This window comes from Vulpes vulpes, chromosome 13, assembly GCF_048418805.1.
Source record: "Vulpes vulpes isolate BD-2025 chromosome 13, VulVul3, whole genome shotgun sequence".
Lineage (NCBI taxonomy): Eukaryota > Metazoa > Chordata > Mammalia > Carnivora > Canidae > Vulpes > Vulpes vulpes.
In genome coordinates, this window is record NC_132792.1 from 65,066,083 (window position 1) to 65,138,171 (window position 72,089).

A 72,089-nucleotide genomic window follows, 5' to 3' on the forward strand; every position below is an offset into this window, starting at 1 on the left:
TTTTGTAGCTAACTAGATGCCTGAGTTCAAATCCCAGTTCCACCACTTACTAGAGATGTGACCTTGGACATAAATTAAGTATATTCTCTAAGTCTCGGTTTCCTAACTAACAAAATAGAAAAAAAAATTACTTGGGGTTGTTGTAAATATACTGTTGATATATGTAAAGTGCTGAAAGAATTCACTGGCATTCACATAGCACTTAATAAATATTTGTTGTTCTAGGGTTGCTCAATAATATTTTATGGAGGGATGTTCCCCTTCATCCCCAATGTGAGGACTTATCTCTATATTTCCTAATTTCATCTGAATAATCTGGAAACAAATATCACCTACAAAATCATAGATGCAGTCACTTTCAGACTCCATGGTTTTTGTACCTATTTAAGACTTTGACTTCCGCTGCATACTTGAATCAGATCTCAAGCCACATTAAACTTCTAATTTTGTTCCTTTTATAGGATGTCAGAACATTTGTCCACTGTGCATCATAGATGCTTTAATCTCTGCTCTACTTTCTGAGTCTTTTATATCTCACTCTGCCTCTGGGAATGGCATATTCTCTCTTTCTTTTACAATATCATTGTTGAAGCTTTGTGTCTAACTGTTCTAAAAACTTTATATCTTCACACTGGCTTCTTTGGTTTGAATGCCATGATTGGGAGGATGAAGGAGATAAATATAGAATCTCTATTTCCCTTTCATGTGGAAGTCTTGAGAGCCTCAACCTTATGGCAGTAGCCAGCAGTAGGCTTTTTGTAAAGCCTTCTCTGTGCTTTTATCAAACCCTGACCGTGCTGGCACGTGAGTTAAACAGCCACTGGCAGAGCTTCTGTGCAATCTTTCTGTAATCCTCCCTACTCTTTCCCCTTCTTAGGCATGCCATTACCCTATTTGCGTGGGCTCTTGGATAAGGGAAGACAGCACAAGAATAATCTAAACTGTGAAAAAGAAGGGAAAGGCTTAGAAAGAAGTGTGATGGAAAAGGAAGGACCGAGGGTAGAAAAAGACGTCAACATTTATTTAGGATTCATTGCATGCTAGGCATGACGATAAAGACTTCAGATGTGATGTCATTCATTCTATGTGGGTATGCATGTATACACGTGTTGGGGAAAAGCTCAGCTGCAGTATGAGGACTCTAGTGGGCTCTATCTGAAAAGTAAATAGATATTTTGGAGGTGGGAAAGATGTACTCGCAAATAGCTATTTTGTAATATTGTTTCCAGTGGATGGCAGGAACATTTAATGAAACTCTTGATCCCAAAATATTTGTTTTATAATAATAATAATAATAATAATAATAATAATAGATATTTGTTTTCACTACAGATTGAACTTTAAGTGAAAGAATGACTGAGAACTATCCATACCCATTAACTCAGTGTTGGTCTCTGAAAGAATTCAGCAAGTGCTACCACGTGTGAAGAAGGGTGCTAGGCACTGCTCTAGGTACACACAGTTATGATCTGCATAGTGCCAGAATCCATTTTACTAGTCCCACATTCTGTAGTTCTGAAAGTAAAGTTAACTACAGGGTGGAAAGTGCACCACTGAGGAAAGAAATTTGATCTAGGCATTGATTGTACAACACAGGAAGGCAGAAGGAGAGAAAAGAGACATTCCAGGTAGACAGAGAAAAAAATACTGAAGTTAAGTGGAGCATGCTTTGGAGAGGCTAGTTGGGAATCACTTGGGAAGGATGGCTCTGTATTATAACTTATCCTTAAATATATATCAAGTCTCACCAGAATTATCAAAAAGAATTAGAGAAAGGACCCAAATAGATAAAATCACAAATGAGAGAGAAGAAATAACTAACAATACAAAAATACAAACAATTATAAGAGACTATCATGAAAAAGTATATGCTGACAAATTAGACAACCTGGAAACAAATTCCTAGAAACACATAAACTACTAAAACCAAAACAGGAAGAAGTAGAAAATTTGAACAGACTAATAACTAAGAAAGAAATAGAATCAGTGGGATCCCTGGGTGGAGCAGCGGTTTAGCGCCTGCCTTTGGCCCAGGGCGCGATCCTGGAGACCCCGGATGGAATCCCACGTCGGGCTCCGGGTGCATGGAGCCTGCTTCTCCCTCTGCCTGTGTCTCTGCCTCTCTCTCCCTCTCTCTCTCTCTCTCTGACTATCATAAAAAAAAAAAAGAATCAGTAATCAAAAAACTCTCAAAAAGCCAAAGTCCAGGGCCAGATACCTTCACAAGCAAATTCTAACAAATTTTTAAGGAAGAGTTAATATGTATTCTTCTCAAACCAATAGAAAGGAAAGGAAAACTTCCAAATTCATTCTATGAAGCCAGCATTACCCTGATACCAAAACCTGATAAAGATTCCACTAAAGAAGAGAACTATAGACCAATATTCCTGATGAACATGGATGCAAAAGTTCTCAATAAAATACAAGCAAACTAAACGCAACAATACATTTTAAAAAATCATTCACCACAATCAAGTGGGATTTAATTCTGGTTTGCAAGGGTGGTTCAGTATTCACAAATGAATCATCATGATATACTTCATTAATAAAAGGAAGGATAAGAACCATCTGATCATTTCTATAGATGCAGAAAAAGCATTTGATAAGTATAACTTCCATTTATGCTTTAAGATAACCCTCAACAAAGTAGGTTTAGAAGGAACATAGCTTGCCATAATAAAGTCCACACATGAAAAACCCAAAGGTAACATCACCCTTAATGGGAGAAAAAACAGAGTTTTTCCTCTATGGTCAGGAAAAGATAGGGATGCCCACTGTCACCACTGTTATTTAACATAGTACTGGAAGTCCTAGTGACAGCAATCAGACAACAAAAAGAAATAAAATGCATCCAAATCAGCAAGGGAGAACCAAAACTTTCACTATTTGCAGGTGACATGATATTCTATACAGAAAACCCAAAAGACTCCACCAAAAAACCACTAGACTAGAACTGATAAATGGCATCAGTAAAGTCACAGGATACAAAACCAATGTACAGAAGTCTGTTGCATTTCTATACACCAATAATGTAGCAGTAGAAAGGGACATTAAGGAATCAATCCCCTTTTAAACTGCGCCAAAAAGAATAAGAAGATGTCTAGGAATAAATCTAACCAAAGAGGTGAAAGACCTGTACTCTGAAAAATATTAAACACTGATGACAGAAATTGAATTGACAAGGACACAATGAAATGGAAAGACATCCCATACTCATGGATCAGAAGAACAAATATTGTAAGAATGTCTATACTAAGGGAGCCTAGGTGACTCAGTCAGTTAAGCATCTGCCTTTGGCTCAGGTTATGATCTCTCATCCTGGGATGGAGCCCCCAGTCAAGATCCCTGGTCTATGGGGAGCCTGCTTCTCCCCACTCCTGCACCCATTCCCTTTGCTTGTGCTCTCTCTATATCTCATAAATGAATGAATGAATGAATGAATGAAATCTTAAAAAAATAAAATGTCTATACTACCCAAAGCAATCTACACATTTAATACAATCCCTATGATAATACCAACAGCATTCTTTCACAGAGCTAAAACAAGCAATCCTACAATTTGAAACTACAAAAGACTCTGAATAACCAAAGCAACCTTCCAAAAGCAAAGCTAGAAGCATCCCAATTCTGGACTTCAAGTTGTATTACAAAGCTGTGGTACTCAAAACTGTGGTAGTAACACAAAAATGGATGCATAGATCAATAGAACAAAATAGAAAAACCAGAAATGAACCCACACCTATATGGTCAAGTAATCTTGGACAAAGCAGGAAAGAATATACCATGGGAAAAAGATGGTCTCTTCAAAAATGGTGTTGAAGCTGGACAGCCACATGCAAAAGAAAGAAACTAGACAACTTTCTTATACCATACACAAAAACAAACTAAAAATGGATTAAAGACCTAAATGTGAGACCCGAAGCCATCAAAATTCTAGAGTTGAACATAGGCAGTGGTTACTGTCAAAGTGGTTACTTTGACATTTGGCAGTAGCAACTTCTTTCTAGATATGTCTCCTAAGACATGAGAAACAAAAGCAAAAGCATGGAGCCTGCTTTTGTATTGGGCTGTATTGTATTGGATGTATTGGGACATCATCAAAATAAAAGCTTCTTCACAGCAAAGGAAACAATCAACGAAACTAAAAGGCAACCTATGGAATGGGAGAAGACATTTGCAAATTGCATACCTGTTAAAGGGTTAGTATCCAAAATATATAAAGAACTTCTAAAACTCAGCACCCAAAAAATGAACAATCCAAATAAAAAAAAAAAGGCCGAAGCCATGAATAGACATTTTTCCAAAGAAGACATACATATGAAAAGATGCTCAACATCACTGATCACTAGGGAAATACAAATCAAAACTACAATGAAATATCACCTCACACCTGTCAGCATGCCTAAAATCAACAACACAAGAAATGGCAGGTGTTTGCAAGGATGTGGAGAAGGGGGAATCTTCTTGCTCTGTTGGTGGGAATGCAAACTAGTGCATCCACTGTGTAAAGCAGTATGGACCTTCCTTAAAAAAGTAAAAATTAGAACTACCCTATGATCTAGCAATCGCACTACCATTTACCCAAAGAGTACAAAAATACTAATTCAAAGGGGTAGTTCCCTTAGTTCATGGGGTGAACTCCCATGTTTGTAGCAGCATTATTTACAACTGCCAAAGTGTGGAAACAGCCCAAGTGTTCACCAACTGATGAATGGATAAAAAAGATGTAGGGATGCCTGGGTGGCTCAGCAGTTGAACGTCTGCCTTCAGCTCAAGGCATGATCCCGGGGCCTGGGATTGAGTCCCACACTGGGCTCCTTATGGGGAGCCTGCTTCTCTTTCTGCCTATGTCTCTGCCTCTCTCTGTGTCACTCATGAATAAATAAAATCTTTAAAAAAAGATGTAGTTTATATATGCACAATGGAATATTAGTAATAAAAAGAATGAAATCTCACCATTTCCAATGATGTGGATGGAGCTAGAGAGTATTATACTAAGTTAAGTAAGTCAGAGAAAGACAAATACCATGATTTAATTCATATATGGAATTTAAAAAACAAAAAAAAATGAGTAAAGGGGAAAAAAGGGAGAGGGAGGCAAAATAAGAAACAGACTCTTACTCTAGAGAACAAACTGATGGTTACCAGAGGGGAGGTGGGTGGAGGATGGGTTAAATAGATTAAGGATTAAGAAGGGTACTTGTGGTGAGCACCAGGTATTGTATGTAAGTGTTGAATCACTGTATTGTACACCTGAAACTGATATTGCACTGCATGTTAGCTAACTGAAACTTAAATAAAAAACTTAAAAAGTAGATCAAGTCTCAGACACAGCAACCCCCATTATTATTCTCTAAATGTGACCATATGATAGTGAATCCAGTATATGCAGTTTTTTTATTTACTGTTTATAGAAAAAAATATCATCCTGAACCAAAGGGTAGTAAGTCATGGGTCAAGCTGTTGAGCTTCCTATGAGTAAGACTGAGAATAACACCTTAATCCAGTAGAAACTAAAGAGCACAAGGGACACCTGGGTGGCTCTGTCAGTTAAGTATCCAATTCTTGGCTCAGGCCACAATCTCAGGGTCATGAGATTGAGCCCCGGGTCAGGCTCCAGGCTCAGTTGGGAATCTGCTTCAGATTATCTCTTTTCCCTCTCCCCTTGCACTCCCCACCATACTGTCTCTCAAAAAATAAAATAAAATAAAATGAATAAAAATTAAAGAGCATGACTATTGAAATACAGTGATTGGGTGTTTATTTGATTCTGACTTGAGGGGTGAGGGAGATGATCAAGAGATCATGAAGAGAAATCAAGCAGAGGGTCTAAATCTAAAAGGTAACATTTGGTAGAAGCCACTGCCCATAGTATGGAACTCCTCTCTGCCTACCTTCCCAAGAGAAGGTGAGGATAAGGAGGAGAAGAGTCTTGAGGGATGTGTAAGAAATGTCAGGGTCATAGAAGCAACAGCAGCAGCCACAGTGGGGCAAATCACTTAAGGGAACCTGGAGGCTGCTTTACTTTATTAGCACAAAGATTCTATGGCTTTTTATTGTTGGCTACAGTTCTTGGGCCTACTGTTTGATGCCTCTGCAATGAAGTTAAATGAGGAGTCCAAGTACTTTTACTGCCTGGATGTTTCTGAGTCCTTCTTTTGCTCCATCTCAATTTCCTATGGCCCAACACTGGTCCTTAAAAAAAAACAAAGGAAATCTATGGTCTGGTTGTAGGGCATTCTTATGCTACTCATCAATATTCCTTTGGGAGAAATATTGAGAGAAGTTTCTAAAGTGTAATTGTGCCCCAAGGGAACTCAATTATATTCTTGAGACGTTCTTATGAAGATTCGTTTCCATGTCAAACATACCATCCAGCACTTGATCAGAACTAAGGGTAATATCATACCTCACAAACACAAAAGCTGAGATGCAAGGATGGTAAAGAATATTGCTACTTGAGGTTCATATGCAGCCTGGACACCAGCCAAGTTGGTGTGGTTCCGGGAGAGGAAAGATCAGTGGGTTTTGCATCAGAAGACAATAAGCCCTTGTTCCAGCTCTGCCACTATCCTGTCCTTTGGCTTCTTGCCACTTCTCTAAGCCACAATTTCCTATTTTGCACAATGGGAGAATGGGAGAATGGGAGAATGGGAGAATGGTACTTTCCTCACAGCACAGTTGTGATGCTTACAAGTCACATGTGTGAAAATGCTGTGAAAACTATTAAGTGCTAGACAATTGAAGTTTAATGTCATTGTGATTAAAAGGGACTCAAGTGAACTGTACTCAAATTAGCACTTACAGCAATCCTGGCAACTATAAAATTTCTAGCATCTTTAGCCTCCATCTGATGGACAAACTGCTGAGGGCTGAGTATTGAAACAGCAGGGTTGAAAACTATTAATGGATTTTGCTACTTTGTAGAGTTTTAAAAATGACACTTGTTAGAGGATGCAGATTATCAATAACCACACCATATCATTATTAATTGCTTTGTGAAACATATAGTAGTTATTGGTATGAGTGATTTTCATTCTGAGAGATAATGTGCTCCTACCCACATTGCTTAGACCCTGGGACTACTCAGAGAGAATGTCTCACAAGCATATGTGAGTTGTCACCAGCTCTTTATGCTTTTGAGCATTGTGAAAAAGTGATGATTCCAAAAGGCAGAAACATGTACGAATATACAGTTATCAGTCACTTGGAAGCTGGTTTCCTAGTTGTTGAATTAATTACCATGTATCATTGAATTAAATATGTTAATGGATTTGGATCACATTCTCCCTTAGTAGTCTCATATCTTAGTAGAAGTAGGAAAATGAATAGCAGCAGAAAAGATTATTTTATAAGACAATAAAATATCATTGGACTATGGGTTTTTGTTGTTGTTGCTGTTGTGTGTGAGAGAATGAGGACAAACTCATGTACCACAGGGCTTGCACCGCCTTCTGAAGAATCCACAGCTTCATTAGCGTCCACAAACTGTCTGTTGGGTTAATTAATTCTGAGCAATTACTGAAAAATTTAAATAAAATACAGCTATTTCAATAAGGAATTATTGTGTACTAGCCCTTTATAACAAAGGCTAATAAAAGCTTTTCCTGAAACTTGAAGCCCATTGTGAGAGTTTGCTATATATAGACATTTTATTATGCATTAAATGATATAACATTTATACCATGCTTCATAATTAAATGTAAATCAAATGCTAAAGAAGGATATATACCATTCCAACAAGATCCAATTAATCTTAAATATGCTGATTATAGCCTCATTTATTAAGAACATATTCCCACTGCATTAAATAAATGCATTGTTAAAGAATGTCTCCCCAGATAGATCAAAAATCATTTATTAAGTTTCATGCACATCTATCTAAATGGAAGTTAATGCACTTGGAGTCAGTGTCAGATTTCCTCCCCTTTCTCAGCCCTTGGTGGCTGGTACGTCTCTTTGTGTGCCACCTGAATGGTTACAGTTTTTTTTCATAACTCAGTATAGCGTGGATACTCTCAGTGCAGCCCAGATACTCTCTCCTGAGCTATTGGTTCAGCAGCAGCTTGTGACCAGTTTTTGTATAAGGGTGACTGATCAGAGGGAGCAGGGAAAAAGAAGTCCACAAATTTTGTGTTTGACAGTACCCCTGCTTGCTCAGGAAGCACGATATAGTATATATATGCTATACTTTAGGACTATTAGTTATTTCCCTTTTTGCTACCATTGGAGTTTAGAGGTGCCTGTATTTCTTGGGGGGGGGTGTTATTCCCTTCTTCGCTGATGCACATTACCAGTTACCAAATTAATACATGAAAAGTGCAGAATTGCATTACAGAATTGCAGGAACCCAGATGGCTTTCAGTACTCCTTCTTCCCCCACTCTCCTCTAGCAACAGCCAAAGAGATGGAAAACTGGATCAGAACTTTGTAGTTTGTCAGACTACTTAATTGGAGACTTCTTGACTGTACTTAACTCTCCACATTCTAATGGAACTAGCTTCTTACTTCACCTATGCTGTAGCTGGAGAAAGTCCAGATATTCCTATGAAGAATTCTTTCTAATTTTCAAAAAGTAGAGAGACTGCCTCAACAGAGAAGTCACTGACTGGCTAAACTTGACCCTAAATGGATTTGAGTCCCTTGCTATCTTTGATCCCAAATGTATTTATCTGTTTGAGATTATTGTGCAGCTTTCGCCCAGGTTCTTCTCAGGAAGCCCTGAGGCAAGGGCTAAGGGATTTTGTGGGCAGTTAACTTATTTTGAGAGTAAAACCAGGATATAGAGTGGAAGCGGGAACAAAAAGGGAAGGAGAAAATATCCACCCCATAGTGTCTGTGAGTTGGTTATGCTGTAGGTTTGAATCCTGGTAGAACCCTGTGAAAAGGCTGTGCAGATGGTGGCTCAGACTATCCATAGGAAGCTGCAATGCAGGAATGGTGGGCATATTCCCCTAGGCAAACACAAAGAACTATCTTGAGAGAAACTGATGATCCTCAACAGTCAGTCTCCGAGCAATACTCCTGGTTTCCCATATTAAAGTAAAAATGAAGGATTTTCTCAGTAGTTTGTTACATATATTAGATTTTATCATATTCCTTTTGCTATTTGTGTTGCTGCTATCAGAACTAGTTAAATTCTGAAATACATCTTAGATAAATAATTCCATCCTTTCACTTTTTAAAAAGGTTTTATTTATTCATTTTGAGACAGGTGCGGGAGGGTCAGAGGCAGAAAGAGAGAGAAAATCTCAAGCAGACTCCCTGCTGAGCACAGAGCCCGACTCTAGGCTCTATCTCATGGTCCCGAGATCACGACCTGAGCTGAAAATCAAGAGTTGGACACTTAATCAACTCAGCTGCCCAGGTGCCCCCATCATTTCACTTTTTCAAATGAGAAAACAAGGAGCCAAAAAGGCAAGATGAATATTTAAAATTGCATAGCAATTCGGAGAAAGAGCCTATTTGTATGCCAAGAGTTTACTTGACCTCCCCTTTAAGCCTTGTTGACCACAACCCACTGCCTTTGAAAATGCAAGAAGCATATGGACACAGGTTCTATTTCAGCCACATTAGATTGCTGAATTCTAGGACCCTTAGAGATGAGGTAGTCACCCACTGTTTATGAGTGATAGTACTATTTGCAAGAAGTCTTTGTTTTGTTAAGCATTACTATTCACTAATAATCTGTTATGTTCAAATTCCAGGTATATGGAAGCCTTGAATTCTCTCCATGGCCCTACGGCCAGTTCTACCAATAAAATACGAATGGAAGTGAGATCTGTGATTTCTGCATCCAGGTGTTTGTCTGTACTTGAATTTCTAGCCTTCTCTGTCCTATTGTTGAGGAAGGTCATACTTTTGAAATGATGGCAACTTTAGATGGTGAAGCTTCCACTAGCTGAACTTCTTGGGACACCAATATGAGCAGAGTCCCCCTTCCAATCTATATGGACATATAGCAATATACCAACCTATACCCCCCCCAAAAAATATACCAACCTATGTTGTTTTAAACCAGTGAGATTTGGGGGTGTTCACTATAATAGCATAACCTAGCTCATTCTAAGGAATACATTTTGGAAACAAGGTAATTATTCTATAGTTCTTGAATTACCCTCATCTTTTATTGATTATTGATTCTGCTCATATCCCATCTGGGTTTTCTTTAATGTGATGGTAGAAAAATGTCAGTTAAATTTCCTAGCAATTGACTTTTTTTTTTTTTACTAACAATGATTTGCCTCTCTGTGACATCCACAAGAATATACCTTACAGATCTCCAACTACAGAGAATGGAATTAACAAAGAGCCCCAGACTCTGTGCTCTAAAATCTATCATTGTGTTATTCAGAGGCCATGTTTCCCATGGACTGCTCACTACCTCTTCCTATGGTAAGGATACTAGAGCGGCAGGTTCTTGAAAGACCTAGGATTCCTCTGAGATCCAACTTTGGCTCAAGTGCCTCCTGGTGACCCTGCCAAACCTTCCTTAGATTGCATGTTATTTTAAGACACTTGCATCCTACTTACTCTGCTTCTCTTATGAAGATCAGACCGGCACTGTAGTCTGAGAGGTCAGTTTACCTGCCCTCCTCCTATTTTCTCTCACACTGGCCTTTTTCCTAATAAAAACATTGCACATTCAATTCTGTCTTGGCATTTGCTTTTTAATGAGCCCAGACATGCATACTCTCCATTTTAAAACTAAGATTTCTTCAAAACACTGATTCTTTCTGGATCTGCTTATCAGATTCACTATCTTAGAATTATTAGTTTCTTTTAATTCATAGCCAGAAAGTTCAGAGCTAGAGAGACACTTGGAGAACGGATCTAGAGTTTCTCAAAATGTAGACCAATTGCATCACAACCAGCTGCAGTGTTTGTTTAAATGTGTCCAAGACCTGCTCAAACTGAATCTCTGAGGATGGGACCTAAAAACCTAAATTTATAGCAGCTCCCAAGGTAGTTCTTATTGCATATTATGGAGAATCACTGATCAAGTTCACATAAAATTGAGGTCCAGTGAAAAAAGAAAGAAAAAGAAAGAAAGAAAGAAAGAAAGAAAGAAAGAAAGAAAGGAAGGAAGAAATTAACTTGACTCAACCAATTAAAGTAAGAGTTCCATCTAAAATCTAGGTCTCCAGATTCCAATGTCAGCACATTAATTACTTACATGGTATACTCTGTTATACCAACTACGTTTTAATATATATTTTTTAAATTTTTATTTATTTATGATAGTCACACACACACAGAGAGAGAGAGAGAGGCAGAGACACAGGCAGAGGGAGAAGCAGGCTCCATGCACTGGGAGCCCGAGGTGGGATTCGATTCCAGGTCCCCAGGATCGCGCCCTGGGCCAAAGGCAGGCGCCAAACCACTGCGCCACCCAGGGATCCCCCCAACTACGTTTTAAAGCTGGAGAAGTCATACCCTTTTGATGAGTTCAGCAATCACAACTTACAGGAAAAAAATCTTTGACCCTTTGGTACACACGATACCTGTCATTGTAAAAAAAAAAAAAAAAAAAATCTGACAAACATTTGACATTTTCCAAGACTTAGACAAGGTGATCAGCCAACAGTTGTGAACAATAAAGTGAAGAGGGAATTATGACCTTTTTTTTTTGGAGCCATAAATCTAAAAACCTCATAGCTAATGACATGGATTAATGAAGAGTTTGAAAATTACATATGTGGGAATATTTTGAATGACCAGTTGAGTTGATGTTTATCTTAAACATTTGAAATAATGAGGTCATGAAAAAATTGGTCTGGTTATTATGACCAGTTTAATAACTAAATTAGATTTGGTATGCACTTTTAATCAATCCAATAAAACCAATCAACGATTTGGTTGATCTGAGCTTGTTACATTTACAAGCTCTATAGAAAAACAACATATAAATTGAAAAGAATCTTGATAATTAAAGAAATAACTAATCAAAATGAAAGAAAACAAACAGAAGGAAAAAATGAACAGGAACAGAGCTATAGCTTATCAGAAACATGTATAAATAAGGGATAATTACCAAAGCACAGAATTCAGATGAACATATATGGCAAAAAAAGTTACATGGGAAGTCAGAATCCATGACGAACTGGAAATAAATATTTTGAATAAACACAAAACTCAAATGTGGCTAGAAAAACCACAAGTAAAATAGAAATTTATAATTTATCATCAACATTGGGTCACTTATACTAATATTTTCTCAGTTTATCACCAAATTTGAGAGGGAATAGTAAACAACATTCATTGTTACCAATGCAGAGAGAAGCAGATCTACAGCAAAAATGTGCATGTATTGATTTCATTTATCCTAGAAAAGTCAAATACAAATCTGCTTTTATTATGAAGAATAATTATTGGAATAGAAGGGCTTAAAAGGATTTAAATTATAGAGAGTATGTTAGTTTGTGGGAGCATAAATTTTAACACTGGGCTAAGTTTCTGGATAAGACCATAAGCTCTGTCTGGGTAGATCATATTTGTTTCATTCACCATTGGATGGTCAACACATAGTGCAGGGCCTGGCACCTAGTAAGGATCCATTGATGAAATGAATGAAGACATTTGTTTTTATAGTTGGCAGATTGGGAGAGTTTAGGTGTTTACCATGGCAAGGAGAGGTTAAAGAAAAATCAGTTAATATCTTTATATATATATGATTCTTTGGTATAAATTTGGATTTTATGACTGATGGGTGTGTTCAATGTTATTAGTCTAAAAACTTACTTTACTGGGTTCCATTATTCAAGTTAGATAAGAGGAAGCAGAGAGAGGAGGGAAGATACTGTAGACAAATCTTATTCACTGAAAGGACATTATAGATTGAGAAAATGTTAATTACTGCAGCAAGTTATTACAATAACAACAGCAGGAGTATGGAGAATAGAAAGAACTGGCCAACTTTTTAATGTTTCTTTATTAATCATTGTCTGGTATCATGGGGTTTCACTGTGTTGATGAGCTGATAGTAAGAAGATACTACAGGAGAGATGTGTCCAGGCCATAGCTAAAATTGATTTTAGTTTTTTCACAACCATATTTTAAAATGTTAACTGTATTCTCCAATATAGCTTTTCTCTCTATACATATGTATGTATATACACACTCAGCCTAACCCTCCTTCTATAGTTCAACTGACACAACTACCTGAACCTTGCTGGGCATTTGTAAATATTCATGTTTTCTGAATTAAAAGAAATAAATAGAAATAATCCTTTGATGGAATCAGAATCTCTTTCTTTTCAATATGTCCAGGTTGTAAGAATCATTTATTGAAGAATGTATTCACAGAGTGCTTACAGCCAGTCTCTATTTGATTATCTGATATTGTCAGGACAAATAAAATGGACAACCACTGTAGCCTAGTTCTGGGAACTGAGAGAGTAAAGTCAGGTCAAGACATCCAGAGAAGAGAGAAGTCCTTCTGACCTAGAAAATTGACACTGTACAGCTCTGGGCAAGACAACACCTCTTTCCACTTAATGTTTTCATAGCAGCTCAAACTTCATAACCTTTGAGTTGACCTTGGCCGAGGTTCTCAGTGTTCAGCACGTCAGCAGGGGGCTCACTCCTCACACTAACATTGCCTACTGGGAACTCCTAGAAGGTTCCAATTAAGTAAACTGGCTGTCCAAATATATTGTGACTGCTGCTTAGAACATTGAAATCAGTAAGGGACAATTTGCTAAACCAAGTTTCTTTTTTATGTATCACTGTTTTATACTTAAACGAATTGACAGAGGAAGATATTTTTGCCCAACATATGCTATATTGTAATAATCCTATTATTTATACCATGCATACAATTACACTTAAATTAATGTCTTCTTAATAATTAAAAAAGTTTGACCAACAACTAGAAAAGGAAAAACACAATTCTGCCTTTCAATCCATGGGATAAGAGTTGAATAATAGAGTAATATTTTGCTAATTTGATTTCTAATTTTTTTCTTTAACACAGTAAGATCAAAATTGCAATGTATTCCAGTGAAGAAACCTGAGATGATACGTAATAATCTTTTCTAAGGTAATATCTATCTAAAAGAAATATCTTCTGTTGAAATATTATAAACAAAATGGAAGTCAAACTCTTAGTTCTTTTTACATGGACCTCAAAGAGCATTTTTCCCCATTTTACCCTATTTTGCCTTGGTAATATCTGCTTCCAATACTCAGCTGTTTTACTTTCCTGGTTATTTGGTCTTTAGTGTAAATATTTTCCCTGCACTCTGCAACTACTGATGTTCTAAAAGATAATTAATTCCAATTTCTTGACATTCCAATTTTATTCCAGCTTAAATAAGGCGTCGTATTTTCTATTCCTACCCAGCCATATTTCTATATTGTTAAGAAATATAGTTTAAGAGTAGCTGGTGAAAATTGCAGTGACAGCTGAGTCTGAACACGGTATAAAGAAATACCAAGTGCACTGATGCTTGTTCTTTCTAATATGAAGTCTGGGATTAGGGCTTTGATTTTTGTGGTCAGCAAGTATTAAATTGTATACTAATTTCATCCAAGAATGGGTATAAAGAAGGGCACAATTATTGTTGTGGTTAATTCCTGAATAAAAGTATCAGTAATAAGTTGCTTTTACAGTATTAATGCTTCTCATAAATATCTTGTTTAGATGAATAGTACTCCCATAGAAGTGAATGTTTCCATGGATTCTAAATAGCCAGAAGTTAGGAGTGTTTTAGTTACAATGTTATCCTTGTACGGATATCAAATAAAAAGAGGTTAAAAAACCTTACATACAAATTTGAACAGCAAACACTGGTGCATGCTTTTTGTCTTGGGCAGCATCTCTTAGACATCTCAAAAGCTCTTTTACTTTGTTCTCTTGTATTTCTTTTTAAAGAATAGAACAGATGAGTTTTAAGATAGAAAATGTTTTGATATGTATTATGCATCTTATTTACTTAAAAATTGGTTTTAAACTTATTATAACTATTAAGAATATAGCAAAATTATGCCACTGTGTAAATTCTCTCCTAAGTAAAATATGAATTTATTTAGAAAGAAATGTAAATTAAGCAAAAAGAAATTTAATATTTAACTTTTTATGAGAAGGCTTAGAATGAAAATATAAAAATTCTAAAATTTTTTTCCAATTATTACACCATAAATTTATAAATACATTCTTTGCGGAAGTAGTTTTCAGGAGACAAACGTGCCTGTAGTTATTTGGAATTTTACATAATTGGCCAAATATTTAACTTAGTTTAACATTTAACCAACACTTTTTTCTATCATAGCAGTTATAAAATCATATAAAGTTTTAAGCTTAATACTGTCAGCAACTTTATAATTTAATATTCTTGTAAGAATTTTCATTTATAGTGGGATTAAATAAGTGATATTAGATAGCTATTCATTCTGACACCATAAAATAAGTAGAACTTTATTTTACAAGATTTATTTAACAACCACATAATAGAAACACTTCATTACATTAGCACTGATATATTCAACAATAGTCTTCATGGCAAAGATGTGTGTGTTTGTGTTTAGAAATGGGCTGTAATCTTGAAATTCACAATTAATACAGCTGTACATTTTTAAAATCAATACAAACCCTATAATACATAAAAATGAAAAGATTTTTAACCTTTAAAGAAAATGTCCACCATTTCACTTGAGAGATTGTTCCATACTAAAAAACTCAGTTTTAATGCAAGTGTCCCTTATGAGTTTACCTCTGTTGCAACTATATCAGACAACTCTTAGGGTACATTCTTTTCTAAAGAAATCTTTGTAAACTAAGTATGAATATAAATTCATTTCAAAAATTTCAAGGGTAAAAAGAGTATACACAGTAGGGTGAAGCAAAAATTTCAACTTCTTCCTCAAACATAACTCACTTTCTTATTCCCAAACTTAAAGCCTGAGAAAAATCTGGGTTAATCATCAAAACAAGAAAATGATTCTTTACCTCTTTCCTTAGTTTTAAAAAATGTAACAACCCGTGCTTGATACCGTTAATTGATTTTTTCCTTTATTAGATTTTAGTTATCTGGAGAAACTAGGAAAGATCTCTTTACTCATATATTCAGCACAAAGGTTTTTAACTCCGATCTGCAATTTCCTATTTCAGTATAAAATTAGAGAAAGTGTGCAGAAATTGAACTACAGAAATAATTTGACTGAAAACTTTGAAACATTTGACTCTGTATATACAATAAGAAAAATATTCAAGAAGTTCTCAAAGTCAAAATCAGGTAGCCCCCTTCAAAAGTACAAGATGATGAGAGCTTCTTAAATTTCACAGATTAAATGTTTCTAAGAACTTAATGTTTTCACTGCTGATAGGAGACTCGGCCATCTGGATATTATAGCTTGTGTCCTGCCTCTTTGTGGCAGCAGAGGGCGCCCTGGCATTGTTGACAGCGTTTAAGTCCCTGGTGCACTGCGCTAGCATCTCCTTCCCAGGAAGGAAACGTATATTTCCCTGGAGGGTTGTCATTGAGTATCTCAAAGGGTCAAGCTGTTCCTAAGTTATTCCGAGAAGCTTTAATTTCAGACCACTAAATGAAAGTTGTGATTGTCAAAGGGCCTCCGTGGCATACTATGCCGAAATTCTCCGATTGCGAAGCGTAAACTGTTTTATTGGCAAAAAATGCTGAGCATAGGATCTAATAGCAAATTGGCAATAGACATCAAACTAGATGATTATTTTATAAATAAATGGAAATGAAAATAATCTTAAAAATCTAGAAATATTATGGATCGATAGCCACTCTGGATTTAAATCTCTTAACCGGAACACAAAATTGTGTGTTCCCTTATTTAAATGGTATTTTACCTTCTTTCATATCACGTACCTCATTTCTATTTAGAAAGGAATTTTAAAACTTATTAAGCTTTCTGGAGGACAAGTTTAGATTGTGCTAAACCGGAAGGACTGGAGTGAGGGAGATTAGGTGTGTTTCTATTATGTAATATGAATTATAACACGAGTGAGGCAGAAGTACTTTGCAACCTTGGACCCTTGTTGCTTCATGAAACATACGAGGGAATGTGGGTACAGGAGATTGGCACAGTTGCGTGAACTCTGGAATGAAATCAAGCTTCCATGATAACATGTAATGCTTTAAACCCATTTCAATTTCCAGTCACTACTCTTAACTGGCACAAGAGGAATGTTTCCCAACACTTTCCTTTTATTATTTGAGAAGCACCCTTCTTTAGTATGTTTTACCTATTCTCTCCTAAATTACATAAAATGAAATATAAATCTAAGTCATCAATGGACATGAAAGACCTCACTTACAGAGTTCTAAAATCAGAGAACAAATAAAATCCACCCTGAGGGAAGGAAATGTGATTCTGTCCTGAGCATATTGTGCTTCACCACTTGACTCATTTGATATATCTCCATCATTAAGGTGTAAAAGAATGAATCTGATGAAATGTATGATCCATTTGTGTCCCACTTCTAGATCTGGATCAAAGTGGGTCTTGTTGTCTCTATTGCCCAATCTGGATTGTTTTATCTATTTCTAATTTTAATGTCTTTTATGCTTGTGGATTTATAAACAAATGCAAGTCAATATGTAGCAATTTCTTTTGAGACCTCAGGCTAGCTACAAATTGGATGATTTCCTGCTTCTCGGTCTCTCTCCCCTCTTTGATTCATTATTTAGTTAAGATATTTAAAGTTTTATCATTTATATTTAATGCTCTCAATATCTAGGCTAGGACAATGAAATATGCGGTGAGATTTAAAGATTTATTGAATATATGAATACTGACCCATACGACCCTCGACTCCTAAAGCGAATCTTCGCTGCCTGGGATTTAGTAAGCCACCCTGCCCTTTTCCAGGAGCTTTGAGGAAGAAGATGCTTGTAGTCGGTTTTTCCGCAGTGCGGGTTTCAGGTCTTCTGGCCTGCAGTGCCTCCCGCCGGCCAGGAAGCGCTGAGCAAGCTCCGCGCAGCAGAGAGATCTGCAGAGTTTGGGTCTCTGGACCTGCTTAAGAAGGCTGCCCTTGCTGCCTGAGGAGGCAGGGGCTGGGTGAGCTCCCGCTTGGTCTCATAGTCAGTGCCCACCCCATCTCGTCCTGGTAAGTCTCGAGGTCCTCACGTGAGTCTGTCACGAGCCCCTTTACTGACCACATTAGCACTGTTCACGTATGCAGCTGAGGACCTTACAGTTTGTATGTTTTAAGGAAGATGACTTAAGAAAAAAAAAAAAAAGAAGAAGAAGAAAGAAGAAGAACCTTCATTTTCCTCATTCTCCTTGCAGGTCCCGCCCATTGCTTAGATTCGGGTTTCAGTCTAAATAAAGTGAAACTGTTTCCCAAAATCCATACACTAGCTGCATAATTACGGGAAGACCGAAAAGGGCAAGTCAAGTGTGGCAACAGCTAGAGCGGACTATTTTGGTAAAATATTAGGTTTTGCCATATGCAGCATTTCTCTGCTTTTGTTTTATTTTTTTTTTTATTTTTCTTTCTCAAATTACCTAATACTCTGTTATTCTTTGGGATGGGAGCGGGAGGGTCCTACTGCTTTTTGGTTCAGTTACGGAGACGGGGGAGCCGAGGTCAGCACCGCGGACAGCACCAGGCGCAAAGGGCGCGGCCACTTTGGTGAATCCTCTCCTAGCTCCCCTCCTTTGTTCCCAGCCCCTGCAGGCCAAGGCAGAACAAAGACATCTATCAAGGCTCGCTTTCTTAGCCTGGGTTTGTTTTTGGCTCCAAGGCCGTGGTGCGGAACTACTACCTTAAGAAAGTCCACTTCATTGGCTTCCAAATAAATTAATTTGCTGAGTCCTTCTAAACTTTCAGGCCTGGCCTTTTCCCCCTGTCCTACTCCTTTGACTGATTTGGCCATTGAGACTATGTCCATACAAGGAAACTACCTTGGCTTTCTAAAGCCAGGCAAGGCCGACTGGATACTAGGAAGAGAAAAGAGAGGGGATGATGGAGGGGGTAGAGGGCTGTGGTGGCAGTTGTTGGGGGCTTCCCAAAGGAGTTGAGCCATTTGAGGTTTCTTGTGCAATGTGATGAGGGCGCCATTTAACATCTTTATCCTCTCTCTTCTGTTTTGTTTCCGCAGCTTGGCCCAGAATTGCAATCACCCTACTCGCACTTTAAAGAACCACTGCTTTCTAAACAGTTCCACTCTAGAATATTTGCACAAACGGGAGCTCCCGCTCTCCTGATGGCTGAAGCTCCTGTCTTTATGCGGCAAATGACGGGTGTGTGCTACTACCCCTCAAACCCCCTTGTGATTGCCTTTTCCTTTTTTTTCTCGTCCTGAGACGCTCTGGTGTCCTTCAAGTGCAGCCATAGGCTCCGCTCTTGGCATTCACCGCGTGCCTTAATTGTATGACATTAAATCAAGGTCCGCTGTGAACACGGAGGGCAGAGTCTGATCTTGATCCGGAAAGTAACTGACCCACTGCGGATACACCACTTCTCCTCATGCTCTTCCCCCTCCCCCGAGCTCTGAGTCTCTACGACTCCCCCAGAGTCGTAACTCATAAGCCCGGCTCCTGTCTCAGCTCGCCTCCTGCCACAGCTGCCAGAAGCCGCTGCTAATTAGTCTGTTCGGTGGAAGTGTAGACGATGCATGTGTCTGCGTATACATATGCATATATCTGCATGCCATTTACAGCACACCTAAAAACATACTTACGCCTATAAATCTAGTTTTCAAATGACGGCGTGGATCGAAGTTAATTACCCCTCTGGTACAGATCTAATTTCGTAATCGTGTTATTTTCCTGAAGGCAATTAACCGAGTTGGTTCGCCCTGCATCTCTTCTAAGTCACTTGTAAGGAATGGCAGGTTTTAAGGACCGCGCCATTGGTGTTCTGCAGAAAGCTTTGTCAATCATTTCTTGCTGTCGGGAATGAGATCTAGCACATAGACGGGAAAATCATCCTGCGTGTGTGTGTGTAAGATAAACACGCAGATATGCCTAGTCTCTGTGTCCTCTGATAACATTACCGCGGTTTCGGTTGGGAGATTTGGGGAAGAGATGAGAGTCCAAGGGCGGGCTGGGTCGTCTTTCTTTGTAATGCGGAAAAATTAACTCAACCGCACCTGCCTAGTCCCGAGAGAGCTGGGCGGCCCATCTGGTCTGGCTACAGCTTTGGTGCAGAGAGAAAAGGCAGCTCGCTAAGGCTTCCCCACCGCCGGGGAGCGCGGACCTCGGGTCTGGGCCCGGCTGGGGGTTATGGCTCAGCACAGCGCAGCCAGTGCGCTCTCCTCAGACTGCGGCAAGAGGCAGGAGGCTGGAGGAACCTGGGCCGGGCGGAGGGAGGGCGAGCAGGAGAGAGGAAGGGGTGAGGGGAGTTGACCTCTACGGGCGGAGCCCTCTGCGCAGCGGGCAGGAGCAGGCGGGCGCAGCGGCTCTTTTCGCGGCGTCCCCCACGGCGCGGTCAGCCCCAAAGGCCCGCTGCGGCTCCCGCGTCCGAGGAAGGAAGGGTCCTCAACCGCCGCGGGCTCCGGGCGGCGTAGATGCCATCTGCGGCTGGAGAGAGCGCGGGGAGCCAGTCCGGCGCAGGTTCCCCAGCACGCGCCCCTGAAAAACAGAATCACAGCGCAGAATTAGAGAGGGCGGCAGGAGGGGGGAGGGGGCCCTGGGGCGAGGGGAGTGGGAGGCGGGAGGGAGCAGGCGAGGGAGATAAGGCGACGGGACCCCAGACGGCGGCTGCGACCTCCATCCCCAGGCTGCGGCCGCGCGCAGAGGCGCCGAGGCGCGCGGAGCCCCGGGCGCGCAACCCGGGGGGCGGCGCGGTGGCGGTGCGCGCAGGTCCCGGCTGCGGAAGCCGAGAGGTGGGGGCCAGACGCTGCGGCACAGCAGCCGCCCGGGAAGAGAGGTCGGGAGCTGGTAACTGTCAATACGCGTCCACAGAAGATCCTCCGGCGGCGCAGTCCAGCCGTTCCCGCATTCTGTGCCCCCTTTCCCCTTCCGCACCCCTTCCCTCGGACCACACTCCGCGTCCGCACTCTCCAATCCCCACCCCTTCTTGGGTTAGGACCCTGCAAACTGCAAGCCCCGCGAGTCCCAGCAAGAAAATCGAAACGATCGATGAGAGAAAGAATTACATATACACTAGCCCTAGAAATCCGAAGGAGAAAGACCTGCAAGCCCTGATCAAACCTGGAGAGGACCAAAGCGTTTTCAATCGCTGTTGAGCGCCTTCGCGGAGGAAAGAGGAGGCTGAGAGGCTTCCGTGGTATAAGGTGCTTTAGGGTGGGAGGTGGGGGTGGGTGGGGGTGGGTCGGAGCGGTCCGGTCTTTCCCCCTCGCTTGCTGATCCAGAATTAGGGATTAATGGCTCGCTCCAGCCAAACAAATAAGGCATCTGCCTTCAGCACAAGAGGATTACACGGGCTGCTGACGTCACCAGTCAGACAGATGTTGGCTCCCAAAGTCCTGAGCAGCTCGCTGTGTCCTTGAAACCAAAGAGCCGCAGAAGGCGCTCAGCCCCCAAGAGCTGCGCCTGGGTACAGCAAAGGGCGAGTGCCCTGCCCTTGCCTATACCCCCTGGCGCCCACGCAGTGGTCCAAAGGCAGCCCCCCTAGGACGTCGTGCCCCCAGTCTCTCTGGCTCTTCCCCACAGCCCTACCGTCAACGCTCAGACTTGCTCAAGGCAAGCCAAAGTCACCATTTTCGGTTGCCTCTCCCTAAAATGGAGACAAGAGTCGACACCCCCTGGGCCATCTCATCTAGATCCCTAATTCTAAGCTCTTGGGCTCTTACTCACTCACACATGACTGGCCAAGTAACTACAAAATAAGCACCTTAGGCCGGACAGAGCCCACGCTCCAGATGAGGGGCGGCCTTTTAATTATGTGCGCAAGCAGCAGAATCAGGGCTTATCTGCAGCTCCTCTACTCGCCCCCGCCGCCATCCTTTCCCCAGGCCGGGGTTTAGGTTTATGCTTAATCTCATCATGAATGCCATTCCGGGCGAAGGTACCTTTCCAAACAATGACCTGTTCCCAATCAAAATGTGTGTCCCCACCAGAACCCTGAGCCACCACTCAGTGAGCCACGAGGACCTCACCATGGTCCTGATCACTGCATTTTCTTTGCAGATACTTTGAAGATGGTTTTCAAAAACAAATAAACAAAAAGGTGTGTGTGTGTATGTATGCATGTCCAAAACCTTTGTGGCATCTGGTTTTAAGGATTTGTATATTCAGGTAACTGCAGTTTTATTCTATAGCTAAATCGAATTCATAATTCATAAACCCCAAACTCTGAAGGCCGTTTCAAAATTAAAATTTAAGTATAAACTCTTTTAATTTCTTAAACCTGCATGTTATTTTTGCTTTATATGATTTCCCAGTCCTATAGAAGTCACCCTGAAGTCAGATTATGAAATGAGCCAAAAGATAACATAAAATTGGAAATTTAAAGGAACAATTTTGAATGTGTTATGTAATTCACGAATGAAATGGTTTTAAGTGAAGTTCAATTTTGTAAAGAAATAAAGGCAATTCAAATAATGTGTGAAACAAAATAAATTGATCTCTGACACAGAGCTTCACTGAATCAATCCTGTGCCCCAAATCAAATCAGTATATATTAAAAAATCTGTGACTTTCTTGGAAAAAAAAAATGTTTGCCCACAACACTGCACTGTTGGTTATAGACTACAATGCCTAAACAGGAGTAGAAGATGTAGCTGGGTTATATCTCCATTCATATTATTCCTGTCTATCAAAGTGGCATTTAATTTTTCCAATTTTATGCATTTAGAAATTCAGCCACTGATAAAAATCAACTTAATTTGCTTTAGTGTTATTCAGGTAATGCCAGCCTAAAATAGTAAAATTTCCCTATCCTCGCTTTGCTTTAAGGCCTTATAAGAAACAGCCCATATCTTAAAGGGGGTGGATTTAAATTTGTTATTTACCAGTAACAAAAGGTAGACTCATTTCATTTTAATTGGGTAAAGAACACACACTATTCGAGACAGCGTATATAAATCATTTTTTTTGAAACTTGGTAGAATAAGTTTGAAATCCCAAACTTTAAAGAAGTCTAATTCTTCATAAAAATCAAAAAGATTGTTTTGCCTCTCAACATATTTGAATGTAAACTTCCATTCTGCTCTCACAAAATTTTACTAGAGTCCTTTTTGCTCAGTGATTTAATATTAGTTCGCTGTCCATGGTCTTGATCCACATGAAGGGAGATGCTAGTGGTGCATTTTGAAAAATGTAAATCACAGTGCTTCTGCACCAATTTAATGCCATAACATTTTAAGGTAATGTCAAAGGGGGGAACATCCAAAGGCTTTGAGTTCTCTCCCCCATTCCAGTTGTTTTCATTTTTCCATATTTGCCACCAAATTGTGAGTACAGGAAGCAGATGGGAAAAGTTTGCATTTCATTATTTTTGAGCTGACAAAATCACCATCCCATTTAGGGGTCCAAAGAACTGTAGTAAATAGAAAATAGTATTTTTTTTTTCAACCTGAGTTTTTTTTTTTCTTCCAAAAGAGTGACAGAGACATCCTTGTCTAGGCTGCCTTGTTCACTTTTACAAATGGTTTAACAAGTGCAGAAATCTTTACAAAATGACAAATTGAGGGAGGAAAAAGCCAAACAACTTCTTCAACCCTCTCTCTGTAGATAGCTAGCTAGCTAAAGAGATATCACACACATAGGCAGCTCTAAGAACATTAAATTAAATCCCTTCTCTAACACGCTACATTTTTTTTTTTTTCCCTAGTGGAGCAAAGAAAGCATTCGCCCTAGCAGTTAAGGCTACTCAGTAATTCCTTCTTTCCAAAATAACGTTTCACCTTCCTTTCAAAAAACAAAAGACTGACCTGGCAGGGTAACATTTAACCTCCCCTGGGGTTTCCTCCGTGGGGGGGGGGGAGGGGGGGTGTGAAAGAATAAAGGAAAAACTTTCCTCTTTTCTCCAAACACTGCATTGTCTTTCGCCTTTTATTTTTCTCCCCAGATTATCGAGCAAAGTACATTATTTATCGATATGCATATAAACATCACATCAACAGATGCTTCCCTTCCGAATGCCTAAAAGCCGCTGCGGATCTTTGAAGGGCACCGACCTGAGCACAGCGGTCACAGTTTTGTTTCATGCAAGTATCCCAACCGCAAGAAAACAGGCTCTTGCCCAAACTGAGGTCGGGGCCCACGCCAGGCCAAGGGGCCGAACTTCAGCGATCCCCACTTTTCCGGGCACGAGAACCCTACTCTCCGAAGAAGTATTTAGAACTTGGGAAAAATCCTTGTGCCGGAAGAAAATGGCCTAAACACAATAGGACTCGCCATTTTCTCCTTGCGAAGCACAAAGCGCTTGGCGCTGCCCGGCACACAAAGGAAGCGTGGGCCCGCCGAATTCTTGCACATTTTCAAGAGGCCCCAAAAAATACCTCCCCCACAACCACAATTTCTCCCGCTCGGGCGCTCTGAGACACACTCTGCTCCCCTCACTCAGCCCTTGTCCCAAGAAGATCCTTTGTATCCTATGAGCTAAAAGACCCACCAAAGGCGCGATGCCAGCAGCAGCCAGACCCGGGCCGAGCGAGTCCCGCCAGCCGCGGGGGCCCGGCCAGCGGCGGCCCAGGACTGCACCCAGGCCGGGGGTGCTCCCATCCCCGCCCTCCTCCTCAGAGCTCTCCCTCCAATTCCATCCCGTCTCCCCTGCACGTCCTGCTAGCGCGGGAGCTCAGGGATCTCCGTGACCTGATTTCCATCCAGTGCCGGGAACCAACCTTGCAGCCCGGAGCCGGGCGGGAGGCTCCAAAGGATGCTCGCGACGCGGGAACCCCTGGGCTCCGCGCCTCCCGACGCCCCCCGCCCGCAGCTCCGAGTCTCGGCATCCAGGACTGCCGGCGCCTTGTTCTGCACGCCCACAGCGGGCGAAACACTCTGCTCGCTCACGTGCGGAAAGTGCAAGCTTCGAGGGCGCCCCTGTGAATGAAAACACCGAAACACAACCCGCGCGCTCCGACCCACAAAGCGAACGCTCCCGACTCAGCCGGCGACGCGGAGCGCTGCTAACGGAGGAAAAGACAGTACTTACAGCCGGTGCGCGCTTGGGTAATCCGCGTCTCAGCCCATTGGGTCTGTTTGTTTAAAAAATGTATATCTACACATCTCTATAGGTTTGATTTTGCACATCTTCCACCGTTGAGAAGGAACAACAAAAATCTTGTAGCCTAGCGGGGATGGGGGAGGGGGATGGAGATTTTCATTGTCTACGCTCTGCACACGCAGCCCAAGGAAAGACGCTCATTGCCGTGTGGGGCTCCTTCTACTTTCTGCTTGAAATTCAGAAGCGTTCAACGCAGTAAAGCGGGGGTTTGGTCTCCCTCCCAGCCTCCCACCCTCTGCGTTCTCTCTTCTCTCTCTCCCTCCCTCTCCCTTCTCTCTCTCTTTCCCTCTCTCTCCTTCTTTTCTCTCCTGTCCCCTCCCTCTCTCTTCCCCAGCTCGAAGTCTCTCTCTCTCTCTCTCTCTCTCTCCCTCTCTCTCCCTCTCTCTCCCTCTCTCTCCCTCTCTCTCTCCCTCGCTTTTTTTCAAAAGAGGGCAGGTCGCTTCCTGCATCCCAATGAGTTAAATCAGTCACTTACTTCTCATGCATCAGCAGCCTCTATAACAACCCGAGGGCTGCAGGCACAAAAGAGCATTTAGCTGCCTCCAATTTGTGTAGAAGGCCTGTCCTTAATTTGTTTTTGGAGTATAATTAAATCATGTATTTCACGTAATATGAAAATACCAAGTTCCCAACTTTAAGGAATGAGCCGCTAATGGAAACCTTTGAAAATATACCTCCCTTCTTGTTGGTGTCCTTAGAAAGGGCCTAGGACGCCCCAGAACGGAGAGACCAAGGGTTTGGGCCCAGATCTACCCGCCCCTCCCCCCTTTACACGTCAAGGTCACAGTCATATGATTCCCCCATTGCTTTAAAACGGAGCCCTTTTATCAACTCTTCGCCTTGGAAAGGAATTAAATCTCTTTGTGGTATGGGAAGATCTGAAGGATTAAATAAATAAATAAATGCATCCTTAATCTGAAATACACACGTAAGCAGAATCAACAGTGATCAGACGATATGGTGGTAGGGGGTGTGGGAAGGCTGACACGCCATGTGAGAGTGTGTGGTTTTCATCTCCCCCCACACACCCCACCCCTCCTTGCCAGGCAAATTCTGAGGTCTCTGGGTTTTGCTAGGGTTTCTTCCTGAGGCTGAGTGGGCCTTACTGGGCGGGCGACAGAGCCAGCACTCCCCCCCCCCCCCCCCCTTTATTAAGCTCTTAGAGAATCTCTGAGGGGTCCAGATCTTGAAGACACTGCCCAATGGTCGGGAGGGTCCTGTGTCTGGTCTGGGTCACAGAGAGCAACTCTGCCTTCCCGCAGTTTCTCTTTCAGAAAAACAAAAAACAAAAAAACAAAAAACAAGGCCAGGCCATTGTTCTTCCTCAATGAAGAGGGAGAGGGTGATAAGAGAAAGACCTCCTCTTCCCCACACTCATCACCCACCTCCTCCTTCACTCCACCCAAAGCCACTGCTGGGGACATAATTTGGGGAGCATTTTCTTGCTCCTGAGGTCATGGGAGCCAATATCCCATTAATATCTTCGGTATCTTCCCTGTATTTTGTTCAGCAATATTCCGTTAAGTCGTCAGCACCCCACTCCTCATTTTCTGGTTCTAACAGGGCTTGTTCAGAAACACTGCATTCAGATGCCAGAGAGGTTAGGACTACAGATAACCACATTTAGTTCTATCGAAAGGGAATAAAACAATATCACTCACCACCTCCTGCCTCTGAACATTCGCTCTTATACGGTAAAGCACCCTGGGGTTCTGAGTAAGGCCATGTTTCACCTTGAACATTTATCAAACCGGACTCTGCTGCCTCTGCTGCCGCGGGAGGACGCGCAGGCCGCCAGCACCCAGCTGCTATCTGCTTGAAAAATCCAACAATACCTCCAACGGGGTCGTTTGCAAAAAGTGAAAACCATAAATGGAAGAGGGATTTTTTTAAAAAAATTATATATATATATGTATATATATATATATTTACACATACATGTGTGTTCCCCCAAAATGCTGGGCTTGGGGTCTCGAGTGACCTAAAACAAAACATTATCTCTGCAGTTAAGTCCAGACGGAAGGCCTCACTGAACCGGTGTTTTATTAACGGCGAGAGACAACGTCCTGTTAGGAAGCACTAGAAGGAATGCGCATTGTCCCCCTGCCCTTTATCTTTCACCAGATGATGCTCATTCTATCTGTTTCCAGTGTATTGACCTGGGATGTGGAACTGTTAAGGATCGGCAACGTCTTGCCAAAGCCTGAGGGAGGCAGGGTCACGCGGTGCGCACCGGTCGCGCTGCCGCGAAGCTGCGCCTCTGTGCTCTGATTAGCCAGAAGGGTCTGCTCTGTTGGGTGACGACTGCAGACGACCCCAGGTGGGCCCTTAACACAGCAAACACCCCCCCCCCACACACACACACATACACACACACACACACATCCTGGCTTTGGTAATGCCAGCTTTGCCTCTTCTTCCTGGGTCCTGGAATTTCAGACATGCTGATGGGGAGGCCTCTGGAAGAAACCTGGGCGGCGGGTGCCTGTCCTATGGGCAGCTTCCTCGCCCGCGGTTTATTCTAGGTTCAAGCTGCAAAGAAAAACGCTAGAGAGGTCAGAGGCGAATGCTGGAACATTCGCCTGGGCCTTTTTACCCCTCCTCCCCCAACAGATGGCCGGGCCAGGACACCTGCAAGGCAGCCGGCAGCCGTCGCCTCCGCGCAGCTCTCCGGACAGGGTCCAGTGTTGGATCAAATAAGGTCACCTAACATCCTGGGCCCGGTTCGTTCATTCCCCCGCCGCCCCCCGTTCCCCCCAACACCTTTTTCTGGACACCTTTCGGTCCTTTCGGAGAACAGAGCTTCCGATCTCCGCCTCCCACCCTTGGCCCAGGAACCTGAGCGGGCGACTACTTTCCAGCCTCCGGTTTTTTCAGGTTTGCCAAGCGCGCAAATCTCCTGCCCTGCGCACCTCAGCACCCGGGCTCGGAGCTTATGAAAATGTAACCCAACTCATTGCCAGAAGTTGTTGCTAATTAGTGGATAATAAACTTCTGTAGCCAGGGCACAAAAGTCTTTTAAAAGTGCAAAGGTGTTCTTTGTTATGGCATCAGAAAAGGGATTAGCATATCAATTGGACTGGGGGGACCGGACAATGAGCCCTCCTCCCCCTTCTCTGCCCTTAGTGTGCCGCCCGCCGCCGCCACCTCCTCCACCTCCTCCTCCTCCTCTTTCTGCCCTTCCTCCTCCTCCTCTTCCTCCTCTCCCGGCTCCGGGAGCTGTCAAAGAGCGGCTGGGGAACTAGCTGCAGGGCCGAAGGCTGGGGCCGCGCGGGCAGGCGCAGTGCAAGCTTCCCGCCGCCCACCAGGCCGCGCGGCCTGCGCAGCGCCCTCGCCCCGCGCCCCGCGCCCTCGCCCCGCGCCCTCGCCCCGCGCCCAGGCGCGCGCTGCGGGAAGGTGGAGGAGGCGCGCGGCAGGGCGTGCGGGGACGCGGAGCCCGGGCACCGCGTGACGGGTGGCCTCGAGGGCGGGACGCGGCCTGTCCGGGGAGGGCGGCCCCACGCGGCCCCACGCGGCGTCCCGTCCCCGCGCCCGGGGCTGCGCCGGCTCGCGCCCCTCGCCTCTCCCGGGCCGCGCGGGGCCCCAGCGCACGCCGCGCCCCTCGGGCCCTGGGGAGCCCTCCTCGCCTCGCCGCCGTCCGGCCTCTCGGGGCCCCCGATGACCTGCGACCCTCGCGTGCACGGGTCGGGCGGGTGGCAGCGCTCCCGGGAGCCGAGCCCTGCGTTCTCGAGGCAGCTGGGTCCCCGGGGGCGGGGGGCGCGGCGCCCCCCAAGTGCGCGCTCGGTGGTGGCCGAGGCGCAGGCCCCAGCAGGCCCCCCCGCCCCGAGCTGGCCCCGAGCTGGCCCCGAGCTGGCCCCGAGCTGGCCCCGAGCTGGCCCCGAGCTGGCCCCGAGGGAGCCGGCTCCCCGGGCCGACGGAAACGCTGGAAAGCCTTCCCCGCCCGGGTGCAGTAAAGCACAGCAGAAGTAAGTCTCTCGGAGAGGGAGACGCGGCCCGGGCCTGCGGGGCCTGCGGGGCCTGCGGGGCCTGCGGGGCCGCCCCGGGCTCGGGGAGGAGGAGCCGACGGCGGGCGGGCGGGCGGGCGGAGCGGGAGGCCCGCAGCGACGGCGCGCTCGGCCCCTGGCTGCGGCCTCGGGGAGCGCGGCCCGGGCGGCTCGCCCCTCCGCCCCGAAGCCCCCGCGAGGGAGACGTTTGCTTTTCTTGTTCTTCTTCTCCCCTCCCCCCACCCCCTTTCCCCTCGCTCCCCGGAGGCAGCTTCCGTCCTCTAAATGCATTTCAAAAAAAAAAATAATAATAATAATAATAATAAAAAAAGAACTCTCCGGGGCTCTCCTTTTCCCCCCCCAACGTCTCGCCTCCTTCCAACACTGGGGTTTGGCGACCAAGCACCAAACTCACACAAGTTTCCCCGAAAACGAGCCGCTTTTACTGCCGAGAGGGAAAATGTGGGGGGGTGGGGGGGGGAAGTGGAGGTCGGTGTTTCCCTAAATGCAAAACATCAGAGAGGAATCTGAAAAGAGCTTTCCTTTCCCTGCGAAATCTCCATTGTTGCTTGGCAAACAATGGGAGCCTGGGCGACTGTGGGGCTGTGCGAATGAATAGGCGACCCGCGGGATGTGTGCGGGTCAGTGCTTGGGGTCCCGGGCCTAAAGCCCCTTTCTCAGCTTGCCACAATAAACCAGAGCAAGGTTTAGTCTTTACTGGGTCACCGGCCATCCTCTATTATTCAACACTTCACAACAAAAAACACTTATTAATCAGCGCTGACCAGAGGCCCCTTTTGAAACAAGAGAAGAGGGGAGAGAGGGGGAGAGAGAGAGGTGAAAAGAAGATTGAGAAGCCCCGGACAGGGCTTTCTAAAGCCAGAGCAACCATAGGGTACCTTCCTCCAGTGGCCAAAGTTTATTTGACACAACAAACTTTCTAATCAGGCCACGGAGACCTGGATTTCTCCTCCTTTGCCTTACTCCCCTTCTCTTCCTCTGAAGATGTTGGAGACTTTGTTGCGAGGAAGGATGGCTTTAGGTCAAATTGCTAAGGCCTGATCTTAAAGATCTAATTGCTATTGGAAGAGAAGCCTGTTTCCCAGCTGGGCCTCCACTCTGGAGATGGCGCAAGGAAGACTGTCCAGCTCTGCTCTGGGCACCCTGCTGATGGATGAGGTGTCAGGCCAGTAGTCATGTGAGGACTGGTTTCCAAATGGTATGAGCAGTAGTCAAATGTGGTACTTATTGGTGATACTGAATGCAATCTGTAGATTTTCTGCTTCGTGATGTTTCAGTCCGGATATGTCAGAGGACTAAACTTGCTTGCTAGAATGAAGAGGAACTGCTGATTCTTATGCTTTGACAAGGATTGAAGGGAAAGAATGTGATGAATAGTTTTTGAGAAGAAAGCGGTTCAAAATGTTCCATACCACTAAAATCAGCGGGTTCTTTGCTCAACTTTGATAATTTTTGCAGAGCTTATTTGATGTCTGTAACCTAATTGTATTTCTTTCATTTATCTGGTTACATGATAATTATGAACACATGCTAAGACATATATGGACACTCATATACATCAAAGCGAAGTGCTACATACATCAGCTTTATGGATGATTTGCAACTCAGCTAGATATTTTTGATGGCGAAGTTTTGTTGCTTTTTGATTTGGGGTTGGAAGCCAATATTTCTTGGTTAGTCTGTCTGTTTTACATTACTCAGGTTGTAATTTAGCCAAGTGAGCAAAACTCTTTTGTAATGGCTGATGTGTACAAGTGAACAGAGGCGGCAGATAGTGAATCTTGGTTGTCAAAAGCTATAAAACAATTATTTTCCTAAAGAAATAGAAGTGAATGTCAAAGCAGTAGTCTTTTAAGTTTAAAATTTCGTTTGTGTGCACTTTTGAATTCCTGTGTAACATAACTAACCATTTCACTTGTTATGATTCAAAGAAGCCTTTTAAGCCCAGAAAATGTATGGAGGGGGATTGTGACTTCAGCAAATTAAGCTGTAGAACTAGATGGCTTGGTAATGAAAGCAAGAATGCAGAATTACTTGGTAGTAAACTGCACTGGTATTTACCAGACTTTATGTAGTAAATGCAAAAATGAGTTGCATGGTTTGGTCTCAGGAAGTGTTTTACTCAGATGCCTACTATTTGAGATTGGCTTTTTTTTTATGTTGAAAATATTGTGTTACTCAGATTTTGCAGAGCTCAACGCTTCTTGCAATGGAGTAATCAACTGTTATCTGAATTATTTAAAGCCTGGGATTAAAAGGCCTTAGAGTTGATGCTGACAAGCTCTCACATGTAGGCAGGGGAAAGTTTAGTATTCTCTTCTTTCTGTATATACTTTGAAAAAAAATTTGGTCAAGTGTGGTGAATTATTTTTAAAATTTATGCACAGGAACAATGAATAATTCTTTTACAAATTGTTTTCCAAATGAGCAAATAAGATATTCAGGAAAAGAGTAGGAAGCTCTTTCATACACAACAGTGTGTCACCTAAAATTCATTGTTTTTAAAGGACTGATCTTTACCAAAAAACAAAACACGTTTGCTGTAGAAATCTCTACTGTTTCAGAAGAGTGTTTAGGGTGTGGATACACACAATATATTCACTCAACAAATCCATTTGTGGGACATGACAATTTTATGTCATGTTTTTTCTTTTAGTATTTTGGTTAGCTTCCTAAGTTGCTTAAAGGAAGCAATCCTCTATTTGTGTGGGTAGTTTTACTTGTAAACTGAAGGTATGTACTAAATGGGACTAATCAGTGACAGATTATCTTTTGAGTTCTACTGAAGAAGCAAATAGTCGAGAAAAGCTTTAATCATGATATATAATACATTGAATGTGTACATATATCATCACACAGCACATTATTTTAATACATATTTATAGACTCCAAATACTTATCTTTACATTATTTTTCTCTTATTTTTCTTTTTGCTAAGGAATTAACTAAATAGCATTGTAATGACATTCCCTTAAACATACCAGTGAATTTGTATGAAAATTGGAATAGCTTCCACATTTGTCAAAGGAGAAAAGAATAATACATAAATATATATTCAGCAAATGTTTAAAATAGAGAAATGCTATTTGTTTATGTTATTTGCCATGGACACAGTATTTATTAAATTTGATATATCTTTATGAAATCATTGTTATTCCAAAGTACATTTATTCAGTACTATATACATACTATTGCACTTTTTAAAAGAAAGTACTGAAAAATCTGTAACAAAAACCTAAAAATCACATGATAAATTTAGCACATCATGAAAATTACTTAATAGGTAGCTAAGTCATTTATGTCCTGGAAAAAAAAATTTTTTTTTGCCTTAAAAAAAATCCAACTGGACTTTTTTTTTTTTTTTAAATGACACATTTAAATAAATCTCAGTTACAGAAGGAAACAAATATCTTGGTAGACCTCGTGCATCTTTACCCAAATGAAGGTTAGATGGCAAAGCCTATGGCTATAAAATGAAAAGTATATGTAGTCTGGTGAGCTTATTTTAAAACATATTTCAATTTTTACATTTGCTTTTCTTCTTGGCAGCTGCATATAATTCAGACGTTTTTTCTATCTTGACAGAATTTGTCAAATTCAGTTCAATTTATATCCACATGATCTGACAAAGTATAATATCAATAGGTTATCATGAAGTATAAATGTAAACTCTATCAAATGTTGCTTTAATACCTAGTACTTTTTCTTTTATCTAAAAATAAATCAATGTAGTTTTTCACGATAGAAGGTAAAAAGAGACTGATAGAAATTTGACTTGCCCCCTATGATTTACCCTGTTGCCAGAGAATTCTGGTTAGCTGTATAGATCTGAGACTTCTGTGAAGAGACTCAACCTGGTACTTATTTATTTATAAACTTCCGGCTCACTAGAGAGTCAAAGTTATATTTAGGAAACTAGAACTTCCTACGATATGTGTTTATTTGAGTCTTCGATTTAAATACTTTATGAGTACACCGAAAGTAATTTTTAATGGAAAATTTTGATTTGGTTTACCTGCATTACATCCAAACAACGCTGATGTATTTCTGTATATACCATGATATGACATCTCATTTTTTGGAAACAAAAGAAAATGAAGCTTCTGAATTAAATCCCCCCCTCCAAATTTCCACAGTTCTTAGTTTAATATTTCCTTCGACTAATTGCATTTTGATACATATATCGTAAACTCCATTTTGGCTTACACAACAGTTTTTCACCCAGAAATCTATCTGCTTATATAACCATTTGTGACAAAGCAGAGTGTTCTAGAGAATTGCATAAAAGTCTCCAAAGATGTATGTGTGCGTATTTAAATGCTTTAAATTTCAATGGTTTGTGGCTGTTTAGTATAAGTTTAAAACAGATTATTTGGCAGGCTCTTTCTTTATGGTAGTTTTTTTTTTTTTTCCTTTTAATGAGAGCTAAGTTTTAGAAATGCCTAAAAATTTAAATGTACAAAGTGGAACACTTCTTTATTTGGATTTTTTAGTTTGGTAATCAGAGACTCAGTTGATAAAGTTGCCACAAGCTTGCTTCCCCCCTCTTCGCCCCCCCCCCCCCCCCCCAATTAAGGAGATACTGTAGGAGGTTAGCTGTGTTGAAGCTATGGCAAAGAACTAAGGTGTTTTGGTTTGGTTTGGCTTGGTTTTGTGCTTTTATGGAATAGAATGTAGCTGAAAGTCCTTGAACTCCTATAGTGCCCCTTACATGTTTTATTGCCTTTTGTAGGACTATTACTGGGGGCAGGGGTGTTAGAGAGGAGGAGGAGGGGTGGGCAGCAGAGTCCATGGATCAAGTAGAGTTTGTGTGGTAATGCTAACGATACTGAACTAGTCTCCCTCTGCCAGGAAAAGAGCCATTTTTCAAGCTTTTCATTCTCTGTTGTTCTCTTCTTTCTCCACTCAAAGTGCCTAGGAAATCCCATGAAAATTAAACTCTGGTAAAAATCATTTGTTCCGTACCTGATGACAAAGGTATCAAGAGGCAGGAGAATGACTCAGGTTTCACGTCAAGATTGGCCCTTTGGAGTTTGTGCTAATCTGCTGCAATATAATGTTATGTTTTATGTATGTGCACAGTGTTTTATTTCCCAGTAGTTGCATGTACATTGCAGATGCATGGATACCATATTTAAAATTAAAACCCTAAAAATGAGAACATTTACTTGAACATATTTTGTAGGGAAAAAGCATAGAGGGGAAAAGGTCTTTGCTATTGGAGAAAAAAATACATGGCCATGAAAATATATAATTACATATCTTGAAACTATCCTTAATCAGACTCCAGTTTTCTGAAGACCACACTTAACTGAGGATTATTAATATCCCAAGAGGTTTTCTAGATACTCCAGCTTATGAAGAAAGGAAGCTTTTTTATAAAACCAGCAAGCTGAGACCCTGCTCTATCTCAACTGCCTTTATCCCAAGGTGGTTCAATGATCCCCAAAGACCTAGAAATAAACAGGTTGTTTGCACATATACATCACCACAGAGCCTAGTCAGGACAGGTCATTTGGGGGCCATCTGGGAGGAATTTAGATTGGGGCTGTGGGCCTGGTTCAGGAAGGCTGCTAAGTTTGATATGACAGGTTCCCTGGAATTTTGTGAAGGGCTTTGCACTCAGAAGCAGAGACACAGTTTCTCCAAAGTGGTAGAGTAATACCATTTCATGCTTTGGGAGGATCTGGGTTTGCTAGCATCAATCCTAATGATTCCCACAGCTTTAAAGAAAATGTACTGTATGAGTAAGCTTTCCTTTTTCTTCCTTTACCTTCTCTGCTTTCTCTATTCTTCCTTCTTCCTCTCCTTCACTTCTCTTCCCTGTTTCTCTTCTCGGACTACAGTAGCATTGAATCAGCTCCATGGACAGATGTATACTCTGCCATAGATTTACTTGCTTTGTTAATTATGCTTTAAAACTGGTCTGTTGCGGGCTTAAATGAAATGTCTGTACTTAATTTTTTTTTTTTTTTCTGTTTCATTCTTCTGAGTGTTCCACTCTTCAAAGGAGCCTAATGTCTTAGACCGGTGTACTTGCTGAACACAATCCTCACTGTGGAGTCTGGAGGTCAGGTGTGGTTTTCTTCTAGGGTGGGCTTACAGTGGGCCTGAGATTTACTGATCTGAGGCATAGCTCTGAGACTACCCAAAGGGTCTCAAACTTTTAGGAACTCTCCTGGTTTTTGAAGTTCTTCTGGATCTGAAAAGAAAAACAATGAGTTGCCCTTTCGGGTAATTCTATTTTGATTATGTCCACATTCCCTCTGAAGTGTGTGTGTGTGTGTATATGTGTGTGTGTGTGTGTGTGTGTGTGTGTGTGTATAAGGAGAGAGAGAGAGAGAGAGAGAGAAGCGACAGATCATGGTAGGGATAGTTGTTGAGATACGGAAATGGCCTTAAAGTTGGAATACAGACATAGATAAACATGGTTATCAAGGACTTTTCAGAACATCAACAACCTAGGACAAATAACTATACAGTTTTACAATGCCTCTAGTTTGGAAGTGTACTTCTATAGATGGATTAAGAGATTAAGGAGACTCAAAAATCTGAACTGCCCGGGAGCCAGTAGAATTGGTAGACTGTAAGAGAGGTGGTCTGTTGTATTCCCTTATCTTTAAGTAAGGCTGAGGGCATGTGCGAAGGAAAGAGAACCGACATTGGCTAGGTTTACTGTTCATATCCAGAGTTCTACAAGGCTCTTTCGCAGCATGTTATTTTATATATTCTTACCCAAACCATTCAAGGTAAGAATTAATTTTTATTCATGTTAGAGATGAGAAAACAGAAGCTCTGGAGGGATATATAACCTGACTAGGGTCACACAGCTAACACATTTTGGAATCCAGATTAGAATTGAAGGAAGCTTCTCTCTAGAATCTATATTCTTTTTCTTAAACCAGAAATATCTCACATGATTTATTTTCCTCATAATCATTCATGACAGAAGGAACTATTTAATCACTACGTATCTTCCCTGACTAATCTTTCTCTATACTCTCCTTCCTGTGGTTATTTTACACTTCTGTCATAGGGGCAGACACCTTATGCTTTTCCATACACTCCTAACCCAGAGCCTGTTCTTTGACTCAAACCAGTTCTGTTTGCCTACAGTGCCTTCACCAGGACACTGATTTGAGTTGCCTTTTATTCACATGGGTGTGTGGACTGAAGAATTTGGACTGAACTGATACATATACATAGGTGTACGTGGATTGGTATTTTATGTTGTATTATATCGTGAAATGGAAATTCGACGCCAGCAGTAGCAATGTTGCTTTTCAGAAATTTAATTTTAGTATGTGAAAATTCTTTTTCTTTTTCCAGTTCTTTAATATTTATTTTAAGAATTTTTTTTTGCTATTCTATTTCATATCCTAGCACCCAATCTAGCCAATTAAATTATGAATCTGAAACTTTGAGGACTTACGCTAGTTCCTTATTGAAGTTAGGCATTATTTAGTATCAGAATTAACTCTTTCAAGCCCTTGATTACACTTCTTATTGCACTTATTAAACATTTAATATTTTATTCTTAATTCTCAAAGGAAAGAAATATAAGGTATGTTAGTAATATACCTATATTACATGGAATTTTCTAGCTATGAGTATACTTTTAGTACGTTGAATATAATTCTCTGTCTCAGTTTTCTTATCATGAGAGTAGTAGTCCCTGTTTTAGTGAGAACTTTAACAATTTATTAATATTGACAGAGCATCTTGAGAATGATAAATATTATCAGGTATAAAAGTGAAAATATAAATGCTGCTAGAAAAAAATTTAACTTTAAGTTAAATTAATGCTTTTTATTTTGTTATTTTTTGTTGGAACATTTATTTTCTTTCAAGATTTTCATGTTAAAATCTTTAAATGGCTATTACTCATATGTAAAGACTATTTCTGAAGAAAACGAAGATCCTAACATAAATAAGAATTCTTTTTCTTGGGTGTTAACCAGTTATGACTTAGGGAAAATTAGGTCAAAAAAAATGGAGTAGTACTTTTTAAAGTATTTTGGTAATTAGAATAACTTAGTAAACAACAATAGAAGTATGAAAGATAAAATATTAAAATTTAATATAGTGGTTTGGGGATAAGAACTAAACATTGGAGATTACACCAAGTATTTGCTTCCACGATACAAATAACCTTGGAAGTTATGCCTTTGGGTATGAGTTACTATTTGTAGTACTGCTCAAAATCAAAGATTGAGGGTTACTATGGGAAAGAAGCAATGAGAGTACATACTCATTTGGATTCTTTCAGAATAGTACTGTAATATCAGTGACCAAAATATTAGACCAAAACCCATTAAATCCTGAGTTTTATTTGGAGTTAAATCTTAGGTAAGCCAGTAAAGCTCTTTGACTTTGATTTAGTTTCTTTATCCTCAAAATGGAGACAAAATTGCTTACTTACAGAAGAGATATTGAATACTAATTAATTAATGAGTTCGAACATTGCTAATAAATTCCCCCTTTTTTTAAATTCCCTTTTCTTAATTCAGTTTTCAAGACTACAAACTCAGACATGCTGAAGATGCCGAAGTTCTGTGTCTTAATATAATGTATCTCAATATTTGGGTTGTTCAACTGTGTACCTAGCAGACTCAAAACACAGATGTGTTTCTTGGATAGCTTAAAGCTGGCTTTAAACTAACCAAATCACAATGAAACTTTTGGTAGAAAGTACCAAATTCTGCTGGTTTCACCTACACAGCTTAAGATTTACATGTGTGTCTGTGAGTGTATGTGTGTGTGTGTGTGTGTGTGTGTACATGCTTTATATATTTAAATATATGCAATTCTTTTGCCTTTTAGGTAGAAATGTAGAAAAATATATTTAGGAAAGTAAACCACCAAATCACAAAGATTCCAAACTAGTCCTTATCTCTAGTTACTAATATGTTCGCTGTGACCAAGGCATGGCAGCATGGGTTTAAGTTGAACTGGTTGTATCTGACATGCTTAACTTAAAGGAATGGTTTTTATGTTTGGAGGAATTAACTTACCATTATAGTACCCTCTATGCAGGAAGTAAGTTAGACCACATGGTGGCCTTCCAGGGTGAATGGGTCTCACATGTATTTAGTGTCTTGGAGAAGTCACTGGACAAGGAATCAGGAACCCCCATTTTTAGGCTTGGCTGCATCTTTAACCAACTAATGAGGCAATAAGCGGTATCAGTTTTCTCAAATGTGAATGAGTGCACTAGGTTAACATTATACTCCCCTTGTGCTACAACCGTAATCTCTTGATTCCTAGGCTGATAGCCTTCCTATTGTTTTTACACTATCTTCCAAAGAGTGTTTCTGAAGGCTGGAAATCAACTCCAGGCAAACTAGATGGCAGGGAGTATTGCCTGCCGAGAGCTGTGCACATATTCAATAAATACATATTGCTTGAAATACTTGATGATTAATTAACCATCTAGAGAAAGCCTGTGATCAATGTTGATGACTAAGCCTTAATGGCAAAATAGTTAAAATTTATTGAGTACCTCCAAAGTGTCAGGCACCCCATTTGCAATTTGCATATGATATCTCATTTAAGCAATCATCCAGGAAACACATCTCAATCTTCCTGGAGAGTTTTGACATTATGGAATTATTGGCCATTCTTTTCAGGAAAAGTATTTTCTGCTGGACTTGTTTGGAACCTCCCTCTTGATGTCATTTGAAGAAATTCAATAAAGGCAAATGGATTTGCATTGGAAGAAAGCAGGATGAAATATCCATAGAAAATTCCAGCTAAAGCATTGAATTTATAAATTGCATCTTGAAAACTGTAGCCAAGATCACGTTTAAGCCAAAATCTTCCTCATCATCCATAGTTCCTCCCATTCTTTGAATATGTAAATAAGGCAGGAATATAGGCAGGGAGTGGTTTTATTTTTTTTTTTAATTTTTATTTTACCATGTAAATATCTCAAGAATCCATCTTCTGCTCTCCATCCCTGGGATAATTATTTTAGTTCAGATATCATCATTTCTATGGTGGAATGTTACAGTAACTTCCTCACTAGTCTCCCTTCTCACCGTTTCCTAATCTGTTCTCTTTTCTTACTACCACAGTGTTTCCTAACACTCGAACTTTCTAGGTTTTAAATTCTTCAACAGCTCTTCTTGACATCCTCTATGAGACCTTGCTTCTTTGTTGCCTCCTTCCCAGGAGGAGGGAACTGCCCCATCCTCTGAGTTTCTGTGCACTTTGGTATATGCTTCTTTTAGCAAGTATATTTTATGAATGTCTCTCCTGTTGGTTTCTGAGCTTTCTATAATACAATGTCTTTGAATCATGTCAGTGACTGGCACATTGTTCATAATTATTGAAGGAATAAAGAATTTGGGAACCTGAGCTATTCTGGGTTTAGTAGAGGAGATATAATGTCACAGTTCATTAAAATTATTTTTCTAATCCATTATCTTGTTTGATTCTCACAAAAAATCCAACCCTGTAATTTTGATCCAAGAAAAGGGCTTGGTTCATCTCCTCAGAATGTCTGATAGGCAATCTATTTGATCAGGTGACATTTGGGCAGGGCCTAGAGATAACTATTTCAGGGTTATTTCTCAAAGGTCTGATCCTCCTTTATAACAGTAGGCCCTAAAGTTTTAGGGCCAAGTTTACCCTGACAGCCAAAGCAGAATCCAGTTTCCAAAAAGGAAATGTTTCCAGTCCTTAGCCTAGTATGGTATAGGATGGCTGCAGGAAGTAAGGTAGCAAACACATTTTTAGAATGACCTGAATGAAGAGAGTAGAAAAGGGAACAGAGAAGAAACCTTATTAGAGGCCCTGCAGAAGCTTAGATCTGTAAAACCCAGCACTCTGGGACTTAGAATTGTCCTGTTCTAGCAAACATAGCTAATGGCTAGGGAATTTAGGAGCCTTTTATATTTAGGAGAAGAGAGAGCCAGAGGCCTTTTGCATCAAGATATTCCTTTAACTTTCTTACCAAATTCTTTCACTTTGTCGTGCGTCCTGACATCCCATGAAAAAGAAACTTGTCTTTGTCAATAAGCCTGTTTAATAGACAAATGTGCAAAAGGCAACTCATTTTAGAGATGTGACTTACCTAACAGAAAGAAAAAAACAGCATCTCAAATTTAACATGTCCCAAACAGAGTTCTTTGTTTTCTACACTCCCCAGATGTCCCCCTAGTCAGATCTTCCCAGTTTTCCCTATCTGTAAATGACACACCCATCCAAGGGAAAAACTTCAGAAGCCATTCTGGATTCCTTTATCTCTGTCACCTCCTACTCATCCATCAGCAAACCCTATCAGCTTTTTTATCTTCAAATATTTCATAAGTCTGATCACGTTTTTCTGCCTTTACCACTACCTTCTTATACTGAGCCTACCATCACTTCCCTCATGAGCTAGGGCAATAGCTTTCAAACTGGTCTCCCTCCTTTGCTCTTGACCTTCTTGCTCCCCAACTATAGACCATTCTCCACAGAGCTGCCAGAGTGATCTATTAAAATGTAAATCAAATCACTTTGCCCCACTGCTCAAAACCACACAAAGCTTTCTGTCACACTCAGAATAAATCCAGAGTCCTTGCAATGACCCACAAGGCCCTACATGATCTACCTACCACCTGTCCATTCTAGTTCCTTTCTTCTTTCTTCTCCCCACTCATTCCTTTCAAGACATTCTGGCCTCCTTACTCATGGACCTGGTGTACTATGAAACTAATGGAGATTCCCTTTTAATTATTTTCTAATAAGTTTAGAGTTAAATTCCTAGTCAATCTCTAGTAAGACTATAACAATGCACAATAAAAAAATACCAACCTTACTTCTGGCTTAGCTTTATTTTTTTGCTATTATTTTTCTTTCTCTTACCTTTGTTACTTACAAATTAAATATATGTTCCTTACATCTTTGTTACTACAACAGGGAAATCAGAAAACGCAATAAAAACAGAATATTTTTACCACATTGCTCTCTACCCCAATCCTCCAGTGACTTCCCATTATTTCTATTGTAAAGTTTAAACACCTTAGCATAAGTTAAAAATTCTGGTTTCTTTTTACTTCTAGTCTCATATCTCAACTCTCCCTCTTCACTTGGCTACCTTGTATTTATTCTTCAGATTTCAGTGGAAATGTTAGGTTTTTCTCAGCTATCTCATTGGTGAGCTCTCTGTCTGCACTGAATCCTAGCACTCTATTGTAAGGTGATGTGTTGCCCCTATTGGAAGGCAGGGACAGTGTTTTTCTTTTTTTTCATTATATCCACAGCTTTAGTGAGTATCTAGCCCATAGAAAATTCCTTTTTTTAAAAAAAAATTAAATTCAAGTACAGTTAACTAGAAAGCTCTTAATACTGATGAGTGAGTGAAAAAATGAATGATGAGAGGCTTTTGTTAGGAGATGGTTTTTTAAAAAGAATCTGTCCAGAGTTTACTTCATACCCAAATAAATTATTAGAGGTGGGCTGGGAGTATGTGTAAATAATAAAACACTTCAAACAGGTGCACTTTAGGGGATAATGTTGTCAGAATCCTTTCTCTTGGAGTACACCCAACAAGACTAAAGACTGCCAACATTCTTCCTTTGGTAGGGGATCTCTTCCGTCCCCTTAGTGCTACTTGTGGAGACTATTGAATTTGAATGCATAAACATGGTACAGTCAAACAAAAAATTGGAGAAGAATGTGACCTTTGTCATCATTTTAATTTTATTGACTTGCAGTATTCATTTTATTGATTTATAAAATCGATGGTTTTTTTTGTGTCCATAGCTGGGTAGCAAGCACTGTGAGCTTGTAGCAGATTTGTGGCTATATTCTCAAGCTCAGTCTCTCATCAGGATGGCAGAGATTTGGCTCAAATGTAATCTATTTTCTGAATTAATGAAATAGCTTTCATTTGGCCCTGCCATCTTTATGGAGCAGTTAAATCTTTGCTCTAGGCAGAAGTGATGGCATCACCACGATTTACAGAAACACAGCAATGCACAGGGATGGGAAATGTGGACAGTTCCAGTAGATAGTTTATTCTGGACTTTCTGGTTTTTATAAAATGGTCCAAATTGTCTCTTCATATGCAGATGATTATTTTTAATAAAAATGAAAACGCAGATCATATCTAGACAAATAATATATAGGGTGTTGGATTTGAGGTCACTATGATGAAATGGACTTTAAATGTCATCTTTTTCTCAGTTGAACTTCCTAGCGACATGAATTGAGTATCCTCATCTAATAAGTAGGGAATTACTTTCTTTTTCTTTACTCTAAATAGTTACCATTTATTCAGTGCTTACCAAGTGTCCTGTAATCTTGAACCCTCAACACAATATGATAGTTGGGTGTTTTTACCCCTAATTTACTGAGAGTAAATGAAGGTACAGCAAGAGTAAATAACAAAAGTGGGAGCCACTCAAGTTTCTTTGACACAAGTCCCTTCTTTTACCATGACAAGGATCAGAAAGAATGGTAGAGCTGTCAATGTAGGATCTGAAGTATTTTAAAATGCTTAAAGGAAGCAGAGATTTATTTTTTCTCCAACATACAAGTTTACATTATAAATCCATGAATGAAGCCATTGTGCAAATAGGAGAATGTTCTCTTGGCAGTGAGGGCAGATGCTCTAGAAAAAGTAAAGTGGGATAAAGTTGTGAAATGTTCACTGACTCTTAGCAGAAGTTTATAAGTATAATAAAAAAGGAGTTGAAAGAAGTGAAAGAGAACTCTTGAGTTCTGTGGTTGATTAAGGAGGCAAGGAAAAACAGGAAGCAAAAACTTGTGTATCCTAGAGGACAGACCCTAAAAACAGGCTTGGAAATAGACTTTGGTGAAACAGCCAAAGGTTACAGGATGGAGAAGCAACAAAGATCTCTGACTGGTTTGCTTAGGAGAGTGTGGCCCCACGTCAGAAAAAATACACCAATCATGATGCTTAAGAAGGAGATATGAGGGGGTGCCTGGGTGGCATAATTGGTTGGGTGTCCAGTTCTTAGTTTCAGCTCAGGTTGTGATTTTGAGGTTATGACCCTGAGCCCAGCATCACGCTCCTTGTGGAGTCTGCTTTAGTTTCTCTCTCCCTCTCCCTCTACCCCTCCCACTCACACTCTCTAAAATAAATAAATAAATAAATAAATAAATAAATAAATAAATAAATATTTTTTTTTTTTTGAAAAAAGAAAGAGATATGAAGGATGATACTTAAAAGTGGCTGTAGATTCTGTTCCATACCAGAAGTAAGGGGCATTTCTCTCCAAAGACCATGGAGAAAAGAACAAAGGCAATGAATAGTGAAGTTAGATCTAGGACTGGTTAGCAGAAGTCAGGTGGGCTAGAGAAAGGCTGGAGCCCCATTGACTGGCCTTCCAGTTGAAGGGCAGTGATGACATTTAGTCTCTTAAAAGGTTTGCTGACCAAATTACAGACTCACAGAGACATTGGCTGCAGTCTCTGTCCAGATATCAAGATTACCCTGTGAGGGGAGATGGAGAAGGGAGGGAAAGAGACAGATGTGTAAGCAGATAAATTAGACAGCATAGTGGGTTATATAATACCTACCTATATATAGAAGGTACTTTGAAAGTGCAGAAGCAGTCATGACTAACTGAATAGAAACGCACAGAAACTATTATATAAAGTCATAAGTGTTTTTGTGTCATGAGAAAAGTACGATTTACTAGCACAGTTACAGAAGAATTAATTCTTCCTTGTGGCTGTAAAGAAAACTTCATTGAACAGGGAATATTTGCGTGATCTTGAAGGATGAGATTTTCTTCAGGCAGAGAATGAAATTAACTGCCAAGAAAAAGAAGGAGGATTCTGTACCCAGGTTCTTTAACAGAAAGATTCTAGGGAGAGAACTATAATCTATTCAATCAGCCAGGGAGAGGCACTCAAACTGTAGATTCCACTATATCCTTCTCTTTCAATTATCATTAAAATGATCCAATGTAAGCAGTTGCCCAGCTTCTGTGCAGTCAAGCTTATAATGACGGGTTTCTTTGTTGTGGAGGTGTGTTTTGTAGTGTCTGTCGACAGGAAAACCATTGGAGTTCTAGCTTCCATAGTGGTTGTTGGAGAGAATTCTGTATGTATCTGGTAGATGAAGGGTCAAGCATGGTGTGTGTGAATGTGTGAGTCTGTATGGAGGGAAGAGGCTGTGGTTCCACCTGTCTGCCCTTGGGCTTCATAAGCCCTTTTTTTTTTTTTTTTTGTATCCCTGGAGGAATTCTCTGTTGTCCTGGCATTTAGCTGATGGCATTTGTAGAGATCTGGCCTCAGCCATGTCCACCTCTCATCATTAAAAGCCCACGTTTTGTCTGTGCTGCCATTCTGCCTCCTGTAGAAAGGGATTTAAATGAGATAGTCTCTTTTTTCCAGAGACCGGTTTTTAGTTTTCAAATTATTTTCTTTGGTCTAGATATAGTATAGAACGTGTCTAGGTAGTTTACTATTGCTTCTTAACAGCTGCCCTTTGGTGGGAAAAGTCAGGCACAGTGTGTACCCAAAACTATAGAAATGTCAGCATGTGCTATGCTGATAAGTTAATTCCAATAATGGTGATTCAGAAACACATACTGCATATACACCATATGGGCCTTAAATATTTATGAAACCTAAAAGTCACAAAAACAATTCTTTAATGTAAAAGTTAAAAAAAATCTATTACTATGATTTTTCATGAACTGAGTTTTAAGCATTTAATATTTTAATTTGCAGATTAACTTATTACTGAAAGGACACTTGTAATTTAAAAATATCATTCTCATTGATTACCTGTTCTTCAAAAGACACTATGTTAGAAGGAATTAAAAGAATGCCCAGAATTTGTCAGATTCTTAACTTGTTCTATTTTCTATTTTTACCATCCATTGAGTGAATTTTTCACTGTAGGAAAAGAATTAAAAAAGAGAATAGGGAAATCTCTAATCAGTCCTTTTCCAAATGAAATGGCATATAGGGAAAAGCAGAGCTTGGGAGGAAATTGCAAAGCAGTAAGTATAAAGAAGGTGTCTTAGAATTATGAAAACAACACTTTTTTCTTAGTGTAGTCTTCAAAGAAGCTTGGTGCAATGCTAGAGTGATTTGATATAATTTAATCTAAAAGCTCTGGGCTAGTAACCCAGACACCTGGCTTCTAGCTGTGACTCTCATGCTAATTATTTGTACCTTAGTTTCCTAATTTATAAATGAGAGACTGATTAGCTTATCCTTAAATTTGATACTATTAAATATCATCCAGACTTTTACATGTTTACAGCAAAGAACTTAGGCTACTGAGAACTAGAACCATCTCTGTTTTGATCACTGTTGTATATACCATATACCTCGTACAGTGTTTTTAAGGAATATTTAGAATGAAGGAAGGAATAAGATAATGCGAAAGGTTTATGGAAGCTGCCTTTACTGTGCTCTGAGAGCCTGGTCCAATTATCTGTGGATCTGAAAAGTCATAAAATAGCCTGTAATTCGCTTGAGTGTAGCTATCCATCTCGCTATGCTATAATCAAAATCTAATCTTAATAAAAAATTTCCTGATACCATCATATCCCTTTTTAGGAGATTCAACTTCTACCTTTATTGCTTACTTACTGGAATAGGAAGATATTTTGCATTGAGACTTGCTTTGTCACATAATTTGTATATAAATGACCTTATACTATATTTTGAACACCTTTTATGCATTGTACTCTCTTTTTTCTAGCCTCAGTGTTATTCATTGACCAATGTCCATGACTCTCATCCATCTTGATAATTTCAGTTTATTGTTTGCCTTTTTACTTTACCTCCTATGAACGTCCTTCAAAATTTTTACTTAATTATTGGACACTTGATTTTTTTCTTAACTTCCTCATTTCTTCATCTTTACTTTATCACCATAATTATTCCAATGGGATCTCATCCCTGCCTAGAGTGGTTTACTTCTAATATCTTAAGATCGGTTATAATAATAATTATAGCAGTAGTATTTTCAGTGTTTCCATTTCTCATCAATTTTTTTAAAGTTGCAACTTAAACATTTCCTTACACCAAATAACCTAATATTTACTTTTTATTTTTAAAGTTCCTCCCCTCCCCATCGATTTACTTCTGAATTGTTTTGAATTCATATCTCCTCTGAGTCTCATGATCAGTGACTAAACTTTGACATTTTGAGAGTGCAATACTCTTGCAGTTTCATTTTGCTGTGGATCTGGTGTGTCAATTCCAGCATCGAATGCAACTCGACTACTTGTATTCTCAGTTCTCATCCTGCCAGTTATAGAAGGTCATACAAGCATACTAGTTGGATCCTATAGAAATTTATGCAATCTGTCCTGTTCTCTGGGATGTGACATCACATTTTGATGTGTCAGTTCCAGTCCATTTCTATATGTCTTGTGTCCTCACTCTTAATCTTTTACACTCAACCATTAAGCTTTCTTGATTTACTGAGAACATTGAGAAATAATCCTGTGGCCATCAACAGGATTATTATACTATCAACTTCTTTTTCCTTAATCAGAAAATTTCTTGTACCTCCACTCATTGTTTTTCTTAGTGGGGTCTCCTTTTTCCATGGTTAATCTGAGCAACTTGTGCTTGACGTTACTGCCACCTGATTCCTCCAGGAGTCTATTTCTTGTGAGTTTAAGTTCCCAGGCCTACTACTTTTTGGATGTTTTTTGAGTCGATCATTTGACTTACAGGCTCAGTTTTCTCATCTGTACAATAGGAAAACTATACTTATCTGATTGGATTGCCTATGTGTCTTGCCAACTACTTTGTTGTGGTGACATAGCCTTAGCTATTTTTAGTGAAGTTGTTATATTTTCCCCCTCCTAAATCATTAATCTTTGCTCTGAGTATGACCAGAATCACAGCAAACAGCATACCCTAACTGCAGAATGTATAAACATATTTTTAATTTTAAAAAATCAGACTAGGGCAGCCCTGGTGGCACAGCGGTTTAGCGCTGCCTGCAGCCCGAGGTGTGATCCTGGAGACCCGGGATCGAGTCCCGCGTCGGGCTCCTTGCATGGAGCCTGCTTCTCCCACTGCCTGTGTCTCTGCCTGTGTGTCTCTCTGTGTGTCTTTCATGAATAAATAAATAAAATCTTTAAAAAAAAAAACAAATAAAAAAATCAAACTAGACCTAGAAATATGCTGGTATCCCAACGGAATGCTTTTTTCACCTTAGAACTGTGGAGACTCACTTGTTAAGAAAAATGAGAATATTCAATTTTGAAAATAAAACTTACAGCTGACTTGGGTATTAATGTGGCTTTTAAGAGCTGAGCTGTTTTACCTGCAAAACCGTAGGGTTTGACAGGATGAGCTTGAAGATCCCTTGTAGCTTCAGGGATATTATGGCCGAGAGTCTGAGCTCTGCTTCTGAGTATGAAATTCATAGGCCTAACTCCTGAGTCTCCTGAAATACAAGGCAGAAGCTCAGGGATGGTACTATCACATCAGACAAAGAAGAATTTCTTGTTGCAAATGATTGTACTATTAGTTTTTGAGAGAAAACTCAATGATCTGCTGAGTGTACAAGGAGCAGTATTGAGTGTTTCCTAGCAGATAGATAGCTGGCAGGCTTAAAATGAGTATTGATGTGTTTATGTGGAGATAAGGACACACGTTAGCTTTTCTCAGAATTCCATTTTCAATTACTCTTGAACTAGTTTGAAAATTCATCGTCTTCACGCCAAATATCTTTTAGTGTGCCACGTATGCCGAGTAGCAGACCCTGACATCTCAACAGGGCTCACATAAGTATACTCAGGCAAAAATTAAGCAGAATCAGGGGAGTGCAGATTTCCGGTGCTGCTCTGGTAGTCAGGATTCAAGAATCTTTGTCCATTAGATGATATATCTGTATCTCTTCTCTGTCTCTTCTTGTTTTGCTTCTCATTCCTTCCCTCTCACACCCCTTTTCCTTTCTCTTTTTCTCTTTCCTTTCCTTTCACATAAAATCCATTTTTATTTTTTTAAGAAAAGAATGAGCAAATGCCTGGATACAGGTTTTTCTACCATAAGCCGCTCCTGCTAGTTAAAAGCAGAGACAATATCATAGGGACTTAGGACTGGAGGGGATCTTGGGAAGTCATTCAGTCCACTTCTCTCACTTTAGGCCACACCGCACTATACATAGACAACCTTTCTAAATGAGAAGATTCCATCACCTCTCCTAGTCTCTTTTCTAATATTGACCAATTTTCACTGTCAGAAATGCTGCAGTATTGAACCTGCTGCTAAATTGTCTTTAATGCTGGTCAGAGTGAATGTGTTCATAAGTTACAAAAAAAAAAAAAAAAAAAATAAGGCTATTTGGGCATGATCTTAGAAAAGTTCCATGTTTCTAAATATGATGCTTTATAAGATGGCTGTACGTATATGCAGCCTAGAATCGGATTGATCCCCTTGAGATATAATAAGCCTATAATTCTCAGCTACTTTAAATCCTGTCTTGGTCCCATATGCAGCCACAGCTGTGAGGTCCTCACTATGGTTATTTTAAATCAAACAAACTGTTTGTCTAAAGATAGACAATTAATAATGTTAGTAAAATTGTGAGAATCAAGTCTCTACAAATTGAAATTTTACTTATTTTACAGTGTTTCATGGATTGTTGGATTTGGGAAGAGATCTTACTACTCCATCAGGTGCTTAAATCCACTTTAGAATATCCAAATGACCGTCAATCCTCTATCTGAATATATTTGAAGATGTGGAGTAGTTATTAAGGCTCTTCCATTTTTAAAGCACTCAAATTATTAAAAACTTATGCCTGTATGAGAAGATTTGGACATAATCTAAGTATTTTTCTTTTTTTTTTTAATTTTTATTTATTTATGATAGTCACAGAGAGAGAGAGAGAGAGAGAGGCAGAGACACAGGCAGAGGGAGAAGCAGGCTCCATGCACCGGGAGCCCGACGTGGGATTTGATCCCGGGTCTCCAGGATCACGCCCTGGGCCAAAGGCAGGCGCCCAACCGCTGCGCCACCCAGGGATCCCTCTAAGTATTTTTCTATCCATTCCTTCATTCAGGATTTATAGCTTGCTTGCAATAAACCACTTACCCCTTTCCCAATAGAACAAAACAAAGCCAAAATCAACCTGAACATAATTTACAAAGCTACATAGATCAGTAAGAAACTACCACATTTATTCAATTATGTAGATTTTTGGTAGCAATACAAAGAAGTAATTTGTTAAAGCAGGAACACATACAAAAGAGAACACCTAATTGTATATTTTTTTCCTTTGGGGCATCTAACCTTTTATTGGCTGAACTATTGATAACTTCAGCTGTTACATTTTTTTCATAAGACTTAGGATCTGCCCTTTAGTTTTTAATTGTCAAAAACATGGCCTTAAATACATATTAACTTATTTTCATTTCATAAAAGCAAAATCTTTGCTATAAAATTAGCTCAAAGCACAGTACAAAAGTAAAACATTCTAAGCTAAAAACAAGAGTCAGCTGAACTAAAAATGGAATCTATTAAGAATACTGTATTTTAAAACTACAAAATTATTCCTTTTAGTTTGCTGTTGACATGAAAAACAGGCAAGTGCAAGGGAAGAAAGAGCCACTTGAGTAAATTGTGGGGGACAAGGGTGGGTGTGTTGAAACTCAGAGGTGTGGTGGGTGAAACATACTACACTCTGTCTCTGGCTCTTGGTTCCTTCACATGCAAAAATGGAATGGTTATAATATCTGATGCAGAGGGTTGTTGAAAGGATTAGAAATAAGACACATGAAGTATCTGATAATCAATAAAATGGCCATTTTATGACTCATATGCCTAATTTCCAGGTTTATAATGAATCTAGAAATTGAGAAGGATCTTAAGGGAGTTTCCAGAGTTAGTGACTAACTTGTTACTCCATGAGTTTGGGAGGCAGCTATAGTAGAAAGATCACAGATGTGGGAATCTGAAAGGCTTGGTTTTGAATTCTAAGTGCACCACTTGCCAGAAGAGTGACTTCAGGCAAGATATTCATCAGTCTAAACCTGCATCTCTTAATTATGAGTACCAAATGAATAAGACACATGCCAATTGTTTAATAAGGAGATAATGCTTTTTTCCCCCTTTTCCTAATATTGCCAATCTATCGCAGACCATAGATTACATTAGAGTAGATTACTCTAGTCCTGTAGAGTCCAGAGTAATCATAACTATGGGAGGGAGCGGGCACTATACAATTACTTTCAGAGATTTCAAGGTTTCAGATTGCCAAGCAAGGTGTGAAGTTTTGGCATCATAACATGCTAACAAAGTCCCTACTGCTTGTCAAATGCATACTGTTATTGTTCTGTGTAGAAGGATGAGACATTCCTGAACATCTCCTGTCCTAAGATACAACCTCTGCCACGCCTCTGAGGCAATGTTATTGTCATAACTCAATGTCATCATTCTAATCTATGGTTTTGCCAAATAGTATTTATCCAAAAATCAGGTGGGTTCTTTTTTTAAACCTTTCCTTTTTCTCAGGAAAGAGAGTGGTGGAAGTTTCTGAAATATGGGCATTACAGTAAAAATAGAGACCTGGAATCTGAATGCTTGGGTCTGGCTTTAGTTCTGTTACTTGCAAGACATGTGAATTTGGGCAAGTCACATACCTAATTTTAGTCTTAGTTGAGAAGAATAATAATAGGTTGATATCCTCACAGAATTGTTTTGAGAATCAAATGAGATGATAAAGTTGCTGAAAACTGATATGTGCCATATCAGTGTGAAGCTTATTATCTTACCAGACTTGACTGAGCAAAAATACCAATCCCTTTGAAATCCCCTGTAAGATGGAGAGAGGCTGAAATACTGCACTTCTCTACACCAGATGATCCTCTTGGAGTCAAAGCCTGGGAGCATTGTGCTGAGGACATAACTGCAGTAGAGCTCCAAAAAGCAAAACAGATTGGCAATTTTAGGCCATACGGAACATATTTTTAAGTATATGTTTCAAGACATAAGGGTCCTATAGTTGTAAACGTTTTGTGTAGTATGTTTGTAGCAGTATAAGTCAATGAATTAGTAGTTGGTGAAATATCTTTGTGAACTCCAATGAACTAACAAATGGTAGTTATCTTTTGTTGTGACAGTTGTTAGTATATATTCAACCCCATAACTGCCCCCCTACACTCCCTACCTCCAGACTTACTTCCCTAGATAATTCTAAAGGGCTTTAAACAAACACACTCACAAACATGTAAAAAATAGATTAACCATAACCTTGATTCTAATCATTGGTCCTATACATGGTGTTTTATTTTTAACTAATAATTAATTAAGAAAATTTTAAAGTCATACAGTAAACACGGGAAACTCATCATCTAACATATTGACATGATTTACATGTGTGAATGTTACTTTACCTCCTATAACTCTACCTCTTCTCTTGGACATAATTAGTATCTTAAATTTTTTATCATTCATGCTCTTGCCTATTTTAAAATATGATTTTATCTTAAACATCTGTATCCCTAAAAACTTGCAATTTTAGCTATTTTTAGTTTATAACAAAATATTATGCTTATTCTGCATGTAAATTTGTAATTCATTTTTCACCCAATTATATATTGCTGAGTCATTTATGTTACTTTAACTATAGTTTATTTGTTTTGACTTTTGTATAATAATATTCCATTGTGTGAATCTACTATAGGTCTTTCTTTCATAAATTTTCTTGTAGATAGACATTTGTGTTGCTCCTCCACATCCCTCTTATAGTGAACATTCTTATATGTGCCTCTTCATGTACATGTGCAAAAGTAGAATTGCTAGATTTGGTGGACATGTTTTGTTTTAATATTACAAAGCCGTGTTTAACTGTTTTCCAAAGTGATACTATGCAAGCAATGTCAATTTCAATGTGCTACACCTTGTCAACACCTGGTAATGTTAAATTTCTTAGTTTTTGCCAATTGCTTGGATGTGAAATGATATATCATTATGGTCTTGATGTGCTATGCTGTTCCAATGTTCAATAAGATTGAACATTTCTTTATTGGCCATATATGTTTTCTCTTTTGTGAAATGTCTACTGGTGTTTTTGCCCATTTTTCTATCAGATGTTCTATACTTATTGTTGTGCAAAATTTCTTTATATATCTTGATGCTCATCATTTGTTGATAATACAAATGGCAGATATCTTCTCTGTCATTGTCTTGTCTCTTTCCTTAAGTTACTTTTGGTTGAACAGAAATTCTTTAACATCTTATATATAATTTATTTATATGCACTTGATATTTGTTATTGTAATGGTGTGTTCTCCTTTTCTCTTGTTTTTAAACTCAGACATTTTTAGTAGGTGCCAGAAAATCATTTGATAAAGTTCAACATCCATTACTCTAAAAAAACATAGATTGAAGGATGGCTACAGATTTCCTTGTGATAAAGATATTCAGTCAGTAGAGACTTCATCCCTAGTAGTGAAACAGCATTTTCCAAACTATGTTTGAGGAACACAGGAGCTTATTTGGTATTGTCCAAAAAAGAATTTTGGGGCCAAGTAACATCTACAAAACACTGCTCTAAGAGACAGCCCCTTTAAAGTCAGTTGCAAGACGAGATGTCTTCTCTTATTACTATTAATTATTATTCTAGAAATTCAAGCCAATGATTAGGCTAGGAAATGGAAGTGGCACAGACTCTTAGAAAGGAAGTTGCAAAATTAATGTTTGGAAATGGATACAATGGTTGTCTTAGGTTTTCAAAGTAGACAAACTGAAAGATAATTATAAATAGTTAAGACAGTGTGACGGCCAGTTGCACAATAAATATGCAGACATTATCACTTTCCTATGGATCACAGGATAACCAGTTGCTATATTTTATGTTAAGAAATATAGCCAGAGGAGGAATAGCTCTACCACCTGTTTGCTTGGGTGAAAATGAACTAGTGGCCTTATTTTCTGGGTTAGAAAAAAGAGTGACACCCAGGCAGTCTCCGGCACCTGCCAGTGTCTTCTTTGCCTTCCTAGAGTCCAGAATCCTAAGAAATGTAGGAACAATGGTATAGATGGTGTAATGTAGAACATTCTGGATCTCTCTTGGGGTCATGTAAAAGCTATTTCTTGAGGCTAAGTCTCCCATTTAGTGTTGTAGATGTGAATATGTGATTTAGTCAGGAGACATGGATTCTGATTCTGGTTATTCTGCTTGCAGGCAATAGGGGTTAAGATGTGTTATTTGACCTTCTTAAGGTAGAATGTCCTTATCTGTGAAAGGGAGAGAATGCCATCCTTACAGTGTTATTCTGAGGTGTCTCCAAAGATGTTTGGAACACATTTGTACATTGTCAGTTGTTATTACGAAGACTGGAAATCCATTATTTTAAGCTTAGCACCAATCACAGATGATGAATGCAACTTCTTGAAGAGAAACGGACCGTCCTATATTCTCTGAGATAGGGGCTCCCATCCCTGGAATCCCCAAAACTGTCATGTTGAGTAGGGGTGAGGGTGGTGTTTTCACAAGCCCTGGGTGACAAGAGCCTCATTGTTGGGAGTTAATTCATGTGTTCTGGAGGCTGACATTCTGAGGTCAGGGAGCCAATATGATCAAATTCTGGTGTGAACCATCTTCCTGGCTTGAGAACTGCTGCCTTATCATAGTATCCTCAGATGGAGGAGACTGTCTTTCAACTTATGTTTTCTGACTATATATTGCTTATGTATGGAAATGCAGTTGACTTGTATATATTGGTTTTATATCCAGTCATCTTGTTAAACTATTACATATTTTGAATAATTAATTTGTATGTATGTTTTTGGGGATTATTTTATAGATAATCCTGTCATATAAATCATAAAGTCCTGTCATATAAATAATAAAATATGTTATTTCTTTTAAAATTCTTATGCCTTTACTTTCTTATTGTTTTTTTAATAAAGTTGTCCAGTAGATGAAATGAAAGACAGCTTTGTTTATATTCTTCAGTATCGTATTTCTTGTAGAATCTGTGCCAGAAACTTAGTTACATCTTTTATTCCACTTAGATTTGAAAGATTATTTATTTATTTATCCATGAGAGATACAGAGAAGAGCAGAGACATAGGCAGAGGGAGAAGCAGGCTCCCCGTGGGGAGCCCAAGTGGGATTCAATCCCAGGACCCTGAGCCAAAGACAGATGCTCAACCTCTGAGCCACCAAGGTGTCCCTGTTTTCTTATTGTACTGGCTAAAACCTTCAGTACATTTGGGTAGAAGTGGAAATGGAGGGTATTTTTGTCTTTTTTTTCTGATACTGACATACATTCTTTTAAATTTTCCTTCTTTAGGATGATATTTAGTATAGGTTTTTATTGATATACTTATCAGGCTAAGGCTATCCTTTCTGTTCCTACTTTACTCAGATTTTTTGTACTGCTATGTTATCTTGATTTTATTAAATGCTTACTTTGCATTGATTGTGATAATCGTATTTTTTTCCCTTTTAATTTGTTAACATGGTGAATTACATTTATAGGTTTTTAAAGATCCAATCATCTTTGAATTCCTGGGATTCACTCAACTTGGTCATAGTATATTATCTTTTTATATACTCTGTTTTAGTTTGCTAATATTGTAGTTCGGATTTCTTTTTTAAAAAGATTTTTTGTATATTTATTTGAGAGATAGAAAGGTGGAGAGAGAGAGAGAGAAGGACTAAGCACTCACTTGTGGGGGGAGAGGCAGAGAGACAAGCAGACTCTCTGCTGAGTAGGGAGCCTGACACAGAGCTCGATCCTAGGACCCTGAAATGATGACATGAGCTGAAGTCCAATGTTTGACCAACTGAGTTACCCAGGTGCCTCTTAGGATTTCGACATGTATTCATGAATGAATGAGCCTATAATTTTAAAAAGTCTTTTCCTAGTTTGGAACCAATATTTATTGGATCTATAAAATAGGAAGAATTGGGGATCCCTGGGTGGCGCAGCGGTTTAGTGCCTGCCTTTGGCCCAGGGCGCGATCCTGGAGACCCGGGATCGAATCCCACGTCCGGCTCCCGGTGCATGGAGCCTGTTTCTCCCTCTGCCTGTGTCTCTGCCACCACCCCCCCCCCCCACTGTGTGCCTATCATAAAAATAAATAAATAAATAAATAAAATAGGAAGAATTTTCTCTTTTTCCATTTTCTGGAAGATTGTATGTATACAGTCGGGATGATATTTTTTTCTTTCAAATGTTGGCAAACCTTGCCTATCAAACCATTTGGACTTGGCATAGAGTTTCTAATTTTATAGTCAACCCTATAGGTTATTATTATTTTTTGCATTTTTCCCAATTGTAAACATAGTGTACCTTCTTTATGGAGAATAAGGAAAAACATTAAAAACCCAAACAATCATTCCTAAATTACCCATTAAAAAGAAGAAAGAAAGAAAGAAAGAAAGAAAGAAAGAAAGAAAGAAAGAACCACGATCAACATTTTATTGAAGAATGAGATAGAGGAATTAACTCTACCAGCCTCCTGAATGCTCAGTTTCTCAGTAAGGTCTCCTGTAAGCACCCATTTTCCATTTTACCTCCCAAACTCTGTTCCCTGTTACTGGACTTTTTCCCATGATACTTTTCATATTCTAACATTGTATATAATTTATTTATGTTTCTTATAGTATAGAATGTGAGCTCTCAGGGAATGCTTTGTTTTGTTAACTGCTACATTGCTATCACCTAGAACTGCTACATTGCTATCACCTAGAACAGTGCCTCACACAATGCACTCATAATATTTCTTTAATAAATATAATTTTTGCACAGAATTCTTCTGTATTTTTATACAATTGAGTATCTACCTTTGTTTGTTTTGCTTTGATACTGTTTTAGAAACATTTTCCTGTATCACTAATATATCTTTTAAAGATCATGCTCAATGTACTATCCTGCAAATATATATCTTTACACATCAGTGTATCTATATATCAGTACATAGATATATCTCACATCAGTATATCTCTCTTTATCTATGTATACTTCTTGGTCCAGGTAAGTCACACTTGAGTATATTACAACCATAGATTAAAATGCTAGGCATATATTTAAAAGTCATATGACTAGCTAGACCAAGAGGTATTTGCATCTTACGTTCACTATCTAATTTTCTGACTTCCTGGATAGCTGAAAGAGCCTGAAGAAATTGCTTTTAGTGATTCCTTTGTCTCAGCCACATCAGTCCTTTACTAGTGGAGGTTTTACCTCCCAAGGTATAAAGTGGCACCTACTTAGTCCCCTCTTGTTGCCATTTGCTTCCTGAGAGATACATGACATACATAGATATAAATGGAGAGATACTGATGATGGTCAGGGAATGGGGCAAACAGCACTCTGGCTATGTTTGTATCAAGGGGCTTATATTTCCCACTACAAGATAAGATCCTTAAAGTTAAACACCTTATATATCTTGCTTTCCATGACATCACCAATGTCTGGTATAGTCTAGTATAGTCATTTTATAGTTGTAGAATAAACACTTGGTGACATTTTTTTTTCTTTTCCTATGTCCTCAGAGACTTCAAGTATTTTTCATTTTATTTTATTTTTTAAAAGATTTCATTTATTTGAGAGAGAGAAGACAAGTGGGGGGTGGGGCACAGAGGGAGAGGGAAAAGCAGACTCTTTCCTCAGTAGGGAGCCCAACTTTGGACTCAATCCCAGGACCCTGAGAACATGACTTGAACTGAAGTCAGACACTTAACTGACTGAGCTACCCAGGCATCCCAAGGATTTGTCATTTTAAACCACCAGAAGCATGAATAAAAGAGGGAGTACATAGTACAGTGACAAAGAGTTCAGACTCTGAGACTATAAGCCAGTGTTTGAAAGCCTGTTCCAACATTTACTAGTTGTATGATTTCAAGCAAATTATTTGACTTCTCTTTCTCAGTTTCCACACTTGTTAAATGGAGATAATAAAAATTCATACCTCACAGGATTGTTGTGAGGATTAAATAAATTAACCTCTGTAGAGCTTTTAGAATATGGCACATAGCAAACAAACAAATAGTTCCTCCAGTAGCCTTTTGAACTGAGAGTTATAAAATACTTAAAGCATATTTTCAACTGACTTTCAGGTCGATTAGCATACCTCAAAGTGTGGCTGCCTAAACTAACTTCAAAACACACACACTCACACACATACACACACTTTGGTGTTTTATTGCATTGGCAATAAGGAATGAGTGGCTCATAGAACTATTTTTATTCATTATAATCAACTGTAATATTTTTGGAACATCCTTATGTTCTTCAAAAACTTACTTCATGAACTAAACCTCTTTAATATCTGCCAGCACCATAATGTGAAGATACTGGTTGGGGTCCTTTGATTTTCTTAGCACTTCCTTCACTGCAAACTTATGGCTGTTGCCTTAGATTATATCCTAATATTATGATTTTGGATAATTCTTAATAGTAACCTAGTCAAGTGTACTATGGGATGATACTGCAGAGTACTTACTTGCAGAGAACTTTGGCAGCCACTTTGCCTCTAATATGAATCGCCAAGGTGGATTCCTCTATTAGATGTGTTCATATCCCACCAGTTTTCATTGCAGCACGAGCAAAAGCAAAGAGGTCAAGCACTACTGGCACCATCAGATTTGTAGGCATTCTTTACATTCCCTGCATCACTAGGTACTGAAATTCTTTAGTATAGGAGGCCCTAGCACTACTCTGAAACCATAAATTTAAACTAGGACATGTTAGGAGACTCAGGAAGAACAGGGAAAATATTCCACAGAAATATCTAAATTTGGGATAATGAAAAACAAGTAAGTTTTAGAATCGTGTTGAATAGTATTTCAATTAATCAGCAACACTGAGGAAGGATGTAAACTGGACATTGTAAATGCATTTTAAGAACTCATTAAATTTGTTCATCAATATGTATTGAATAATTACTATCAAGTTTGGTGGTAAAATGTTCTAGGACTTCATAAGAGTGTCAGTAGAGGAAGATCTTAGTTAGGATTTATGTTGGCCACTCATGAAGGGGTAAAAATATTATGTTGTAGTGTTGTAAGCTAAAATGAGATAATGCATGTAAAGCACCTGGCTCATACCAAACTGTTATTGTTGGTTTGGGTTCAATTTTCCAAAGACAATAAAACCAGCTGTGAACATCCAGTACAGATATTAGGGACAAATTTTATCTATGGCTTTATTCCTTTCTGGGATGAAAGCTTCCAATGTGATACTGATGAAAATGACTCTGATTTGTGGCTTTCTGCATTATGAGGCACACAGCCAGTGGATTACTCTGAGTAATAAAAAGTGGCAGAGGAATTCAAAATTGGATTGAAGGAAAGAGAGCATTTACACAATTTGTTACCTTCTGTATGAGTTTCTGGGCAGTACTCTCAGCTCTGAGTCTTTACTGTATGATCTAGGCCAGTATACTTGCCTTGGAAAGATGCTTAGTATATCTGTGGTGGGAGAACTTCTATGATATTTATGATATATATTGATTTTACTAGTGGGTGGGTATGAGACATAATCCCTGAAGAGTCCTAACCACCGATTCTAGAGACTCATATATTTTTCAAGAAACTGTCTCTACAAGGCATGAGATCAGAACTGGATCTGGGATTTCCATTTCAAGGTACTGGAGAAAGCCTGAGGTGAATTATCCATATCCTCTAGGATTTCTAACAATATCTTGGAATATCCATTTCAACTTAGTTGACTTTAGTTGAAAATGGGAGGTACCATATCAATTTAACAACCTTATAGTCCTCTATCTTCATCTCCTCTTCTTTTGGCAAAGGGATTTAGAGCCTATTTTCAGTCAACTTCTATGATAAGTTTATATATTATAATAATATATAATTTATTATATATAGTATATAATTAGCCTGGCCTACTACTTAAGGGTTCTTTAATGATCCAGTATATGTAATCTACAATGTCTAGATTACGTCTAGGCATAGGATAAAAAGTACATGGAGAAAGAAAGAATGAAAATGCAATAAAGGGGGGATGGCAGATGGAACAAATCTCAGATAAGGAGATATGGGCAAACATAGAGGGCACTGGGGTGGAAGAGTAAACATGTTTCTTTGGGATGGGGTTAGGTAGAGTGGATGATGAGATTGTGGAGAACCTTTAATTGGATAGTGTACACCTTTTTAGTAAAGTGACAATGTCACCATCCCACGATGGAATTTTGAAATGATTGAGGAGGGCTTAATGCAGTTGCAATATAATAGAAGATAAGGAGACAAAAAATAAAATGATTTCTGAGCCAGAGTGGAGATATGTGGTTGACGCTAGATCATAATTTGTCTTGAGTCCAACTGGCATGATTTTGTGGCTTTCTTTGGTGATGCTAAATAGCCTGGGGTTATAAACAGAAAATAATGGAATTGAATGCCTTGTCCACCACAGTATCAATCTCTTAAGTTAACGGACTATTTTTCCCCAAGGAAATAAGTTTTCCTTCTTCTGCTTAATTTGATGTAGTTTTGTTTCCTACCAACTCCTAAGCATTTTTTTTGGGGGGGGTGGGTACAAACCATGATGAAGTGCAACAATTGGTCCCATAATCTTTGCAAAGATCATATACAATTTTAAAAATAAATTTACTGATCATATGTTGTTAATGGTTGCCTGGTATATGGAACATGCCTATATATAATGGCATACTTTCCTCTTGTCTTTTCAGATAGATTTTCCCATATATGTTGCTATAATACTGCCATATGTCATTTAAAAATTTTCTTCATCTCTTAGGAGACTGATTTTGCACAACATCTATCCCTTGGGAAGCATTATATTATACACTGGGTTCTGCTAACCAAGTTTTAGAACTTTGGAGTCTATTAAATGATATGTTTAATTCTTGATATCACACTTAGCTATAGTAGGCAAAATATTTTATTTATTTTTTTATAAAGATTTATTTATTTTAGAGATAAAGTGAGAGGGACAGTGGGGGTCAGAGCAAAGGGAGAGAATCTTCAAGCAGACTCCCTGCTGAGTGCAGAGCCCGACATGGGGCTCCATCTCACAATACACGAGATCTTGACCTAACCGGAAACCAAGAGTTGGGCGCTCAACTAACTGAGCCACCCAAGTACCCCTCTTTCTTATTTCTAACAGGGGTATATCCAAAGATCTCGGATTCATTCATCATCTTTTCCTACTTGAGCAGGCCAAAGATACTATTATTATGACCTTGGCAGTTTTTCCAGCAAAAGTTGGAGTAGGTATTGACCTTCCCAATATTTTGAATTCTGTGGAGTTTTCTTCATTGCTTTATAAAGTTTTAACAAACAAGTTATCTGCTTGGGTGTAATGTTATCACTCATGCTAAACTAATAGCCATCTGAGAGAAGCAGATACCTCCATTAAAATATGCAGGCTTAGAGGTGTTTAGCGCTTTGAAGCTCTTTTTCATGGTACTGTAATGGTGGATACATGCCATTATATATTTGTCAAAACTCATGGTATACAAAATAAAGAGTGAACCTTAATTTAAACTGTGGACTTTAGTTAATGATAATGTAACAGTATTGGCTCTTCAGTTGTAGCAAATTACCACACTAATGCAAAGTGTTAGTAACAGGGGAATGGTGTGTATGGAGGTGGTGGGGTGAGATGATATAAAGACTCTGTACTTTCTGCTCAGTTTTTCTGTAATCATAAAACTGCTCTAAAAAAATGTCTATGGGGCGCCTGGGTGGTTCAATTGGTTAAGCATCTGTCTTCGGCTCAGGTCATGATCCCAGAGTCCTGGGATCCAGTCCCATGTTGGGCTCCCTGCTAAGCAGGGAGTCTGCTTCTCCTTCTCCCTCTGCCCCTCCCCACTCATGCTGTCTCTCTCGGGCTCTCTTTCATGCTCTCTCTCAAATGATACATAAATTTTTAAAAAAAATAATGCCTAGAAATTAAAACATTATGTAGGCTTCCAGAGAGGAGATGAAGATTTATACTTAAATAATTGACTTTTTAAAGAATGCTATGTCAAACAATACAAAAGGAACAGAATGTGTTAATTTAAAGGTTTATAGGTGACAAGTAAAGCTTTCTGCTTACCTGGTTACACATGCATTTCAAACAGCATAGTAATGCTGACTTAATTACATATTTAAAAGTAAATTCCTACATATATATGAACTACTAGTAACTGTATACTCAGAGGCATAAAAGAACATGAAAACTGCTGCACTTGTCCTGAGCTACGCTCACCAGTTATGTTTCTTCCTTTTTTTTTTTTAGATTTTATTTATTTATTCATTATTTAAAAGAACATGAAAACTGCTGCACTTGTCCTGAGCTATGCTCACCAGTTATGTTTCTTCCTTTTTTTTTTTTTTTTTTAGATTTTATTTATTTATTCATGAGAGAGAGGCAGAGACACAGGCAGAGGCAGGCTCCATGCAGGGAGCCTGACACAGGACTTGATCCTGGATATCCAGGATCACACCCCAGGCTGCAGGCTGCACTAAACCACTGCGCCACCAGGGCTGCTCACCAGTTATGTTTCTAAACAATAGCATCAAACTTTGTTTCATGGGAAGATGTGGCTGCCTTAACTTTTGAGATCCAAAATTCTTCCAAAGTTTTCTCATTTTACCCTCAACCTGATATGTAATTATCTACTATCTCATCATAGATTTTTTTATATTTGACTCATTTCCAAATAGATAACAAGTTTCAAATACTTATACTTACCATTAGTAGTTTTAAGACTTAAAATCAGCTCTTAAAATTTTCCCAGGGATAATCTATTATTCTAGTGTTGAGGCAAATGAGCTTGTTCTCATTTTTCTCTAATCCTCCTTAATTTTAAAAGTTTAAAAATGTACCTCTCAATTCATATTTTTCCAATGATCACAGCATTATAAGCTATTTTCTTATCTCTTAAAAAGAGAACTTTGACATCACATATTATTCCAAGGAAGAGTATGAGGCTACCTCATACTCTTACGAGTATTGGGATTATACGAGTTCAGGAATTCCAATAGTTTACTTCCCTTTAATACCTTGCCAATTAATTGGTTGCTGCCTAAGATTTCAGTGTGTTAAAAAAGAGACAGCAGACCCAAAATAGACTCACTTGTGCTAAGCCCACATCACCAAACTGAGACTTAATACCTCACCTAATTGCAGTTTCAGCCTCCCTGGGAATATAATCTTAACCAGCCAGACTGGAATTACCTCATCAACAGTCAGTGAGATAATCTGTCTGATAGACCCTTGCCATTCTTCAGAGGAAGGTGATCTTGCCTGAAACAATACAGTCTTTGTTGCTAACTTCCTTGTCCCACCTTCTGTCTATAAATGTTTTCCATTTTGTACAGCTTTACAGAGATCCTTTCTACTTACTGGATAGGATACTGCCAATTCATGAATTATTGAATAAAGCCCGTTAGGTTTTTAAATTTATCTGGTTAGGGCAGCCCCAGTGGCGCAGGGGTTTAGCGCCGCCTGCAGCCCAGGGCGTGATCCTGGAGACCCTGGATCGAGTCCCACGTCGGGCTCTCTGCATAGAGCCTGCTTCTCCCTCTGCCTGTGTCTCTATGAATAAATAAATAAAATCTAAATTTACCTGGTTAAAGTGTGTTTTGTAAAAAGATTTTGTGGCAGTGTCACAACCTGAAGGAAAACTTCTGGTGGTTTTGGGGATGGCAAGAAACAGAGAGAGACACCTAACTCTGGGAAATGAACAAGGGGTAGTGGAAGGGGAAGTGGGTGGGGGGGTTGGGGTGACTGGGTGATGGGCACTGAGGGGGGCACTTGGGATGAGCACTGAGTGTTATGCTATATGTTGGCAAATTGAACTCCAATAAAAAAAATTTAAAAAGATAAAGAAACAGAGATATGGGAGTTGTGAATCCCATAAGTTCTCTGTCTTCCTTGACATTTCTGAAGGCTGTGGGTAAGGTCCACTTAGTTCTGAGATATGCCTTTTTGAGTTGAGCTCCTGATCTATTTGGCTTTACACAGTTCCATGTTGGGAACAGTGGTAGTTTAGATTACAATTTCCAGTTGTTTGGGAAACCCCAACCCTTGGATCAGTCCCCAGATTCCCTCTTGGGAACTACTGGCAGTTTAGTTCACAGTTCTCCATTTGTTTGGAAACCCAGTCTGCAGTCCCATTTTGTTGGATCTGCTCTTGGTTCTTTTCATAGTCCCAGGGTCCATGTTGGGAATCGTTGGTTGTATACACAAGGTCTTTGCTTGGCCAGGCTGCACCAACATCTCTTGGTGACTACTGGTGTGTTTAGGAGCACATGTTTACTTTGTTTTGTGTAGATAAAGTTATTGTTAATGGAATTCTTTGAGGCCAAAAGCTGCAAAATTGGTGGGCATAAGAGCTTAAAAGCTGTTAGAATGGTTTCTACCTAACTCTGAGATTCCTGTGTTAGGATAAGTTGGTCATGAAACAGGTGAGATTGACACTGAACCTCAAGAAAATGTCTGTGTAGTGAGGTACACTGTGAAACACCATACAATATCCAACTTAGAAGCACATGCCCCTTTAGATATTAGTTTGGCTTGGAGATACCCAGAGGCTTAGCTAAAAAAAGGATGGGATCCTTAAATTCCAGAGTTGAGTGGGTCACCTTTCAGCACATCCACTTATTTTATATCTATGAACTATGGTCCCAGAAGCTATAGATACCTACAAAAATGGCAAAATCTAAATAAAATCAGTTTAGGATTACAATGGCCATTATGGGGAACATTCTAATTAAACAAGATTGTTCATTTAAGAAGTGTACTTGAAAGCAAGGTTTCCTGCATTAGAAAGAATAGGATGCTTATTTTAATTTTATGAAAATATAGTTATTTTTTTGCATAAGTTCATTAAGAATTTATACTCCTTGTAATGGGACACAATTGGACACATAGGACCAAGGCTTTGACTGGAATGTCATGTTTGAGAGAAATGTATATGGACTCACAAATGACCAGACAGGAATTTTTTAAGAAGCTGCTTGGAAAAATTTGGCCTGGTATCTTAATTTCCAACAGTCTTACCAGGTGAGTAAGGAAGGTTACTTTCTGGCAGGCCCAGGTACCTTAGGACATTTGAGGGGACTACAAGATGAGAGGAATTCATCCAACTATAGCTATTGCAATAAAATCTTATGATGAGTCCCTGGCTTGGCCTCTTGGCCTCAGAGACTTTTAAGTTTTCGATCTGAGATTCATTATGAAAAATTCTAGCAAAACATTTTTTTAAAAAACTTACATGGTCAATCACAGTTTTTTTTTTTAAAGATTTCATTTATTTGTTCATGAAATACACACACACACAGAGGCAGAGACACAGGCAGAGGGAGAAGCAGGCTCCATGCAGGGAGCCCGATGCAGGACTTGATCCGAGGACTCTGGGATCATGACTTGAGCCGAAGGTAAATGCTCAACTACTGATCCACCCAGGCGTCCCTCAATCACAATTTTGGCTGTACTTATGTAAATATTCAGGCCAAGTTTAATAGAAACAATTTAATTTTAGTGTGATTATATTGGTACAAAAAGGGGGTGATTGTAGAGAGAAAAATTATGTGTGAACTTTTGTAAACATTAGACCTTAGTCCTGTTAATTGTTTTGGAGGGTTTTTTATGTACCTATAAACTGGATTATTAATTCTTCTTGTTTTTCAAATATCTGGCTATGTCTCTCTAAACTTTTAACATTTTCTCATACCCTTCTATTTTGGCATCATTAAGAACACAGACTGCCCTTGGATCTCCTTCAAAGGGACTTTATGAGATCCTTCTAACTATCCAGGTGGCCACAGATGTCAGGGGCTTGAATGTTGGGACCACATCTCCCAATTATAAAGGGAGTGCAGTTGTAGGGCCTCAGAATAAAATTGACAAAGAGGAGAAGTAGGTGACATTAATGTAGACTGCTTCCTCCCTAGATGTCAGATCAAGAACATTTTTTTTTCATTTTTCCTTCTCTGTCTAATATTTCTCCTAACTCTTACACAAGGAAAGTCTTTATGATTCTTTTGTTAATTTTGCCTTTCTCTGGCCTAGAAAGATAATGATATATCAAGCCATTGCCAAGGGGGTAACCTTTCAGAGTTCGGGATTTGTCATCAAAAACTCTGATCTGTCCACAATGCTAGGACCCATTGACAGTGCCATTTTAGCAGGAGTAGTTTGTGCCTTAACGGAATACATGTTTGTTATGGTGGTTATCATTCTTCTTGGTCCAATTAATGCTTATATGGCTGTTGTAAAACTAGAGAATGCCTCTTAGGTTATCTAAGTATGTGCCTAACTGTTCAGAAACAAACTGAGATACCTCATTGGTAAACTCCCTTGAATTTACATCATTGAGTTAGAAAGGACCTATGAAGAGGTATTTATGATTGAGAATTCACTTCCTTCTATAAGTCCCTATTTCCCTGCTATTTTCCCTATTACCATTTAGCTGAACAAGGAGGTGTCTCTACTGTGACCAATACCACTTACTGCACCTGAATCAATATTCTGGACAACTGGAAACTCAGCTACATAAGATCACTGAGCAAACCCCTTGGCTTCAGGAAGTTACTCCTTTAGTGTGGTTTTTCTTTGATTTATTTGATTTTGCTTGATTTGGATCTTGGGGACTATGGCTCTGAAGTATATTCCAGACATTGGGAATCATCCTGCTTCTAATAATCACAGTAATCTCCCCAGTGCACTGTATTTCTCAAAAGCTTTAAATGCATGTTTGCAGCCACTAACCACCAAGGAAATGATCTCCTTAAAACAGAAACATCAAAAAAGGATTGAAAGGAATGACTGACCAAAAAAGCAAACAGACAAAAAATGTGGACCTGAATTCATGACACATATTCAACAAAAAAATGTTAATCTGTGAATACCACACAGAAGATCAGAAAAAAATTTTGAGAACTTTAGAGCAGTAACAGGGAAGGACACTTATGCCTTAAATTTTGATCACATCTCTTGGTTAAGCTGAGAGGCTGATAAAAAATGGGATATTATTTAAAAAGAGACAAGAGGCCCAAAATGGAGTTACTTGTGCTAAGCCCACAGTCACCAGACCAGAACTTAATACTTAACTTAATTACATTTTCAGCCTCTTCAGGAATGTAATCTTAGCCAGTCAAACTGGAATTTTCTGGTCAGCACTTATGAGGTAACCTGCTTGATATGCTTCTGCTGTCACTCAGAGGAAGGTGACTTGCCTGAAACATCCACTTTTGCTACTAACTTTCTTGTTAGCCTCTTTCATGCTTATAAAAGTCTTCCATTTTGTACAGCTCCTCAGAACTTCTTTCTGTTTACTGGGTAGATTCATGGATTGATGAATAAAGTCAATTAAATCTTTAAGTTTACTCAGTTGAATTTTTTTTTAACACTATTAAATACTTACTCCTTTGACATGATTGTTTGACCACTGTTAAAATTTTACTACTCAGGGTAAAAGAGAGTGAAATAGAGAAAATAGAGAAAGGAAAAAAAAGTCCTCAAACTTTACCTCTGTGCCTAGAAAAGCTAGACATTTGTCAGTGGTTTCCATCAGTGGATAATCAATGGCATGAAATGGTCTATTCCATGGGAAACCAGAAATGGTGGCTTTAACATCATGTTAGGCCAATGCTCAGCATGTAGGCTAGAGTGACTCCAAATAGTGTTGTTGGTTTGTACCTGGTTGGTTGGTGCAGAGAGTTTGAAATGATTAAAGTTGGAATATTTCCTCTAAAATGATACCCTTCTGGGAGATAGTCTATTATAATGCAAAGAATATGAACAGGAGAAGGAGAAAGATTTGAATTCTAATTCTAGACCTACCAATAAGATCTGTGTGACTTTAAGCAAATTTCTTTTTTTCTCTTTTGCTTCAACGTATTCCTCTAGAAAACAGGGAGAAATAAACTCACAGGATTGTTTCAAGTAATGAGGCAATGAAAGTAAACCATATGTTCAGTGTCTGGTACATTGTTGGCACCTAATACAGGGTAATGATTATTGTGGCCTCAAATGAAGTTTCTCTACTACTTTCAGGTGCTTTTAAAATCTTATAACTTATCCTCACTATTAGGAAAAGCTGAGTTTCCTCAACTAATAGAGACTTCCCTATACACTCTTCCTTTCAGATCATTTGGAGTTTTGGAATAGTACAACTAGGAAGAACTTGGAGAGAACCTATTTCCAAAGCTTTATAATGCACATTAAAAATCTAACATGAAGGGCTTTGATATGACTAGCTGGGGAACCTACTCAGTACTGATCCCTTCCAAATAGTAAGACTAAGTGTGATCTTGCGGTTACTCTAATAAAGAAATGGCATGGAGGGACACCTGGGTGGCTCAGGTTGAGCATCTGCCTTCAGCTCAGGGCGTGATCCCAGTCCAGGGATCGAGTCCTGCATCGGCTCCCTGCTAGAAGCCTGCTTTTCCCTCTGTTTCTCTGCCTTTCTATGTCTCTCATGAATAAATAAATAACATCTTAAAAAAAAAAAAAAAGAAATGGCATGGAAATGTAGGAAACATAAAAGGCACATAGTTTTTTTCCATATTGCCCTTGCAAAACTAAAATTTTCTTTCTAGCTGTTGTCCATATAGCATAAGTTATACAAAATTGTAATAAGTGTAAATTGTAATTCTGAATCTTTCTTTTTATGCTTAATCACATGCCTATCATTTTTTTCAGTATTGTTATATAATTTTTAAAATTATACTTTTTAATGGCTGTTTAATATTTAACTCGCTGGAAGTATTATCTGAAAACATTAGCCTATAATTGGAAATTTTATGTTGTTCCTGATCTATCAATGAATGCCAGCTTTTTCTTTATCATTTCATTAGACACTTCCTGAAATTTCAGATTTTTAGATCAAAGAATAAGGAAATTGAATGGATTTTAATATGTATTGCCAAGTAACTGCCAAAAATGTTATGCTAATTTATAATACCACCAACAATGTACTTTAGATTCACTGTAGCCACACCAATATTGAGTATTGTTTTTAAAAATATTTGCTAATTTGATAGGTATGAAATGGTACCTCATTGTTTTAATGTAAATTTATTTAATAATTAGTGTGGTTGAACATTTTTGCTATGTGTTTACATACATGTTAGTTTTTTTTCTTGTGTCCATTGACTGCTAGACTTTGTCTGTTTATCTATGAAAACAGTCACTTTCTAAGAAATGTTTCCTTCAGTAGCTTATTTTTAAGTTTCTATTTTAAAAGGAAATACACATTTCTGATAGAGATTTCACTGTAAAGTTCCAAGACTATCATAATCATCTGTCACTGTTGTCAAATGAACTTATATAAAAAGAGATACTAGAAAATCCCTTTACATGTCAAAAGTATGCATATGCACTATATTTACTTCAGGTCCTAAGTGTGTGATATGCAAAGAGTCAAGTGAGGTAAAACTACTTTACAGTTGATATTGCAGTCCTTAGCATTGTTGTTGTATTATGAAAGATGATAATACAGTAGAAGAAAAAGCCTTTCACAGATTTTATAAAGCACTTAAGAAGTAATTTTTGAAGTGGATATTCAAGGAATAGCAAGGCTATTATTTATATATTTATATTATTTATATTAAGGGAGCAAGGTATTATTTATAAAACAGTATTGTTAAATTTTTTTAAAGAATGAAGATCTAGGTCTTTTTTATTGGTTTCACTCTCAACTTTATAAGTTTGCTATCTGGATGAATTCTTTTTTTTTTTTTTTTGGATGAATTCTTTTTATTCTGATGTTGGGAAGTTGAGCAGTAGTAGATTTCAAGAAAAGTAATAGTAGATTCAACATTCTAGTATATGACAAGATTATATCTAAGTGGGGTTTCTGATGTGCCGTTAGAAATATAAAATTAAAAAATATATATCACTGGCTTGTAAGGTACTGTTACTGACCATCCAGTCTAATTCATTTTTTTCTACTACATCTGCGAAAAGCAGTTTTTAATTCTATACTTGAACATCACGATGACAAGGAATGTACTCTTTTCAGAGGCAACCCAATACTAGGACAACTCTGAATGTCAGAAATTTTTTTCTTATGTAGAACTAAAAGCTGTTTTTTGTATCTCTTAGTCATTAGTCCTGGTTTTACTCTGGAGATTTGTGGAACAAGTTTAATCTCTCTTCCCCATGACAGGCTCTCAAATATTTGAAGCCAGTTCATGAACAAAAAACTATAATACAAAGCACAGAAGAAATCCCATAACTGTGGTATAGAGATATACTTCTTGAGGGCCTTCAAAGTAGGTAGAGATCAAATAATTTAGGGAATCAAAAGTATGTGACAATTAAGATAGAGGTGAGTGGATAAAATCATAACAAGGGGATTAAGAGAGGTATATTTTCCAAGTAGAGTGGACTGCAGAAGCAGAGACATGAATTAAAAGGAAGACTATGTCCCAGAAAGTTAAGTTTGGCTGGTTCATAGAAGAACTGTAAATTCTTAGATGGAAGATGGGAAAGGTATTATGGAAAGTCTTGCATACAAACAATTATTGAAGGTTTTAGAAGTAGGAGGTATCATGTTTGGATCAGAGCTTTGGGAAAATTAATTGACCGTAGGACTAACAGGATTAATAGAAATGTGGAAAAATAGGATCAAGGACTATCTCTTAAAAAAGCCTAGTGAGCAAGTAATGAAAGCCTGAATGTGTAATGGAGGTTGGAATGGAAAGGAGATGGATACGGAATACACTGTACAACTTTGAAACAAATTTGAAACTAATGTAATAGGGTGGGGAGAGGAGGAAAGAAAAGGTGACTCTAAGGTTTCACTTTATAGTTCTAGAGGAATAGAGGTGCTAGAAATAGAAGCAGCAAAATGCACAATTAATGATGGTAGGAAGACAATGAGCTGCTTCTGAACAAGTAACCAAGAGCACATGTAGGCTATGGCCTATGGGCATTTGAAAATGCAACTATGGACTCCTATTTGACTCTCTAAAAGGGCCAAAATCAGATCTCTGGCTCTACCCAGGTCCAGCAGACACTGCCAATCAGGCAGGCAAGAGTAAGAGCAGAGAAGGAACCAAGTGAGATGGAAGAGTGAGAGAGGATCCCATAAGTGTTGTGCACAGTCAGCTGGTATGGAAAGGACTGAAAAGTGAAAAATGAACAACCAAACAAAATATGTTGGTGAGGATTTAAGTCTGTGTGAGTCTACAAAGTCAGAGAGAATGGAGCAGATTTAGGCAGGCAGGAATAGAAACTGGGTTGGTGACTCAGTTTGCTTATCCATGAGAGAAGGATAACACTGTGCCTACCTTGGTGGATTGTTGTGTCAATAAAGGAAAATGTGTGTAGAAATCATCACACTATCTAGGAGAGGTAAACATATCTTAAATACTTCTTAATAGGGGGGAGCCTGGGTGGCTCAGCGGTTTAGCGCCACCTTCAGCCCAGGACATGATCCTGGAGACCCTGGCTGGAGTTCCATGTCAGGCTCCCTGCATGGAGCCTGCTTCTCCCTCTGCCTGTGTCTCTGCCTCTCTCTCTCTCTCTCTCTCTCTCTCTCTCTCTGTGTGTGTCTCTCATGAATAAATAAATAAAATCCTTTAAAAAATACTTATTAATATTATATGATATTATCAATTGAGAGATAAACTCATTGTTCTTTATACTATGTAAACATTTCAAAATATCTTTTGAAATAGCTTATTACTTTCATTGTTAAAATTGTAACCTTCCAAGACCATAATATTGCATAAGATAAATAACATTTGATCGGGGATAAAGCCGTTAGATTCCTGATGCCAGTTGTCTATAATGAACTTTGCGATCTTACCAAACTTCTGTATTGCCTCTTGAGATCTTGATCTTTCTATCAAAGGAGTAGGGCTTCATGATCTCTATAATATCTTTTATCTATAAGTATAGATTCTGAGGTATGGATTTGGAAGTCTGAGTTTCTCACAGCACTACTTTGTGCTCTGGAAGCAAGAAATTGGAGTTTGGATTTTCTGTGTAAGATAGTTGCTCTCCTAAAGGGAAAAAGGGTTTGGGTACATGTTTGGCCCTATCAGGAATCTTTCTTTCTTGCTCGCCAGTTCCCTCCCTTATTCTACTCACCACTGCCCAGCACCTTGAGAGGATCAGAACCAGTTACATTGTGGACTTTAATCCCGTTTAAATAGGTCACTCTAGGGTGGTCTGGGTGGCTCAGTTGGTTAAGCTTAAGCATCCTACTCTGGATTTCCGCTCTAGTCATGATCTCAGGGTCATGATCTCAGAGTTATGAGATTGAGCCCCATGTCAGCCTCTGCACTCAGCATGGAGTCTGCTTGAGACTCTCTATCCCATTCCCTCTGCCTCTCCCCTGCCACACTCTCTCTATCTCTAACATAAATAAATATATAATACAATAGATCATTCTAGGAAAATCCAGACTCTGGGATCATCTTATCCTACAGATCTCATCGCTCATGAGATCAGTCTCTCACTTTCTTATTTCTCTCTTTTTTAACCACATCTGTTACCCACCCCCAATTCCTGAAACCTTTCTAGTGGAATTCACAGCCAATGTTGAGCAATCCTGTTCCTTCACCCTTTTGCTTTATTTGGCCCTGGCTTTTCCCATAGACTCTGCTTTATGAGCTTTCAGATTTTGATTATTTTTCTCCCATAACTTTTTACCATGAGGCATGTAGGTAAGGAGAGCATTCTCATTGCTTGTCAATGCTACTTCCAGGCCATTCTTCCTGTTTCCTTCTCAAGCTTCCCTAGCTTTAAATCCTATGTCATCAAACCATCTACCACTCCTTAACATTGTCATTGGCAAACCCTAAAGTAATCTCTAATCATTGAATTCCTGGCTCACTGTTGCTTTTCCCAATACTATTTCTTAATTTTTGGTGATTTTAATAACCCTGAAATGATCCTTCTAATATCCTGCGTTTTTTTTCCCCAGTTCATTTAGCTTCTTTTCTCCAGGGATTTTGTCCTCCACCTCATTTTAGTCACTCTCTCATGTGGTTAAACCCTTGTTGGGGTCAAATACCTTGTATTTGCCAACATCTGGCACCTGTCCATAATCTCAATTTCAGTAATTTTACTCTGCAAGTTTCA

General features: G+C 39.2%; 1 long non-coding RNA gene across 1 annotated transcript; it reads right to left on the reverse strand.

The window, feature by feature from the left end:
• Positions 1-15,394: 15,394 nt before the first annotated feature.
• Positions 15,395-25,584, reverse strand: LOC112929790 (uncharacterized). The gene is made up of 3 exons (XR_003236990.2): positions 25,040-25,584; positions 19,659-20,550; positions 15,395-18,192 (listed from the first exon to the last, which is right to left on the reverse strand). It is a non-coding gene; the product is annotated as an uncharacterized lncRNA (long non-coding RNA).
• Between the last annotated feature and the right edge of the window lie 46,505 nt (positions 25,585-72,089).